Raw genomic sequence first — 63,306 nt, 5'->3', positions numbered from 1 at the left:
ATTTCTTCAAAAAGATTTTAATTTGTGTTCTGAAGATGAACGAAAGTCTTGCGGGTGTGGAACGACATGAGGGCGAGTAATTAATGACAGAATTTTCATTTTGGGGTGAACTAACCCTTTAAGGTTTTGAATACTTGTGCAATGTACTTTTTTCAGTTTTTCATTTTTAATAAATTTGCAAAGTTGTCATAGATCTGTTTTTTGCTTTGTCATTATGGAGTATGGGTGTAGATTGATGTGAAAACAAAGTAATTTAAAGCAGTTTAACATAAGGCAGCAACATAAATTGCAAAAAAATTAAGGGGTTTGAATACTTTCGCAAGGCACTGTATATATATTTAAAAAAAAAAAAAAAACATTATAATTTCAGAACACCACTGCATGCCGCTGCTAGAAAGACACACCCATCCTCTTTTCTTGCATGCCAACCTTCCACATACTGTACGTCTGCTCCATGATAGTGTTGCTATGGAAATAAGGCATCCCTTGCAACATAGAGCCAAGGGCATTCCATGAAAGAATTTAGTTACGCAAAACTAACCATTTTAGACAAGCAATAACATGAGACACTTATTGTAACATAAGATGCAGCCAATATTTGTGTTTCTGATTCTGTAATCTCACAAAATTATTCAGTAGTTCTATTATATTAAGCCTATGCAGTGTTTATGCAGTGCTTATCAAGCTGACTGAATGATGTAGCCTGGGGAAGAGAATATAATTGGAAACTATAACGTCTGATTTTAAGTCAAATAATTTGCACTCACAGAAATTCTATAACAATCTGAACACAGAATGCTTACTTTTCATAATTTCTAAGGAGGTTATTTGAATTTCACAGCAATTGTTTTGTTTTGCTTTTCTCTTCAGTTTATGATATCAATGAGCAAAAATAACCTGGCTGGTAAATCTTGATTACACATAATTACCAACCCTGTATCATTAAATCCTCCTAATTATTTCTTTCTTTTAAAGAGAACGTCCAAGGTATGATTAGAGTTTTGAGAAGGGAGTTAGCCGCCTGTGGCTCTTGGCTCCTTTCCCTCTCTTCAGTATGAGATGAATGATTCTGCTTCAAAGGCAGCAGTGAACCTACTTTAAGTAAGGAGATGATTTCTTTTCAGCATGACCCTCATAATGCCAAACCTACAGCATGATCTTCCATGGCCAACTCATTTTGATTGGCATTCTTGTACTTTTATGCATAGCTCAAAACTAAAGGCTTTCAGTCCATGCATCTATTAATATGAAATGATATCACAAGAATACATTTTTCATTTTGGGAAACGTCCTTTTTACAGTGGTTTGTGGATTTATATTTATTTAAATATAAATCCACATGTGTTACCATGTGTTTATTATAGATATGCCTATTAATTCTAATAGATTTTGTTTGTTGTACCAATAGAAAATATAACAGTTTCCATAAATTGACTCACTATGAGTACATTAACTTTCCAGATTAGTTTACAATTATCATTTAATGAGACTTGATGATGGAAGTTTTATTCTTAATTTGTCATCTTTATAATTCTCTCTAGTCTTCATGACCCCTCATTGGATCAACATTAGTAACCTCATCTGTCACAACTTAATCTAGTCTGGGCAGTTTGTCAAGTATGCACAGCCAAATTAATCTCTGTGAGAGAATAATCTGTCATTTTTATATAGTGCTGGTCAATGTGTGTCTTTGGTCACAGATACTTGCACCCATTAGTTGCTGATAAAACAGCTTTGGATAAATGCAGTAGCACATACCTGTTTGAAATTAACCCTTAAATGCATGGCTGTTTCGCCAATCATTGCTATGGAATATCTAACACGGAAGGATCTCTACCTGTCGTGATAATATAAAACTCCTCAGATATTAGAGTAGCAAATACAGAAGAATAAAATAAATCATATTTTGTTACCTTTTGGAGCTTGAAAGGGTTCAGTTTGAGCAGATGTTTTATGCCATCATCACTGTCCTCGTCAGAGCTCATTTCCCAGTAAATTCAGCAAATAATAGGCTAGTTTTATGTTTGAGGTCGCAAATATGAGCCTATTCGCGATCTCAAACATATTCTCAGAACTATATAATTTTCAACATCTTCACAATCAATATTCTGATCGCTAACAGCTTCACCAGATCCATCCAGTGACAGTTACAGTCATATTTGATTGCGTTTAGTACTTGCTCTGCAGTAAATCACTGAGCCATTCATGTTTTTCTTATTATTTTGTTTTCTGTCTGAACGAGTTGTCACTTCAGCATTGTGTATCAGACACCTTGTGGAATAAATGTGAATTGCACTTATTTCATCATCTGTTGTTGTGCAGAAAAAAATATATGTACACTGATACACTCCTCGGGTCGTTAGCGACCCTATATAATTTTTACAAAAAATGAATTCAAAAATAGGCATTCCTTTATAATTTCATGATTTTTTTCATGTTATATTCTTTATAATGAATCGATTGAGGAATACCAAGAAGGTTGAAGTCTAACTTTAAAAAATGAATGAAGAGGAGGGTAGTGAATGACGTCCCGGGTCACTAAAGACCCGAGGTATGCATTTAAGGGTTAACTGCAGAATTGAGTTACCTACAACTGTAGAAAAATAGTCAGTTACAATGAACAAAACAATTGGCCTAACAGCAGCATGCCATTCAATTATACGATACGAGAAGCTTTTACATAAAAACTGAAGTATACTTTAAGCTTGACGATGGTGAACATTAATACAGTAATATCTGACCACTATATGGAGCAACTGACTGCAGTCAGAATCAAGTATTCCATTACACCATAATGCAGCCAATTCTAAAAATCATTAGGCAATACTTGCAAATATACTATCACATACACTGTAAACCCGAATAAGTTGGTAAAACTCAAAAACATAGAGGCAATCAGTTGCCTCAAAAATTTTAAGTTAAAATTCAAAGTTTAAGTAAGCAGAACTGGCAGATTTTTATTTTGTAACCTCAATGTGAACATTTGTATTAGTGTAAACTTAGCAAGCAATAACAAGCTAATTCAAAATATGAATGAAATGAATGAAAAAATGTGCTAACATGTAAACAATAGCATGGTATAGCACTTGCTGAATGCTGAATGAGTACAGCAGTGGCGAGCGGTGACTTTTTTAACTGGGTATGCTGTGTGGTGCATTTTTTTTTTTTTTTTTTTTACAGTCTATGGGTGCGTCATGTAAATAAATGTGGCCATTAGAGTTACGTTGAATGGGATTATAGCTAATATGCGAGACGCTCACGTTCTCTCTAGACATTGTTAGTTTACTCATTTGCTTGCTCATGACAAATAGAAACACAATGAAAAGTATTTCTAATATGTTGGAACTTTTATTCAGAGTAGCCCATATATACCTGTGGGGACGTGCCTTCACAAGCACCTGTAAGAGCTTTTGTGACGTTTGAGTCGACGGAGGCGCAACATGCGAAAGGTGTGTTTGCAAAATATGCTGTACACAAGTACATTTCAAATTTCAAATTTCAATTTATTAAAAATAAGTAATTATAAATAAAAAAAATGTAATTATAATAAATATAAGTAGACTATAATAAAAAAAAATATCAGTAGGCTTTAAAAAATCAGTTTTTCTATCAGTTCTTTAAAAAAAAAAGTTGAAATTATGCAAACGCAAAAACTATATCGATTAACATCCTTAAACTATTTCTAAGTTTTCATAAAAAAAATCTCTATGGAGAAAATGAAATACTATGAAAATAGTTTTAGTTATGATTTTTTCCCCCCATTTGGCTAAGTCTAGTTAGTTTTGTATCAAATACAATGTGATTTTCGGTGATCGAGATCTGGCAGTAGCTATTTTTTCCTCTTGGGCGAGCGGTCCGCTCATAGCTTATCCTGCCCATGTAATTTGCAATAGACCAGCAAACCAATGAGAATGCGCGACAATGATGACGTTCCATAACAAAAGCGCGAAGGCGCAAAAGCTGCTGCAGATCGTCTATGTGCAGATCAGCTTACCCAGAAGTCTGCGTAACTGGCAGATTTAGGAAAAATTACCGTCGTTTGGCAAATAAATCTCAAACAAACAACCTCAAACAAGGGATTTAATAGTAATTTATAATGTTAATATTAGTTGCTGAGTCCACGAATGGCTTGGGTATGCAGAGCATTCGCAGCTTATATGGACCGCATGCCACTGCATTGTATTAGCATAACAAAACATTAATCACTACTAAATCTCCCACTTAACATTAATCTTGCACAAAAAAAAAAGTATATATATATATATGTTAGCATTTACTCTCCCTTTTGAGTGCCATAGGCAAAGCATGCTGGGTAATAGAAATCTCAGCCCGGTTTCCATTAAACTTAAGTTCATCTAAATTAAAAGAAATAAGTTCACAAAACTCAAAACAATTAAACAGTTCAGTTTACTTAAAATATATCAGTTCTGTGAACTTGAAAGAAAAAGAAAGTGCTAAATACTCATAAAAGTCTTTAAAAAAATTAAGTTTGTCCTTCTTAAACCAACTAATTATTTTGAGTGTTAGGGTTTACAGTATAGTGCAAAATCATCCTGAAGATCAGGTAGAAGCTGTTTTGTCATGTGATATGTAAGTTGATGAATTGGCAGATTGACAAATAGATGCTGCAGTCTTTAAGTTGGCAATTATGGTGCGCATTAAGAAACTCTGGAATGGCAGATGCAGAAGAAGTCAGATGAGGTCTTCTGTCTCAGTTCAAGGTCAGTAATGAAAGCTTCTCTTCCCATTATTTTAGTCTTACAGTATGTCTTGAATGAGTGCCAAATGTCAATGGTAGAGTATAACACATTTTATATTGGTGTGATCCAGGTTTTGACCTCATTTTTATAGTTAGTTCCTCTAAAAGGAACATAGTGATGAGAAAATATGAGATGGAAAGGAAAAGTTTTGTGCCAAGAAACTTCGCATACTCTTGCGGAAGTTTTGCGTTCCCTCAAGAAACGTTATGTACTCTCGCAAAAGTATTGCGTTCCCCCCGAAAACTTTGTGTTTGCTTGCAAAATTATTCCGTTCCCAGAGAACCTTCCTCGTATTATATCCTTTTTGCAGTTTGTAAGCAAACACAAAGTTTCTCAGGGAATTCAAACTGTTTGCGAGTGAACGCAAAAACATTTAAATATAATTTATAGGGGCTCTGTATTCATAAAAGTACTACAGGATTAAAGGGTTAGTTCACCCAAAAATGAAAATTCTGTCATTTATTACGTACCCTCATGCCGGTTCACACCCTTAAGACCTTCGTTCATCTTTGGAACACAAATTAAGATATTTTAGTTGAAATCCGCTGGCACCGTGAGGCCTCCATAGGAAGCAATGTCACTTCCTCTGTCAAGATCCATAAAGGTACTAAAAACATATTTAAATCAGTTCATGTGAGTACAGTGGTTCAATATTAATATTATAAAGCGATGAGAATATTTTTGGAGCACCAAAAATAACAAAATAACGACATATTTAGTGATGGCCGATTTCAAAACAATGCTTCAGGAAGCATCAGAGCACAGTGAAGCAGAAGGCGTTTCTCAATGTCAGTTCCTTAGCAGGACTGGTCCTTCCAAGTCACTTCCTTCAGAGGCGACGCTCCTCTTTAGCATTCGGAGAACACGTAAATGGAACAGACTAGCAAGTGCATGTCATTGTGTCATTACGTTAGTGAAACGGTAAAAGAAATGCCGTGACGGCAACCAAGCTAACAATTGTTAAATGACGGTCCGGTTCAGTTAGCCATCAATAACGTAATTTGTATTTGTATAATTTATTATATCAATACGGTAGTAATTTGTACTGGCATTTAAACGTTAAACTTTATTTAGCTGACATATTTACTACAGTTATAACAAATGTTTGGTAACGTAAATATACTTACATTTGAAAGCATATTGCCTGCTAACGTCCAACATTTATTTATTTATGTTTTTTAACAAGATCGCAAAGCTGCCCGCATAGGATTGTGGGTGATTTTAGAGTGCGAAGAGCGCGAAGGCTACACATATGCATCCTTTCCTGTATATGGGATATTTTTCGAATGAAGGACTGTTTGAAATTCCAAGGATCCTCGACATTGGAACAGATGTCGATGACGTAGCATCCTCGAAATTCTGGCTTCCGAGGATCCTTCCTTGACATTGAGAAATGCCTAGTGTGTTGAATCTGCTGTTCGGAGCGCCAAAGTCACGCGATTTTAGCCGTTGGCAGTTTGAAACGCGATCTGAATCATGATTCGACACACTGATTCACTTGTGCTCCGATGCTTCATGAAGCAGTGTTTTGAAATCGGCCATCACTAAATAAGTCGTTATTTTGTTATTTTTGGCCCTCCAAAAATATTCTCGTCGCTTTATAATATTAATATTGAACCACTGTGCTCACATGAATGGATTTAAATATGTTTTTAGTATCTTTATGGATCTTGAGAGAGGAAGTGACATTGCTTCCTATGAAGGCCTCACTGAGCCATCGGATTTTAACTAAAATATCTTAATTTGTGTTCTGAAGATTAACGAAGGTCTTACGGGTGTGGAACGGCATGAGGGTGAGTAATAAATGACAGAATTTTCATTTTTGGGTGAACTTACCCTTTAAATGAAAAGGTTTCAGTCAGTATTAGAGTAGAATTCCGAAAGCTACAGTGTTGAAAATTTGAAGACCAATGTGATGCTATACTCATAAATGAAAAAAAAAAAAACTGCATGAAAAACACAGTCAGATTAGGAAAAGATAGACTTTGTATAGAAGCACAATGTTATGACCATGTTAGCTGTGATCCTTTCTCCTCTGAAATCCTATTTAAATGCAAGTGCTTCCCTCGTACATTAATCAATCCGTGTTTAGTAACTGGGAAAAGGATTTCAAAATGGATTGAATATTTCTTTTGTTTGCCTATGCCACTTCTGAATGGATTGACACTCCTGTCTATATTCCCCAGCCCAAGAGAGATTGATCGTGCATTCTGGATAATAGAGTTCTAAAATGAAAGGCTTTATTTCACTCTTCCTGCCAAAGGCATTTCTCAGTCTGGCAGGGCATCAGCTGTGCTTTACAGCCACTGGCTATTTCAGTGGCAGTATTGTTACACAACCTTATCCAGAGAAACGCCTGCCCTCTTTATTTCAGGGGATATGGAGCTCAAGTAAGACACCGGGCACAGCACCGTTTCTTTTATCGTATTTGTCAGACTTTGTTGCTCATATCTGCAGTATCCTTCTAAGAATCTCTATGAACATTTTGATCCAGCTACATTTAAAGAGCTGGTCTCTGTGTTAAATTTAGATTCTTTGTTGAGCTGTAAAAGTTTTAATATCAAAGGCACTGAGTATTTTTGGCAATGGATGCAGATGGTTTGCTTTTGGCTGGACCTCAGTAAAGGACAGTTAAGTGCAAAGTTATTTACTAGGCCTCTCGGCACATTGTCAGATCTTACATTAACTCTGTTAAGATACAATCTACTCCTGGCGAGAACATCTTTTGATGAGCTTGAAATGTCTTTACCTATCAGAAAAAGAACATTCAGAAATATTAAGAATGTCTAGTTTTCATAGTTTCCATCCAATATCAATATTCTAATATTCTAGAATATTACACTCAGTTAAAAGAATCAACATATTAACAACTATGTTTTGTACCCTAAACAGTTTATGTACTTTATCTGTTAGTAAGTGGTGAAATCTGTGACAACATCTACATTACCAGAAAGTATAAATTATTTTTCTATTATTCAGATACCTTTTTATTACCACTTTGATTCACATTAAAGTAATGGTACAGCTTTTTGAGTATGCAGTCATACACCCCAATGCATGATGAGTGCATGTATATGATATATCACAGAAATCAGTTTGCAGCCCTGTCTATGGGAGCAATGTGCAACACTTAACAGTGACTGTTGGTAATAGTGGTTATTGGGGGGTAAATGTATTCTCTGTGCAGAGGCATGACAGTGATGAAGTATTCCTCTCCTCCCAGCTGGCTTGCCAGCATTGCTAACACCTGGATGATCAAACTCTTAACTGGGTCATCTCCACGGGGAGCAACACAAGTGGCCACTTACCTCATTAGAGCTCCCTCTCATTTTTAAGCCTTCATGTTCATCTCTCTTTTCTGCTTCCACAACACTCACAAATGAGCGTTATGTTTTGTTATGTAATTTTTGTATTTCCCTGGAGAATAAAGATAAACATGTTTGACAGTCAATAGCAGGTTGTAAAAAAAAGGGGGAAAGGTAGATGATAAGTTGTAAGATTTCTGAAATCAGTCTAATAACAAAATACTCGAATGTTGGGTAGCATTTTTTAATTAAAGGTACACTATGTAACTTGGCCTTCTAGCGGTTAAAAAAAACTGCATGCATTTTCCAGAAGAACATTGTTATGCTTCAGGTCTGCTTAACTGTTCAATAAAAAATATCACTCACCTATTGAGTTATAAAAATGTCATCTCCAAGTCTCTTTTACAACATTTTAAATCCCTCAGTTCTCAGCATCTCCGTAAAGCCAAGCTAATGGTGATTCGCATTTTACAAGCTCTGTCATGTTCTTTTTTTTGCCAGCAGACTCTCTGTTCTCTGTGTTTGCCGCTGCCCTTAATGGAGTGTCTATTTACACTAAGTGCAAATAGCGTCCCTTGTTGGCAAATGCTATTTACACTACCTCCACCCAATAATGTCTGGTTGGGCAAAAGAGACTTTTGAATATAAATGCCTTCAGTGGCACAGCAGTAGCGAGTAAGGCTCACAGACTTGGCTTTGAATGCGAATGCCGAGCTCGCATTTATTTTCAATAAAAAAGAAAATAATGTTCTAAAAGTGGAAATAGTAAACAGCAAATGAGTGTTTAATAATATTAAAAGTATTTATTGGGTAGGGTTAGGGGAAGGTGTAGGGAGGGTTGATAGTCCCATAACATACAAAAATGTACTTTTATATTTCCCGCGAAAACCATCTCGAGAGGTCTAAAATATAAACCGTTGCAATAGGCTTACCATAGTGAATCACATTTTGGAAGAAGGGATGATGATATATTGACTTATTATTTAAATTTTGTTAATTTTTGAACAAATTTTTGTTCATTTTTGCTGCTTTTCCAATGCACTTTTTGTGTTGATGTTATTTGAACCACTGTCCCAGATCTTAAAATATGAAAATCCATCATAAAAATCCATAATAATCCATTGCAATATTTATTTTGTGAAATTTTGTCAATTTTTACACAAATTACCATTTCCACAACAAACAGTTTTGCCACTAATAATGATTATTTTATGTTATTTGTTGTGTGTATGTGTGTGTGTATTGTAGGTTACTTGTTACCATTTATTACAGCTAAAAGATTTAGATGCAATATAAGACATCATATGTGTGAATCAAGGAAAATATCAAAATATCAAATATATGGTCATTTCAAGTCAAGAAAATAATTTAATGATAATTTTGTAAAAAAAAAAAAAAAAAATTTTTTTAACAGACAAATGTAAAAAATAATAATAAAGATTTAAAATGTCATTTCCAGTACCATCATTCCCACAACAGAGCACATCATTCAAGATGTGATGGAAAAGACAATTGTTGGTTCAGAAGAATGACATCTGCCATCGGACATTTAAAAAAAAAAAAAAAAAAAAAAAGTGAGCAATGCAAAGAAAAAATGCTAATATTTGAGGACAGATGCAGGTTGATGCAAAATATATTTGGGTCTGTAATTTTTTTGTTCTGAATCTCAGGAATATCAAAGCCTTTAAATATAAATCAACAATTTTTAAATCTATTTGTGATTATTTTAAATTCAGCTCCAAGACTAAATGTGAGGTTATTCCTGGTGTGATTGTCTGTACATTGTGTTTAATGCAAACTGTGCTGGCGAAAAATATGAAATCTTAATACTAATCTTCGAATACTATTGACCATTTTAAGAAGAATATTAGAAGACCCACTGTACCTCAAACCAGTGTTAGTATGGAACATGCAACCAGAATCCCTTTTAAAACTTGGAGTTTCTGGAGGTGGATCAAAGGCTTGCAGATATGAGGAACGATGTGGAGCTTTTCTTTGTCCTCTCTCTCTCTCTCTCTCTCTCTCTCTCTCTCTCTTTCTGCCTCTCCTTCTCTCAGCCTCTCCTTCTCTCAGGGGCTTTTGACAGTGGATGATAAATAATGGAAGTCATATGTAGCCTAGGGCTACACAGAACACAGCATCTGTGAAATCAAGACTCCCAGATCAAAAGATTAAAATGTGGAAACTAATCATGGAAAACACACCAACATTAATGACTGTGTAAGCATCTGTGTGTGCAGGCTTCTTCTTCACATGCTATTATCACAACCTGTGAACGTTTTGAGTTTTGACTATATTGTTGATTCATTGCCTATCCACTAAGATTGTGAAATGTGATCGGCAATCTTATGCTTCGGCAGACAATTCCATTATCTTTGGATGCCATGGGCTATGTTTAACACCACTTTTAGACATACATTTGCGAACTTCCCTAAGCACTTCCCCTCGGGGGAATCCGTGCTGCCATTTTGAAGTGCGTTCAACTTCGTCAAGTGGGCGAGGGAGGTTTATTTGGACAGACCCTCGACCCATCGATTTTGACCAAGTGAGTGAGTCTACTCAATATGTACACTTCAGACAGTTCCATAGACCACAATGCAATATGATTGTGACATCACAGTGGATCACACATAATTCACCCCCATAATTTCCATGTCAGAACACCAACTCTGTATTGGCCAGTTCCTGTGTGGTGCTCACGTGAACAGCGTCAGCCAGTAAGGAGCTGAGGTTCTGACGTAGAACACGGAAGCTCTGCACTGTGTTCACTGCATCACTTGCATAGGAGACTGACAGGGAAGAGGAAAAATAGTTGAATAAAGTCATTATTTTTGTTTTGGTTTTGCACACAAAAAGTATTCTTGTCGCTTCATAGCTTCGTTGAACCACTGTAGTCACACTTACTATTTTATCGATGTCTTCTCTGGACCTTGAATGTGGTAATTTCGTTGCTTTATATGGGAGATAATAATAATAAAAAACTCAGATTTCTTCAAAAACATCTTAATTTGTGTTCCGAAGATGAATGAAGGTCTTGCAGGATTGGAATCACACTCATGTGATTAATTAATAACAGAAATTTCATTTTTGGGTAAATTAACCCTTTAAGCTCAAGCTGACTGTTATAGTTTATAATAATGCATTTTCTTTTGTGTAATTTTTTTATACTTTCTCCAACAGCCCAAGCATGCACACAGGCTTATAGAATGGTGCATAAAACAACTTTATAAGTGGAAAAAATAAATAATAAATAAATTATTGTAAATAATAAATCAGCTCCATTGTGAATTTTAAGGGCTTAGGGCATTCCATTTAAACACATTTCAAGTGTTCCACCCTAGTGCACTCATGCAACGTAAGCAGTGACGTACATCCAAATTTGACAGAGGGAAATTAACAAGAGAAGGGCGTAAAAAATTGGACTTAAATCCATCTTGGGTATCATCCATCCTTAAATCCATAAAGGTATCATCCATCTTGTTTACTCTTCTCTTCCATTCTCACACATGTAGACTACATCAGTGGTTCCCAACCTTTTTTCCAGGAAATGCAACAACAGCTCAAATATTAAAATAATAGCATTAACAACTAAGACCAGATTTAACTTGCAACATATTGTTATCCTGTATTGTGTTCAAATAAAGTATTGACCAACATTTAAAAAAATGATAAACCTAATATTCCTTTAGACCGTTTTTAAGAAACAGGATGAGTCAAAATTATTATTTAATCAGCTTAATTAACAATTCTAGATACCTCTGAATTAGAATCAGAATTGTTTTAGAATGCACATTAGCTTATTTTCCATTAACTTTACATAACTTCGAAATTTACAACAGAGCATAAACATGTGGTCTGAGTTTCACAAACAAAAACCGCAGACAGGCTGAATGAAAATGTAAATCCATTCTCTGTCAGTAGGTGGTGATTTTGTAACAGCAGAAATAGAGCTGTTTCCCATAAACAAAGCAGAGCTGCGCTTATAAACACTATGCGTAACACAGAGGGATGATGAAAAGAAAATGTCATCAAAACTTTTCTCAATGCAGTCAGTTCCCTTCAAAGATACATTCATAGAATTCATTCATACTTTAATTCAGATAATTTCCCTCAGAACTCTGTTGTAAAACCCCTCACTTCTTTCGCCATTTTTTTCAAATTAAACCTACACTGCTGTATCTGCATGAGTGCTTTATTTGCTTAATACTGGACAGTATTTACAGTGAGTTTTTCAAATCCTGGCAATTATGATTAAAGTAATACTACCATCGGAAATTGCATTGTGGTTTATTGTCAAACTGGTAACTGTTTCCTCACAGTAATCATCCAGCTTACCCTCAGCCCAGAGCGATATGGAAATTGGATGTATGGAGGCTTGTCATCAACGTTATAATAAACGTTCTATATAAGCAATTTTTAGGTTATTGAAAGATGACCACACTGCAATGTTCTGGGAACGTTAATTTTTGGTTGCAAAAAAAAAAAAAAAAAACAGGAACCAAATACTAACACTAGGGGAATGTTCTTTTTTTTGCTGGGGCCCAGCTAACAATTTTTGGTTGCCAGAACATTAGTTTTCTGGTTCCCATAATGTTCTTTTTTACAGTTTGTTTTTGGTTAGCCAGGAAGGTTTTCTAAAATGAAAGAGAACGTTAGGTTTTGGTTTGTAGAACGTTATTTTAACGCGTTCCCCTAACGTTATTTTAACATTCCCCAATGTAATTATAACGTTATTCTAACATTATTCTAACATTATTTTAACATTCCCCTAATATTATTTTAACGTTCCCTTAACATTATTATAGCATTGCCCTAACGTTATTTTAACATTCCCCTAATGTTATTTTAACATTCCCCTAAAGTTATTCTAACATTATTTTAACATTCTATTGCGTTCCCTTAACGTTATTATAACGTTATTCTAACATTCCCCTAAAGTTATTATAACATTCCCGAATGTTATTCTAACGTTCCAATAACGTAATTCTAACGTTATTCTAACATTATTTTAATGTTATTTTAACGTTATTCTAACGTTATTCTAACATTATTCTAACATTGTTTTAACATTCTCCTAATATTATTTTAACGTTCCCTTAACATTATTCTAACGTTCCCCTAAAGTTATTTTAACATTCCCCTGTTATTTTAACATTTCATTAACTTTATTCTAACGTTCCCCTAATGTTATTCTAACATTCCCCTAAAGTTATTCTAACATTATTAGAATGTTATTGTTATTATAACATTATTATAACATTATTATAACGTTCCCCTAACTTTATTTTAACATTCCATTAACATTATTCTAACGTTCCCCTAATGTTATTCTAACATTAAAATAAAACTTTAGCCACCCCTAGTGAGGGTCGCGACCCCCAGGTTGGGAAACACTGTGCTACATCATTACACAACACTTCAAAACAGTACTCACAATATAATTCACTTACAAACACAACATTATCATTGCAATCCATTATGTTATAATTAATGGGAGAGGAGATAATTGGAAAGTGCTGGATTTTATTATTATTATTATTATTATTATTGTTATTATTAGTTTTAAATATGTTATTTTAACGTTATTCTAACATTATTCTAACATTATTCTAACATTATTCTAACATTATTTTAGCATTCCCCTTACGTTATTCTAACGTTCCTGATATATAATTCTAATGTCATTTTAACGTTATTCTAACATTATTTTAACATTATTTTAATGTTCCGTTAACGTTATATAATGTTATTATAAAATTCCCATAACGTTATTTTAACATTCCCCTAATGTTATTTTAATGTTCCCTTAACATTATTATAACGTTCCCCTAACTTTATTTTAACATTCCCCTAATGTTATTCTAACATTATTTTAACATTCCCCTAATGTTATTTTAATGTTCCCTTAACGTTATTCTAACGTTCCCCTAATGTTATTTTAACCTTCCCTTAATGTAATTCTAACATTATTTTAACGTTATTTTAACGTTTCCCTAACATTATTATAACATTATTTTAACATTCCCCTAATGTTATTTTAACGTTATTCTAACATCATTTTAAAGTTCTGTTAATATTATATTATATACTAATATTTATTTTAAGCGTTATTTTAACGTTCCCCTAATGTTATTCTAATGTTATTCGAACGTTCCCCTAACATTATTCTAACATTATTTTAACGTTATTTTAACATTCCCCATATGTTATCTTTACTCCAATATCATTACTCCACTGTACGTCACTAATCATCCAGCACATGCGATCCAGTATATTATAAGAGGTATGGAAAATGGAAGTATGGAGGACTATAATCAGTATTACAAACCATCTTGTTTTTATTTATTGTTTATAACATTTGCCTTAAGTTATTCTAATATTATTTTAATGTTCCTCTAACATTATTCTAATGTTCTCCTAATGTTATTATAACATTATTTTAACGTACCTCTAACGTTATTCCAACATTATTCCAACGTTCCCCTAACGTTAATCTAACATTCATATAACGGTATTCTAATGTTATACTAACATTCCCCTTATGATATTCTAATGTTCCAAGAACTCTCCTGTACGTCCGTAATCATCCAGCACACCTACAGCCCGGTAAAGGCCAGTGGTTCCCAACCTTTTTTCCAGGAGACCCCTATTTAACATTCAAAATCCTTAACGAATACAGCAGAAATAGAGCTGTTTTCCCGGTTACACAGAGGGACGATGAAAAGAAAATACCATCAAAAAGTTTTGTATTAAGGCATTCAGTTCCCTTCAGAGATACATTCATAGAATTCATTCATACTTTAAGTCATATAATTTCCCTCAGAACTCTGTTGTAAAACCCCTCACTTCTTTCCGCCATTTTTTTTTTTTTTTTCAAATTAAACCTACACTGCTGTATCTGCATGAGTGCTTACTTTGCTTAATACTGGACAGTATTTACAGTGATTTTTTCAAATCCTGGCAATCAAATACGTTTTTAATTATGATTAAAGTAATACTAACCATCGGAAATTGCATTGTGGTTTATTGTCAAACTGGTAACTGTTTCCTCACTAAAACTACAGTGAGCTTAGCGACCCCTCGTAAAACTTTAGCCACCAGTGGGGCTCGCGACCCCCAGGTTGGGAAACACTGCGCTACATCATTACACAACACTTCAAAATAGTACTCACAATATAATTCACTTACAAACCCAACATTATTATTGCAAACCATTATGTTATAATTAATGGGAGAGGAGATAATTGGAACGTGCTGGATTTTATTATTATTATTATTATTATTATTATTATTAGTTTTAAATATGAGTTCACCCCACTGATCAGTAGTTCACACTCAAGGGACAATTGCATCTAAATTATAACTGCTTTCTAGAAGAGGAAATCTATTTAAAACTCCCTCTTTTATCCCTAAATCTTATTTGTAGCCGATTTCTATAGGTTGTTTAAGTTTCTAAACTTAAATAGTGTGAGGAAAACCTCACAGCTTTGTTCAAACGTGAGAAAGAAATCCTCAAACAGGTGGTCTAGACCTTAAATGAATGAAAATATTATAACTCTAAGGCACTCAGTGAGACATACTGCCACTTAGAGGACATGGGCGAAACTGTGCTTTATTGTTCATTTATTGATCTCAGGGGCGTTGCTGGAACGTTCACAAGATTCAGTTGAATGGGGTCTTTAGGGTTGTTATTGATCATTGAACACCTCTTATTATCAACATTCTTACGGTAGGCCCTTTGTATGAAACATTGTATGAAAGGTTTCAGAGTGTATTTGTATGTGCGTGTTGTTGATGGGTGAATATGCAGTTAACCTCCATTTTTTAAAACATCATGTTTTCAGCAGTTGTAAGCAGAATATGAATCATATTTTTCCTGAAGTGACTCTGAGTTTTGTGTGTGTAGGTGTGTACTCTGACATTTCAAACAAAACTGAGGTGTGTGTGGTGATGTGGGAGGCTGTGTCACTTTTTTTCTTCACCCACACCATCATCTACACAGTCAAACCATGTCTGGGTAACCATTGTGGAATCCCTGTTGCATAGCAACACATCTCCAACACATTCCAGACAAGTGTTACTTCTGTTTTGCAGCAGCCTATTCAAGTCTCTCCTCGGTCTCACTCGTTCTTTCACTGTAAACATGAAATGCTGAACACTTTAACAAGAAAACATTACAAGACATTGGTTCACCGCAAATTTTATAATGTTAATCATGTATAATGAATGGCATTTAAGGCACACTGATTGCACTTGCAAGTGTGCTAAGTGACCTTGTTGTGAATAACTGTGCTATTTATTTCATTCTTCCTTATACTGACTGAAGTTGATTTATATCAAGATAGGCATGTGTTTTCATAGGGAGAACTGTCAATCAGTTTGAGTGCTCATCAGATATAGTCATGATGAAGAAGAAAGGTGATGAATATGAGTGGTGAAGTGTTTGAAATCATCAGACATGTAGTTCTCACAAATGACCTCTGGAGTTCACATAAAAATTTGTCTGTGCATCTATTTGAGCGTGTGAGAGTCACAGAGAGCACTGAGCAGTTTAGGAATGAACTAAACTTGTGTTATGTAAATGTATCTATTTAAAGGGGTTATATCATACATCATTTTATTATTGTTTTTTTCTCCTATAGTGGTGAGGAGAGGAGTTTGTATGTCACAGTGACTTAACAAGCCAGTTTTCTGATCATCATCATTGACGTACTGTAGGTGGTCATGTTGATGCATTCATCTAACATAAAAAATAAATTGTGGAAGTTCAGATGTTTTTACAAGCTTATTTTCAAAAAAGGTCTTTTTGTACCGGAACAGGGGTGTGAGTGGGTTTTGAAAGTTAAAGTATATCAATCAAATATGATGTTATTTTCATCATTACAAAACATTTTTAGTTCAAATAAATGATTTAAGCATATTAGAATGATTTATGAAGGATCATGTGACACTGCAGACTGCTGAAAAATGTGTTTAAACTATAATTCACAATATATGTTTTTACTGTATTTTGATCAAATAAATACAGCCATCATGAACATAAGAGACTTATTAAACATTAAAAAATCTTACCAACTTCCTCATGATATTCCTCATGAAGTCGAAGGTATGTTCTAATACATTTTTGTTAAGAATTTTAACATAAATCATATACCCACGTAGAAAGCGACGTTCTCAGGACCTTGCGCAACATTCCCTAAAAGTTCCTTAAAGGTGACGAAATTTCAGAACCTTTACAGAACATTCGTTCCTAAAACATCCTCTTTTGGTAATGAAAGTGCTGCAGTTCAAGGTTCCTTATATGACTTTAGGGGGACAATCCATTTTGGTTATTTTAAGGTAAAAAAGAATGTTACAAAGAGGACATTTTGGACATAGAACGTTCCCACATGGTCCTCTGTTGGTCATTTAATAACGTTCCCAATATGAGTTTAGGGTGACGTTCTATTTTGGTTATGTTATGGTCATGCGAGAACGTTACAAAGAGGACATTTGGGAAGTTAGCAAAACATCCTATAGTAATAGTCCCCTAAACATTCCCAGAACGTCCTGAATGTCCACCAAATAACGTCCCCCAACCCTTAAAAGAACTCCACATCGTGACCGTCTCCGAACGTTCTGGGAACGTTACTAGGTGACAGATTACCCCGCTAGAAATGTTACGTTCCCAGAACATTCTCAAAACATCCACTGGTATTAAGAACGTTTTCTAGCAACGTTCCCAGAACATTTAGAGACGGTCACGATGTGGAGTTCTTTTAAGGGTTGGGGGACATTATTTGGTGGACCTTCAGGGAACATTCAGGACGTTCTGGGAATGTTTAGGGGACTATTACTATAGGATGTTCTGCTAACTTCCCAAATGTCCTCTTTGTAACGTTATCGCGCGACCATAAAATAACCAAAATAGAACATCCCCCTAAACTCATATCGGGAACGTTATAAAGGTGCTAAAGAGGATCTTTTCGTCGACTGAGAAACCAAAGACTGTTACTGAGTTTTTGAAATGAGCGCATGCGTAAGAACAACCCCCCTCCTTTCGAGGGAACGCCTCCCAAAACTCGTGCACGAGTATTGGAACACGAGTGTTTACCACCGGCATTCGCTGTGTCGTGTTAGTGGATTCATTATGTCGGACTCACCGCAGGTAACTCATAATCTGCAGTTGCCCTGTCTCCTGACAAAAACATTGCATGCAGCGCCTGTGGAGTGTGGAAAGTTACTGGAGCGCGCAGCCGCGCGTCTCTCACATGGATCGTCATGGCAGTGATTGACAAGCCAGAGGGCCAATCGTTTACGTGATGATCGCATAAACGATTGGCTGATGTTTTTAAGGCCCTACCTCGTGCACAGATGATTTATATTAATATTATTACTTTCAGTGCACCTAATAAATAGTCTTTTATCAGTTAGTAAAGACAGTTTCAAGTAATATTGCAAAAATGTATAAAACAAAACATCCTCTTTAGCACCTTTAAATGACCAACAGAGGACCATGATGGAATGTTCAATTGTGTCCTTTTTGTAACATTCTTATGTGATTCTTTATTCTTAAGTTGCGCAAGGTCACAATAACATCGTCGCCTTCTACGTGTGTGTTTTAAAGAAAATAATAAAGTTTGAAGTCACCGTTATGGAGGTGAGCATTTGCTTTAGATGGGCTCTTGATTCTTGACATTTTAACACTAGATTTTCTCTGGGTGCTTGAACTGTGTTTCTAAAGCATGTTTGTTATAGCAAAGCAAAAAAATTCTGATCAGATGAGTTGGGTTGTTTAGTGCTGATGATTCACTGATCATCACCTGAGTTTAAACTATGCGTATTATATGTCAGTTTTGCGTTTAGTTTTTTTTTTTAAGTTCATTATACAGACAGAGTTTTGAGCGGTGTCTAATAGACTCACACAGACATCATGAATCAGCGTATGTTCCTCGACAATGGTGACAATAAACAAAAATCTTTTTTGTGACTTTAGCAGTTTGTTTTGTAATGCTCAGAGTTGATCTGTTTTATCTGAAAATGTTGTCACCATTGTTGAGGATCATACGCAGAATCTTGATGTTTGTGTGAAGCTACATGTTGTGTGAATAATTTCTACATAATGATAAAAACTTCCAAAATATCAGACATGATTTAATGTATTATAGGTCTATAACAACATAAAATGAATACAGTATCCCGAGATCAGTGAATAAGGCCATGTATGATAAGAACATCAACAATGAGCAACCAAATTAATTTGATCAGACTTTCTTTTTTTTTTTTTTAAATAAATGTGCTTTAGAAACACAGTTACAACAACTGGAGAAAAAGTAAAGTAAAAACATCAAGGGTCGGGAGCCCAACTAAAGCAAGCGCTTACCTCTGTAACAGTGACATTTATAAATATTGATACAACAACACTTCATTAAGAAGATTTGTATGAAAAAAACAAAGTAATAAGTGAAGATGCAGAGATCTAGAGAGATCTGTTAGTGTTTAATGTTCTGTTTCTGTTATCTGAGTTTTGTGAGGTTACCATTGTGCTGAAGAGTAGAGCCTCTGCTTCAGTCAGTGATGATCCATGTTCTGCTGCATGTTACTTTATTTAAAGGCAGTAACAGTTGCTGATGCAGTGATACAGCAGTTACATTAGCTCAGCGCATACTGCAAAAGATTTGCATTTTAATGAAAAAGTTTTGTAACATTAGTTCAGGAATTACCTATGAGCTTTTTTTGTAAGACATTTCATTTTAAATTAAAATTTTTAACAAGGGCAAATTAAGTATGGTTCCCTAAACATTCAGATAACATCCTGAATGTTCTGTGAAGGTCAACCAAATAACGTCCCCCAAACCTTAAAATAACTCCATATTAAGACCGTCGTTGAACATACTGGGAACGTTACTAGGCAACGTTCTTAACACCAGTGGGGACGTTCTGAGAATGTTCTGGGAATGTAAAATTTCTAGCGGGGATATAATAGTGTTCTGTTGCTTTCAATTTTGCCCAAAAGCACATGAAAGTTTTGCATTCAACAATCTTTCCTTTCCTGCACCAACCTTGACATTTTTGTAACTAATGAGTCCATTGATTTTCAGTTTTAGTTCTGTCAATATGAAGCAGTGGAGCAGGTAGCAGACAATGTTTGTGCTTGTGTGAATGAGTAGCCTTCTGGATATGGATACATGTACACACATCACGTCCAGGTTACTGACTTGGAATGCAGGAATGTTTCATTCTATTCTTGTATTTCCACTTGAGGCTCCCATCATTATTGCAATAGTTATCTTATTTTGCTTCAAATGTACAATAGTAAAGTGATTTGTCTTTGGTCCTGTCGGATTGATATTCCTGTTGAATTTATATGGGACAGAGGAATATTCTTTCATTAAGAATCTCTGTTGGAACGTGTAAAGGGAATGCATTTTAATTAAACTTTTTTTTTTTCAAAGGTGGAGGGAAAAACTATTTAAAAGGAGAGTGTAAAGTCATGATTTGCACACCTGCGCATACCCCTCTCTCCAAAAAGGTTTCTAATGGTCTGAAGGAGAATATGGGTCAAGTGCTCAACATTAGTAGCTCTTGCTGAGAGCAAGAATTTGGGTTACAGGAGCATTCTTGTTCAATTGGCAAGAGAGCCATTTATTTTATCTAGGGGCACAGCCTCTTTACAGCATTCTAAAAGTGCAGCACAAACAAATTGGCCAAATTAAAATGGCAAGCCATGCAGAAAATCCCTTAATGTCCAGGGGTGAGCCCACCACTGCCTGAAAATGTAGGAGTGGGCTATCCTGGAGATTGAGAGTGGAAAAAATACTGTTTCAATTGAACAATAAAACATGCTTTAAATGAACTTCACAAACAGGTGTAAGAGTATGTTGATTCACTAATTTATTAATAATCAAAATTAATGGATATAGGAATATTTTATTATTTATTAAATGAGCAGACGTGTACTAAACCTTGGTTTTAAACTTAAATTTCTATGCCAAAGACATGACACATATTTAACATGTATGTTTAACATACGCAAAGCCAACCAGTACTCCAAGACAAGAATACCATGACATTACCATAACACATGACCAAAAAACCATGATAGCATTAGCACGGTAGACGCTTTTGCAGGATGAAGTGTACTAGTGCCATCCCGTGGACAGCATGATAATATCGGAATGTCCTACCATTTTTAATAAATTGTGGTTTAGGACACTAAAGAACGATTCATTATAATACATTAACTTTCCTTCTTATATAAAATAATTAAAAGCAATGTTTTCATCATTATTTTCATTCATTTTAAGGATTTCTAAGCGGAACTCATGTGAAGCCCAAAGTTTTCCCCGGAAACACGGAGCATTTTTCGTGTGACATCAAAATGGCTGCGCACTAGAAAGTGGTCAAATTATTTTAATAAAAAACGAAGGGTCATGCTTCATCCGTTTAAACAGAAACAACTATAGTTTGTCACCAGAATTGAAGGTATTTTTTACAGCTGTCAAATGGCTTTGTTCAGTGATGTCTGCCGTAGTGTTCGCACGCTGTTAGGTCAATGTCAGAGATCTGCGGCTTCAGCTGCGTGGATTCATTGTCGATCATGTAAGTAACTATCTAACGTTGACTAGACACTTCAAAAAGTATTTTACTCTCTGCTGCATGTCTGTGTTAAACTATATTATACAAGCGACAGAATGGCAGTAAATTTGGAGATGCACAATCTGCTCTCAAAAGGGAGTATCTTTTGTTTTTTCTCAGAACACCCCATTTTGGATCAAAAGTTTGACCTTCTGTATCACATATTTGATTGACTTAGAAATAGAAGGGGGTGAAGTAATATCAAATGGCTGGAACTTCTCAAAGGCTTTCTGTAGTTTTATATAAAATTTTTAAAAAAAAGTTAATGGGTCTCTTTCCACCAGCTCGGAAATACAGTCAGGCGGCACCTGAGCCAGAACCAGTGGTTAGTGATAATGAAGCCATCAATAAAACATTTGTCAACCGAAACCCAAGAAACCTGGAACAGATGGCCCTTGCAGTGAAGGATCGAGGCTGGGCTACAGTGTGGCCCTCTAGACAGTATCATCACAGGTTTGTAAGCATTCCAGTTGTTTGAAGTAGTTAAAAGGAATAGAAAAACATTTACAATAAACAGCATCCTAATAACACCTTCCAGAAACATAGTTGTACACTGTACATGTATATTGAACTTGTGCCTTTCCATCCTCAGGCTGGTGTTCAGGCGCACACAGCATCACATCACAGCTGAGGTGTTCTCAAGTGACTCAATAGTTCCTGTGCTGTCTTGCTCCACGAAGGAGTGGGCATTGAAGCGCGAGCTGTGCTCCACGCGGTCTGTAGCGGCTTGCCGGGCCGTAGGTGAGGTGCTTGCTCAGCGGTGTCGTGAAGCAGGCATCACACGGATTGTTTATCGAGAGATACCGTGGAAGTTTCGCTCTGAGGCTGTGAGTCATTGAATGAATTTCAGCTTTTTAGAGTTTTCAATTATTATACATTGATGGCCAGGTATTGATGTAAGTGCGTAGACTAATTCATGCCATTTCTTCCACTGCAGAATCAGATGTTTTGGACGGCCATGAAGGAGGGTGGTGTTGTGCTTAGTGAACCAAGGCGAAAATTCATTTAAATAGCAGGATTTTGTTGTTGTTGTTACTCTCTTGAATAATCTCTTTGTAAATATAAATATTCTCATCTTTCAAACTGTGTGTTCACTGAGTCGATCACAGAAAGGTGCTCAAATCAAAAGATACTATTGGGATATGAATCAATTAATTGGTTTTCAGTTTGATTTAAAAGTGAAATTAATTATTCAGTTGCATTTTAAAAACCTTATAAATATATTTTAAGTTTTCAAATGCATTTTAGGCAAGAAAAAGAATGAAAAACTGTTTGGTAGTGTCATTTGTGTACACTACCGAGCAAAAATTTGGGGTCAGTAAGTTTTTTTTTTTATAAGGAATATTTTTTTTTTTCTAGTCAGCAAGAATGCATTAAATTGACCTAAATTGAAGCCACTTATAATGGGACAAAAATGCATCACTTTTTTTATTCATCATAAAAACACTATTTCCACAAAATTAAGCAGCATAACTGTTTTCAACATTGATAAGAAATGTTTCTTGAGCAGCAAATCAGCATAGAATGATTTCTGAAGGATCATGTGACACTGAAGATAGGAGTAATGCTGAAAATTCAGCTTTGCCATCATAGGAATGTTACATTTTTAAATACATTAAAATAGAAAATGGTTATTTTAAATTGCGGCCTTAGTGAGCATAAAATATACAATATTTTAAAGTAATGTGTCACTATAAATCTGCAATACATTTGACCAACGCAAACAGTTATTTGTTATATTTCAAGATTGATGCAGCTGTACTAGCTAGAGTCTTGTAATGTACGTCCTGTTCATCAGGCCAAATAAAAAAATATTGGTGTTTACAGCTTAGTTTTATAGTTTCAATAATTTCTAATAATAAAGCAGTAGTTTATACTTTTACAGTAGCAATATGAAGAATAGAAATATCTTACAATTTGAAACACTCAAAGTGATGCAAAAACAATGAGATTGTCCATTAGATGTTTCTTAAGCTCCCATTATAAATTCATTTTAATTTTTAAAGCACAGACAACCTTGTATTTCAAATTAAAAAGATACATGTTTAAGTCATAAATAGGAAAAAAAAAAAAAAGCAACAGCAACTTTGACATTTAACGCCATCTGATACCACCAATAGAACTTGAGTTACATTAGAATAAAATATATCACCATTTTTGAAGTTGATAAGGCATGGCACATTGTACATTAGGTGAGGAAAATCAGCACTTTGAAGGCTGTGAACAATCTATAACGAATACATAATTTAAGAAAATAACTGCAAAACCAGTGATGTCTGGATACGAAGAACATTCCACAACAACTTTGGTTTCACAACATTGGCACTTTGTGCGATGACTGTATACACATTGGAACAATTGTTTTACAGCAGATTGTATATATACTTTATACATACAGGACTCATGCTTCACAAAGACAGGCTTACATACAGTACAAACAACATGCATACAGTTATGAGACATCATGCAAAGACACAAATCAACCACCCTTATAGCTAAAGACACGTGTATTATGTAGGAGTTAGTTGTGTTAGTTTTAACTGCATGAATATTAAAACCAACAAACAGTTATTTTGGTCCACCTCTATAACTAAAGGCATCATGCAAAATGACTGAAACGGGTTAAATAAGTGTGGCACATAAATTTCTTTTTTTGTTGTTTTTTTGTTTTTTAGGAAAATATTCAGGTTTCTTCTCAGGTTGTTTCCCGCATACACAGGTTAAAAACAATTATTAGACAGCATCTGTTTATTGAAAAAGACGTGGAAAATAGCTCCAAGTTTTAAAAACAAACCTGCCTGACACTTTTATGATTATAGCATGAATAGCAACACCTGTCTAGTAAGTACACTACGGTTCGAAAGCTTGGGGTCAGTAAGATTTTTATAATGTTTCTGGATGAAGTCTCTCACCAAGCCTGCAGTTATTTGATCAAAAATACAATAAAAACAGTAATATTGAGTAATAACATTAAGAGCTATAGTAATGTTAAAAACAAAATTATGTTTTAAAAGTTCAATCATTACTCCAGACGTCAGTGTCACATGATCCTTCAGAAATCATTCTATATGCTGATTGGATGCTCAAGTTAAAATTTATTATTATTATCAATGTTGAAAACAAGTTGTGCTGCTTAATATTATTATGGAAACCTTGGAAAACATTTTTATAGAGTTTAAAAAAAAAAATGGTAACATTATGTGTTCAGTGTCACTTTCAAGCAATTTAATGCATCCTTGCTGAATAAAAAGTACTAATTTCTTAAAATAAAAAAAATAATAATAATCTTACTGACCCAAACATTTGAACGGTAGTGTACATGGGAATACTAAAACATTCAATCCTTGATTGCTTTCAACACTTTTTCACCTACTGATCTTATATACTGTAAAAATTTTCACATTCAATGAGAGGAAACAGCTATAAAGTTGATTATTGCATAGGACTAAAATGAGTGAGCTCACACTCTTATTTATTAATAAAAACAACATGAAACAATGCTATAATAGAGGATTGTTTCTGTATAAGAATAACAGCCAAAAGAAAAAAGAAAAAAAATCTCCACTCAGTCTATAATACCATATTAAAATCAGTGAAGTAAACTGAATTGTATGGCTCAGTATGAAGGTGCAAAGGATACAGAGATATCAAAAGGCACAGTTCCTTTATCAATACTCACTTGATAAAGCATGGCTGACAGAAACCAACCATTGTAAATATTTTTCAACAATCCAACTGAAACTGACTAGTTTTGAAATTTTGCGCTAGATGGACAGGTGAGGGAAAATTAGTAAGATAACCATTCATCTGTAATCATGTGCTTTTGTGTATGTTTGTCTTCAAATGAAATGACCTAAAAATACAGCAACTATATGAACAGATTCGTTCTCAGAGTCCTCAAAGAACTTGGAATGATACAATCAGAAGGATAAGACTTGTGTGCAAGAGCTTCCTTTATATTAGCATCACTATTTGTATTCTTTTCCTCACCTTTTTGCTTTTTTTAATTCCTGCCTCTCCATATTTCGTAAAACGACCCCTTTTTAAGCACTTCAGAGACCGGCTTCATCCTGGTGTGCGTTCTGTGACTGCCTGCTGCTTGGTTCAGGGGAAACATCAACATGTGTTCTCTGATAAGTCAAGCCCCTTCTTCCATGACTCCTCCTCCGTTGCGCAGGAGAAAGTCTCTGACAAACAGGAATTCTTCAGTTAATGATTGCTTGCATGTGATTTGACTTGATTTTTATCACACATATTTATCAATAAATCTTGCATTCCAATCCAGACCTTTTCCTCTTACCTCTTTATCGATCCTGTCTCTGTCTTCATCGTCAAGCTGAATAGACTGCATAAGAGAAAACAAATCCATCCTGCCACTTCTGCTGGGGCTGGATGACACCTGGGAAATAAAAGTGTTGCAGACATTTATAAAAAAATTTAAAAAAAGTGCTTCCTAAAACACAAACCATTATTTGTAATGGTAAAGAAAACCACATAGACATTTAATAGCCTTTTAAAGGGTTAGTTCACTCAAATGTAAATTCTGTCATTTATTACTCACCCTTATGTTGTTCCAAACCCGTATGACCTTTAGTTTATCTTCGGAACACAAATTAAGATATTTTTGATGAATTCCAAGAGTTCTCCGACTCATCCATAGACAGTAATATAACCACCATTTTCAAGGTCCAGAAAGGTACTGAAGACCCCGTTAAGTGTTTCAACCTTAATTTTATAAAGTGACAACAATACTTTTTGTGTGCAAAAATAAAACAAAAATATTGACTTTATTCAACATCTTTTCTTCTGTGTCATTGTCATACACGTTTACGTTCAGTGCTTCCAGGTTCTACATCAGAACACCGGCTCAGTATTGGCAGACGCCGTTCACGTGAGCAGCACGACACGTGCGTGTGATGCTGACACAGGAGCCGGCTGACGTAGATCCTGGAAGAGCTGAACATAAACAGCATGAGAATGACACAGAAGAGAAGATACTGTTTGTTTTTTTTGCACACAAAAAATATTTTTGTCAATTCAAAACATTAAGGTTGAACTGCTGTAGTCACGCCGACTGTTTTAACGGGGTCTTTTCTGGACCTTGAAAGTTGAAAGATGGACATGTCATATACCTCTGGGATTTCATCAAAAAATATCATAATTTGTGTTCCGAAGATAAAATAAAGGTCATACGGGTTTGGAACAACATGAGGGTGAGTAGTTAACGACATAATTTTCATTTTTGGGTGAACTAACCCTTTAAAATGTAAAAAATCAAGTGTAATAAATTTACTTGTCGGCCTCTGTCTGGTCTAACCTTATCACTTTCTTGTACAGTAATAAGTGGGTTGGATGTGGCTGTCTCTGCCTCATGCGTATCAGGAACACTCTCATCCAACTGCTCAAAGACCTAAGAATGCCACAAGCATAGAAATAAACATACTTCTGGTTAAACCGATTTGGAAACTAAAGAGATACTGAAAAGCATCAAAGTGAGTGTTATATGACATATCCCCTTACATCTGTTCCCTCATCATCACTGCTTTCCTCTTCTTCTGGGCTCTCTGAATCTTCCTCTTCTCCCTCTTTCTTTTCATGTTCACTCCCTGTGGCTGGATCATTGTGGACAGACGGCTGACGGACCTCTGGCTTGGATTTCCGCCTCCAGAGGGCACTGTGGCGCTGTTTACTGTGAGGGACATTGAAATGTTTGGAATTATTATAATAATAATAATAATAATAATAATAACAACAACAACAACAACAACAACACAGGAACGCATTAAATGATCAAAAGTGACAGTAAAGGCATTTACAATATTATCATGTGACACTGAAGACTACAGTAATGGATGCTGAAAATTCAGATTTTGCAATTACAGGAATAAATAACATTATAAATTTGTTAAACTTATAACATTTCACAATATTACAGTATTTTTGATCAAATAAATGCAGCCTTGGTGAGCATGAGAGACTTCTTTTAAGTCCTCAAACTTACATAGCGATTACTGTTTGAGATGAGTGTGAGTGTGTGTTATCTGCATTATTCAGTTCCCTCATGTACACATGGTTGAATGACAAACCAGACTTGACTTGACTTGACTTGACTTGTCTGTACCTGAACATCCATAGAGATACTACACAAGTGGAAAGTGTCTGTATTTCTATGAATGCTGGTTTGTATGAATGCAGTACAGCACCATTATGAGAGCATAAGTCACCTGGCATTGAGGATGCCACTATACGTATGCAGCTGTTTGACGAAACCTTCGTTGGGCTGCACTATAGGCCGTCTTTCTCTCACGTGGTTGAGGGCTTCATCGAATGTCCAGCCCTGCTGCTTCATCAGGAAAGCGATTACTGTGGAGGCAGAGCGAGAGACGCCCATCTTACAATGCACCAGTACGGCCTGTCCACTCTTCCTGTATCATCATCAGTATGAAACAATGACATATATATTAGCATGAGAGAGATGAGTGCACAAAGACAAACTGTGTGTTTAAATATAAACTAATGTATTTTAAGAGATTGATCAGGGTAGGAGGTCTAAACATAGAAAAAACAAAATGCATGACAACCATAAACCAAAATAAAGAAAAAGAGAGTGTGTGATAGTGTGTGTGTGTGTGCGCGTGTGTGTGCGTGTGTGTGTGTTGAGCACCTTGCTTCATTGATGAACATGTATGTGTTGTTCCAGTGTGAGAGTAGGTCGGTCGCCTCCACATCGTAAACTCTAATATTCATATAGGTGAAGCATTCTGGGAAAAAGTTGTCAATCTCCATGGTAACATTCAGGATGTAGCCCACACTACCAAAAACCAAAAAGGTATTTTATTCATCTGCTGTAGAAAAATCTTAATTTAATAGAATAACTAAAATAAAAATATAATAATTCAATCAGTATTTAATGAAAATATTCATATATAAATTATCTTGAAGTATTTTAATCATGATTAAATTTAATCTGTATACTTGTTCTTGTGTAATTCTTCAAAGTTGGCAGCATTCCATTCTGAACCCTTTTGGGGGGGAAAAAGTACAAATAAATAACAGTATATTTTTCAGCAATATAGTGGATTTGACAGAAAACAAATGTTATAACTAACCAAGTAAAGGTAGTCCAAGATTCTGGAAGGTTTGTCCATCTGTGCCATCGTGACCATCATCTCGTTGTCAATATACTCCTTGTAGTCCTTCATGTCTATGCCTATTCTGGACTCCAAGGCTGTTCGCACCTACAAAACACAGAAAAAGTGCTTGTAGCTCATCTGCTAGTGTTGGGTGCTAGCAACACCAAGATCATGGGTTTGAGTTATAAATGACATTAAAAAGCCAAGTCACATGATATACAATGCTTTCAAACATCAAATCAAGCTAAATGCCTGAATGTTACATGTTCATACCACAAAGATTCTCTGGGTGAGACAACAAGCCCAGGCACATTAACCTTAAATAAGAGAGTCTTTAAAAAGGTATGTCTTCAGACTTACACTAGTTCAAATGTTTGGTGTTGGTAAGATTGCTTTTGTCTGTTTGAAAGAAATTAATACTTTTATTCAGCACCCATTAAAATTTATTCAATGAATCCTGAAAAAAAATTTATCAGTTTGCACACAAACATTAAGCAGCATAACTGTTTTCAGCATTGATAATTAGAAATGTTCCTTTAGCAAAGAAAAAAAGGGGGAAAAAAAGAAAAGAATGATTTCTGAAGGATCATGGGACACTGAATACTGGAGTAATGGAAGCTGAAAATTCAGCTTTTGCCATCACAGGAATAAATTACATTAAAAAAAATATATTATCTTAAATTGTAATAATATTTCACAATATTATTGTTTTAACTATACTTATGGTCAAATAATGCAGTCTTGGTAAGCATGAGAGACTTAAGAAAATAGAAAAGTTTTGAACAGTAGTGTACTTTGAACAACCTTAAAGAGGCCACTCAGTCCACTTTATGAAAATAAGCTACAAAAAAACCCTGTTTTGTTTGTAATGTAGTATTTTAGTAGTAGTAGTATTTTACCCCCGTCTCTGATCATTTCAGTACAGGCAAAGACTATAGATATTGAAAGCAGTTCACTCCTATTAATAATGGATGTGAGAAACTACAACAGGCAGTATGGCAGAATATGTGCCGCCTTCTAAGTAAAAGAGCCAATTGCTGATTGATAAAGTCATTGCATCACTGTAGCTGCCGTTAGAAGCTCCGATTCCCATAGAAATCTGAGACTCGCGCTTAGGTCGCACATGCACATTGGCTTGTCTAGCCTGAAAATAAGATTTTTTAAAAAGGTGCTAAATAGGATGTTTTGTTTTATACATTTTTGCAATATTACTTGAAACTGATAAAAGACTATTTATTAGGTGCACTGAAAGTAATAATATTAATATACATCATCTGTGCACGAGGTAGGGCCTTAAAAACATCAGCCAATCGTTTACGCAATCATCACGTAAACGATTGGCCCTCTGGCTTGTCAATCACTGCCATGAGGTTCCTTGTGAGAGACGAGCGCGGCTGCGCGCTCCAGTAACTTTCCACACTCCACAGACGCTGCATGCAGTGTTTTTGTCAGGAGACAGGAGTAACAACTGCAGATTATGAGTTGAGTCCGACATAATGAATCCACTAACACGACACAGCGAATGCCGGTGGTAAACACTCGTGTTCCAATACTCGTGCACGAGTTTTGGGAGGCGTTCCCTCGAAATGCGTTCCCCCATTCAAATAGATGGAACTTGGTCTTGGATGCCTGAAATAGCTGCCCGGAAGTGTTGCCAAGTGAACAGACTTTCCTTGAAAGGGACTTTGGTACAGGCCTTACTTACTATGTTGCATATTTCAATGTGATTTGGTTTACAGCCTGTTACAATGCAATACTGGACCATAAACTGATGACCGTTAAGTAAATATTGTTGCATTAATATACAAAGAGTTTAACCTATAGGTTAACCAATGTCATTTACATACACAATATCATTTACATACACATACACAAATTTGTTTGCAACCTATTTGACTTCTGTTATATGACATTTACAAGTGAAATATAGGGTGGAAGTTGATTTTATCCATCAGGAACTGATTGGATCATAAAAAGTGGTCTATAGGTGACTGGAGGGGAGAGCGCGGTGACATTGTGGGACACTATTTCAAAGGCAGAGAAAAGACACTCATTTTACCTGCTTTGAGGTAATGTTTTCCAAGTCCTCAGTTCTCATGATATCTCGTAACTGGGTTTTTATCTCCCTCTCAACTGACTCCCGGTTGGATGATGATCTTCCTACAGTGGCCTTCCTGACTGACTCCAGGCCAGTCATAGCCCCCCATTCATTAAGGCAGTGCTGGTCAGATTCCACATTTTTTCTGTAATGTTGTGCCCACTCCAGCCCACAGCCAGGTATGACAGCTCCACGCACGGCCCGTTCACAGCAGCCATGAAGCGCCTGCAACACTGACCTAGTGTAAATTGACAGTGATACAGGGCAGAGAGTTGTGAACAAGCAATTGGCAAACCACAAACACATTTAAAACGGTCACAGAGGAGGCTTCAGGCACATGTTTAGCATGGTGGTAGGGTGTTGACTGACTAATAACCAAAAGAAAACCAGTTAAAGCAATTGAACAAAAATTGAAAAAATAAAAATAAAAATAGCATTATAATCGAAAACAAAGTTAAGTGTGTGTAAGCTGCAAGACCAAGGTTACATTGCATATCTTTGTTAGTTGAGGAAACTGGTTGTTTCCTCAGCATTTCCTGCTTTAAAAAACTTACCACATCGTCTGAATGGACACAGGCTTAAAGATTCGTGTCACTTCTGCAGATGTCACACTGAAACCTCTGTAAGAGAACGAGTGAAACAAACTGTCAAAAAAGCAGAACTCTGAGGCTGAGGCGTTAACAGTGTATAAAGTTCTGCAGAACAGTGTAGATAAAATATGACGTGGATTTTCTTTTCAGTCAAACTGAAGATACTTCCATTTGATTTAAAATGTTATTTACATTTTATATAGTTTACATTTCTAATAATATGTCTGAGATGTTGCCTGTTTCCTAATTTTCTAAAGAAACAAAGTCTTTGTCCTTGATCTCCTTTCACTTTACAAACCACATGAAAAGTGAAAGTTGACTTTAATGATGAGATAATGATTTCAAGAATACTCTTTCATAGTTCTATAATCAAACTTTTAAGATCCCTTACAGTAAATGTCATGTTATGATTTTATTATCATATGTTTGGGTTAGGATTAGGATTAATGATTCAGTCTTATGGTCTTACCCATCTCCATCTAGGTAAACCTGTGTGTCACTCCATATTGGCAAGACAAGGCCAATAGTGCACTCATCACTAAGGAAGAGTTAAAAAAAACCATGAGTGAGAGACATGTCTTGACAAGCTTGCTGAAATATAGTACAATCTGCTAAACATCTGCTAAAACAGTTTATATTTAACGGGATCATTCACCCAAAATGAAAACTGTCATTATTTACTCATTCTGATGTTAATGCAAAACTATGACTATCTTCTGTGAAACATAAAAGATGATATTTTGAGAAATGTCTTACTGGTTTTGTCCATACGGGTTTGGAATGTCATGAGGGCGAGTATATGATGACAATTTTCATTTTAGTGTTAACTAACCCTTTAAAACAGCAACTAAACATCTGTAGAAATATCTGCACATTACCATTCCAAAAAAGCAGAACAGCCTACGTGAGTCATTTGTGTTTGTGAACTGAGGTTATCAAAAACACAGCAGTATTTAGGCTGTAAATCTGAGATATACAAATATTTAACATGTCACACATACAACTGAATATTTATGGATTTACCTCTAATGAAATAAAAGCTACTTATAATAACTTAATAAATATGGTTTATAAAGAGGTTTATAAACCTACCTGTTTGGGCCTGGAAAGTCCATGCCAAGTAGCAGACTCTCCTGTTTTTTGTCAAGTGTGCCAACTATAAGCAAATATCGCAATCTGATTGGGCTCAGTGACTCCAAACGCACAGCCTGAGGCAAGGAAAAAAAGAAATTCAGGGTTAATGTATTTAAATGAGACATAGACGTCTGAGCTGGATTCATATGAATAATTTAAAATTACACAATTAAAATTAGATTTTTTTCCCCATCATTACAATTCAAGCACAGCACCTATGCATGGCAATTTAAAAAAAAAATCAACAGATTTACTTAATAAACTGTATTGTGTTTAACTGTGAAAGTCAAAGCAAAGTGGTTTGTCATTTCTGCACAGCAGAAGATGAAAAACAGAAATGTCTCCAGAAACCACATTGCAGAACGTGTGACATTACATATGCTAAAAACAAAGTGCCTAAAAGATACAGACAGTAAGCATAACCACTTCCATAAATTTAGTCAGACAATAAAGTGTAAATGCATAAGGTAGCATTATTTCTACATCCTTTGATAAACAAATTTCCATTTTTTCCAGTCTTCTGTGATTATAAAAATCATTTTATAGAGACTGTGCTTACAAAGAGCAATATTGGTTTGATGATATAAAGAAATACATATCGTTAGCCTCATAGCATAATTGCCCAGATCATATTTCAAAGGCAGAGAACACAATTTGGCCAAAAAAATGACTTAGGCAATTATGCTATGAGGCTAATGATATATGGATGTTTTATTAAATACTTTCTTTCCCTATTAAGAGACGGCGCCAACTCCTGCGAGGACTTCAGAAGACGCAATCATCTGGATCAACATGCACATTCCCAAATTTCTATATATCCTAATTACTGTTAATACGCAATTCATTTTTCCAGGAGCTCATTGCTTCTACCTTTAGTTAAACTGCTAACAGTGATTGTAAACTAACTGCATAAATTATTACATTATTTGCGAACTGCCTTGAAACGATATGCATCGTGAAATGCGCTATACAAATAAATGTGAATTGAATTGAATATTAATTCCCATCACTTTTATAGGCCTCAAAATTACAATTTTGAAAACCTCTGATATTTCAAGGTATTCCATGTCCATGGAGACCCTGAACATAGAAAAGCAGTGCAGTAAAACAAGTGTGGTTTGGGGGATCCTAACCAGTTTGACTGTATCCTCTGGCCGTAGTAATGAAATCATTGCATGCAAATGTCTGCGCTGAGTGTCAGAGGCTTGGCCTCCTTGCCTAGGACCAAGTAGAGGGGGTATGGTTTCTTCCTGTAATCCCTCCCTCTCTCCCTCTTCCACCAGGAGCACTGCCCCCTTAACCAGGGCGAAACTTTCTCTGGTGTGCGGAAATGAAAAATTAATTAGTTGCGCGTTTCTAGAGGAAATACAATATAATGCACATGCATGATTAAAGCTGTGTCAGGAACATTCACCTTTTCTGAAGTCGTCCTTGTCTTGGGATAGCCTCATCCTTGAAAATAAAATTAAGTGGATTACCACTGATTAAACTTGAAGTTAAGGAACATCATATATCTAAGATTTACCCAGAGAACAGTGATGTTAAAAATGGGTAGTGGGTGAATTGATTATGTAATGCACTTAATTGCAAACAGACACTAGTAGATTCTGTTTGACTCCGTTGGATCATCTGACTCAGTGAGTGCCATTTCCCCAAATAGCTAAATAAAAACTTGCACTTGGTTAGGGCTTTTAAACCTTTTTTCTCACCCATAACTCATTCTGAGATGAGTGACTGGGGAAAAATAGAAAAAAGGATACCCGGAAACACAATGACAAGGCGTTTTGACAAAAGAATTGTCAAATGTAATGCAGTGAGAGTATGATAAGGTACTGAGGAAACCCATACTAAAGACGATTAAGGGAGAAACAGATAGAGTGCGAGAAGACAGAGAGATGGACACCAAAGAGGCTGTTATCAGTGCTTCTATGGAATGAAAGAGGAGACAGTAACATTACCTGTTATGTGACTGACGTGTCCAGACAGAGACAAGTAGAAAAAGAAGAGAGGGGGTGGAGAGGAGGAGCAATGAGGTTGTTGATTAAAGCTCCGGTGAGACTTTACTCAAAATACTCTCAACATAGCGTATTATTGAAGATACATAGTATGCACGGGTTATGGGTGAAAAAGGAATCTTGTGTTATATAATAAATACAAAGAAAGCCTAGCACACAACCAACAGAGACACAGAATGATTCATGGACATTGTCCAATACCTCTCAAGAATAGCCATAAAAGTTATCAGGCATTTTAGCTCTTTAGCAGAATCCTCATAATTCTGGGGCTTTTTTTAGAACAGCGTGAAATGGATTTTTATATTCAGATTCACAGAAAGTCTGGGAAGCATTTGGAATGCTACCAAGAAGACATTCCTCCTTATTACAAAAACTTGTGTACAGAAAAAGGTGTAGAGTAACTGGACACACATGGAGAGAGGGGGAGTAGGGTGAAAGAACATGTAGAGAACTGACACACACACAAAAAAAACCACATATTTTCTTCTGTACCATTTAATAAATGCACAGTTTATTAGACACAATAAAACTTACCGGTGTCGTGCAAATAGATGGTGTTCTGTGCAAGGTCAGCAAAGCCATTCCACAGCCAGGTATCCTGCTTTAACACCGTCAGATGAATCTAAGTAGAAATGAATAAATAAATAAAATGACACATTCAAGCATGGTACCAAGTGAGAAGACCAAATCAAGACTGTTTATAGTGCAACTAGACTGAATTACTATACAGCAGACTGCCTCAGAATCATATAATAATAACATTCACATGTGGGTTTCGGCATCTTATATGCAGTGATTTTTAATTCAAGTCTCAGGAGATTCTTAACCTTCAACCCAAGGAAATTTTATTCGAGCGGTTTTATTTTCCATTCACTTCATATGGGGTTTGCCATTTTTGCAGTTATGTAACATGGCTACAAATGTATATGTCAATTCAGGTGTCACTCAGAAGGGCTAGATAATGAAATAAATCTTATTTTATTTTTATTATTATTATTATTAGTCGAATGAAAATTTTGAAACAAATTGTGGGACACAGCTAGATAAGTTCACTACTTTTTTAAATTATGTTTTTAAAGGGTAAGTTCACCCAAAAATGAAAATTCTGTCACTTATTACTCACCCTCATGTCGTTTCACACCCTTAAGACCTTTGTTAATCTTCGGAATACAAATTAAGATATTTTAGTTGAAATCCAATGGCTCCGTGAGGCCTCCATAGGGAGCAATGTCACTCCCTCTGTCAAGAACCATAAAGGTACTAAAAACATATTTAAATCAGTTCATGTGAGTACAGTGGCTCAATATTAATATTATAAAGCAACGAGAATACTTTTGGTGCGACAAAAAAACAAAATAATGACTTATTTAGTGATGGCCGATTTCAAAACACTGCTTCAGGAAGCATCGGAGCACAGATGAATCAGTGTGTCGAATCTGCAGTTCGGAGCGCCAAAGTCACGTGATTTCAGCAGTTTGGCGGTTTGACCCGCGATCCGATTCATGATTCGATACACTGATTCACAATGCTCCGATGCTTCCTGAAGCATTGTTTTGAAATCGGTCATCACTAAATACGTTTTTTTTGCCGCACCAAAAGTATTCTCGTCGCTTTATAATATTAATATTGAGCCACTGTACTCACATGAACTGATTTAAATATGTTTTAGTACCTTTATGGATCTTGACAGAGGAAGTGACATTGCTCCCTATGGAGGCCTCACAGAGCCATCAGATTTCAACTAAAATATCTTAATTTGTGTTCCAAAGACTAACAAAGGTCTTACGGGTGTGAAACGACATGAGGGTAAGTAATAAATGACAGAATTTTCATTTTTGGGTGAACTAACCCTTTAAAGTTTTTACTAACAACATTAATTCAATGTCATGACATGTCAAAATCATGATATTGTAGTAAATGTTAGATTGTTAGTCAGAAGGTCAAGACCTCTGAAGTGGGACAGGTAAAAAAAAATCTATTTTAAAAGGAGAATAGAATTTGAAATATTTATTTACATTTTTAACAGTCTATCAAATTTCGAGTAGGTATCAAAAAACAGAAGAAGAAATAACTGGCACTTGTGCCTCGGATGTTTGTCGAAGTCGAGTGACTCCCAAGTGTACCGTATTCGAGGAATGTGCCATATTCGCAACACACGTAAATAAATCATATACATAACAGATAACCGAAATTAAAATGACAAATGGTTCTGCGGTCTAAAATGGAGACATGCCGTGAATATTTTCGCCATGTCAATAACACATCACGAAAAAACACTCATGTAAACCCACACCCGAGACATTAAAATACCTGCTCGAAGTGTTGAATGTGTATGAAGCTGTAATTATCGCGTAGAGTGCGCGTCATATTGATACAGCCGCAATACCTCAGCTCCAGCATTTGCTGTTTTACGAGACAAACTTGTAACCTATGCATGTTAGATTCTTAATTTTCATCGTTGCCTTGAAAATGAGTCGATACCACATACCTAATACACTGCTATGTCTGTAGGCTGATGCTTTACGCGTATTTAGCTCGAACACAGCTGTTTTTCACCCAACAAGACGCGAGGCTTGTCATTGCCAGTTCCTTAAGAAAAGAAAAGGAGGGCGGATTAACATGGAGAGTTCGCTTACCTGATGCGTTGAAACGCTTCGGAATTATAAGGATTCCCTCCTAAATGAATCTTCCACAATAAACCGTGTTAGTTATTTTAATCCATGACCACAACTTTTATATTGGTCCAAAATACAATTTAAAGGGGAAGGCAGACTACTCTTTCATGAAACCAGGAAGACTTATTCTCGGCCGAGAAAAGTAAATGTGCCCTTAAATGGAAGAGGCGGATCGGGAGTAATGCGTCTATTAAAGAGACAGAGACATATTTAGTTAATTCCTTATAAAAAAAAACTTAATTTAGACGGCAAATTAAAGATAAAAATGTATATTCAAGTCATGTTTTGGTTACATTAGAAGGGGGTTTGCAGCAGTACAATATATGCATATTAAACAAAACATATAAAATGTTATTAACCAAAGATTAGGTTAAGAAATTACATTTCAGCTAATTATTCTCACATTAAAATGTATAAATCCTACCCAGCCTAACATTTTTTAACATTTTAACATTTTTAACATTCGTCACATTGAACAGCAGTTACATAAATGCAACAAAAAATGCAACGTTGTGAAATGTAATTGCTGGGAGGAACACCAACAAGAAGTGTTTACATAATATCACTGCATAATGTTCACACAACAACTAGCCCTCCTCATATTGCAATCGCGTCCTTTTTCAGTCAAACTTTCGTGTGTAATTATCATCACGTGATTTTCTATTGCACAGCAGGGTCTATTATACTTTATACAAGTTATTTCCAGACATTTACTGGAAGAGAATGTCAGCCTGTGTGGATTAGTGGTGGGGAGACAGTTTACACCACTGGTTACGCCAGTAGGTGGTGACCATAGACTAAAGTGACTGTATCTGAAGTGTGTTGTGCCAAATCGAACGAAGTTATTTATTATTTATTTATATCGAAATTAACAGTTCTAGAATTCTACTTCAAAGGCAGATATGACATCAGCCTTTACAGAATTGTGACACATTCCACACAACTAATGACTCAAATTTCACATTATTTATACTACAGAAAATATAAGTATGCAGGACACGAGTCATTTAATTTTTCATTAATTCGATTATTCTAAATACAGAATTCGTTCACTTATTCAACCGATTCAGGTGTGCAGATGAGATTACTGCCTGATTAGTATGTATGAGACTGCATGTTGAGTAATGAAGATGTTTGAAAAGTATCTACTTCGTGAAATTAGTAAATAATAACTCCATGAATTATAATAATTATTAAATTTGATCATAAAAACACCAGACACAACATGCCACTGTCTCAGTTCAAGGGTCTCGTTTTATTTGTTTATTCACAATAAAAACGATATATTTTACCCTATAAACTTGAATTGCTTTATTTTACCATCCCTGATGTATGTTTGTTTGTTTGTTTGTTTGTTTTTTTCTGTCATTTCTATAACTAGCGTGGAGAAAACACATTTTTAAATTATGAAATGACCAAACATATAGCCAATCTAATTTGTCTGGTAATGTTTTCAACCTCAAGAAACAAGATTATTGAACAGCAGCGCCATCATCCGTCCAAATGCTTAACACACACACAGAAGAGTTGCAAGTCCGACTAGTGGAAGAAATTTGTGCTGATACAGTAGATACGACGGTCTCTTGAAGGCTGATTGGGATTCACTGCTCGAGACTAAACTCTGTCAAGAGTTAGTTATCCGAACCATTACTTTGGAAATAGCAGAATATTTCTCAAGTAAAGATCTGCTTTAACATTTATATTCATATTTCCATCTGACATCCAATGCAATGATCAAATATATTACTCTTTTTGTTGAATTGTGCATCATTTATCAGATTCTGGGTGATACCACTGAAGGTAAGAGATCATTATTTTCTCTTTCTTTACGAAACAATAATCGAATAACTGGATTTATCAATGTAGAGTTATTTTTGTACATAACTTAGGCTTTCTCAACATGTATTTTGTTAAGCAGCAATAGAAGAACAACTGTGATTTTGTTTTCTTTTGCATTGACGTTACGGACTAGGTCTTATAGTGGGGAAATTGAGGTTTTATTTTAGCTTTTAGGAACGAATTGAATAGTAGTATGCAAGCTTAATTGTCAAACTAAATAACTTTTAAAAGTTGTCTGTTTATTTATGTGTTTTAGCCGTGCTTGTTTTCCCTCAGGCTATTGATTAGCAAAGCTCCATTGTCATTCAGTTGCGCACTAGTTTTCTTGGATGATTCAGAATGATTCAGACTCCAGAGGAGTGGAAGAAATGTTGACGTGCTTGGTCAAATGACCAGTTTTAACAAAACATAGACATAAACATGCTTTGTTTCATCCATTAAGCGTTTAATGAAGCCAGAAACATATGCTTAACATGTTCACTATTTGATGTATGATGTCCATATACTGTCTAAGCAGTTGTAATTATAACCCAGTGACCCAGTAAATGACTGAGTGTGAGCTCACCATCTGTGACAGGGCCCTAATTTGACCTGAACTTTAACTGTCACCTATGGGTTAATTGTCCCACTTTGGGGACAAAACAATAAATACAAAAAAAAAAAAAAAAAAAAAAAAAAACATTCTTGCCATGTATTTGCAATGCAAGTGAACTGATTTACCAAAACAAATGGCCTGCTCATTAATATGTATTGTCAGAGTTAGCATATTTACGTATTTTATGTGATTAAAAGAGTAAAGTGGTTTGGCTTTCTGCACAGTTCCAAATAGTTTGCGAAAATGAGAACAACATTTTCCTCACACAATTTGGAAACTTTCCCTTGAGGACCGCTACATAATGTTTTCCAGGTAGTGTAAAGCAGTCATTTATTGACAAATGTTGAGTCACAGTCTTGGTATGGTACAACTTTTTAGACTGTAGACAGCTGCAGCTTTAAAATCTGGCCATCTGTCCAGGGTATTTCCTCTATAGCCAAGTCTCTGGGATAAGCTTCAGCATCCTGGCGACCCAACATGGGACAAGCAGTTTAGAAATTGGATGGATAGATATTTTAAATGATATCCCTCGAGGCCTGGCAACATCTTTGCATACTGTTATCCACTTTCCATATACAAAACTGGGTTAGATTCAGTTTTTCTTTTGCTTAGACATGTCTCATGTGGTTTTTACCACGTAGAAGAAAATGGTGATTTATAGGGATCAGAGAGAGTACATTGAACTACTTATTGAGTTCTTATTGGTTGCAAGAATAGTAATTATCCATCTATTTTCTATACCTGCTTGTCCTATGTACTGGAGTCTATCCCTGCATGTCTCAAAGGCAGGGAAGGCAGGGAAACACCCTAGACACGTGGAAAGCTTAATATTTTAATATGCTTAAAAGGTAATTACTACCTTCTTGCAGGGTTCTCACAGTCATGGATAACCTGGAAATATGTGGGAATTTTAAAACTCTTTTATGCATGGCAGGGCACAACATTAAGTCTGTACATCAGTCATTCATTTGTCTCAATAAAAAAAGTTACTTGTCCGTAATTTTTTTGCGCTTTGTGTGTGTGTGTAAATGTAAATTATTCTGGAGCAAAATTCTTATCAGTGTTCTATCAGCTCTTACTTACTTAAATCAGTATATTTTTTTGGTCACCTTTCATTTTAAATTCTTAGATTTTATCAATAAATTCAACTAATAAAATCAAATTGAATCACTATCAAGAAAATCCATCTTTCCCCTGCAGAGGAAACACAGAAGCTGGGTAGAAGCAGAAGCAAATTACTGCAGTATATTTTAAGCTTCTGTGAGTTTCTTTGCGTGTGCATGCATTCATTTGTTTTGATTTCTCCATGAGACTCTCACACAGATACAGGCTGCGCAAGCCTCAACTGGTGTGACCTTGTTATAAATACATTATCCATTACCAATTGCCGTTTACACTGAATAGAATAAAATCAGAATCATTCTCTCGAAAATTTTTAGTGCCGTTAATAAATTATATAGTACATTAAGAAGTACAAACCGATTCCAAAAAAAGTTGAGACACTGTACAAATTGTGAATAAAAAAGGAATGCAATAATTTACAAATCTCATAAACTTATATTTTATTCACAATAGAATATAGATAACATATCAAATGTTGAAAGTGAGACATTTTGAAATGTCATGCCAAATATTGGCTCATTTTGGATTTCATGAGAGCTACACATTCCAAAAAAGTTGGGACAGGTAGCAATAAGAGGCTGGAAAAGTTAAATGTACATATAAGGAACAGCTGGAGGACCAATTTGCAACTTATTAGGTCAATTGGCAACATGAATTAGTATAAAAAGATCCTCTCAAATGGGCAGTCACCAATTCCCCCAATGCTGCAGCGAAAAATAGTGGAGCAACATCAGAAAGGAGTTTCTCAGAGAAAAATTGCAAAGAGTTTGAAGTTATCATCTACAGTGCATAATATCATCCAAAGATTCAGAGAATCTGGAACAATCTCTGTGCGTAAGGGTCAAGGCCAGAAAATTTTAAGTTCTTTTTGGAAAACTGGTACGCCATGTCATCCGGACTAAAGAGGACAAGGACAACCCAAGTTGTTATCAGCGCTCAGTTCAGAAGCCTGCGTCTCTGATGGTATGGGGTTGCATAAGTGCATGTGGCATGGGCAGCTTACACATCTGGAAAGGCACCATCAATGCTGAAAGGTATATCCAAGTTCTAGAACAACATATGCTCCATCCAGACGTCGTCTCTTTCAGGGAAGACCTTGCATTTTCCAACATGACAATGCCAGACCACATACTGCATCAATTACAACATCATGGCTGCGTAGAAGAAGGATCCGGGTACTGAAATGGCCAGCCTGCAGTCCAGATTTTTCACCCATAGAAAACATTTGCCGCATCATAAAGAGGAAGATGCCACAAAGAAGACCTAAGACAGTTGAGCAACTAGGAGCCTGTATTAGACAAGAATGGGACAACATTCCTATTCCTAAACTTGAGCAACTTGTCTCCTCAGTCCCCAGACGTTTGCAGACTGTTATAAAAATAAGAGGGGATGCCACACAGTGGTACACATGGCCTTGTCCCAACTTTTTTGAGATGTGTTGATGCCATAAAATTTAAAACCAACATATTTTTAAAATGATACATTTTCTTAGTTTAAACATTTGATATGTCATCCATGTTGTATTCTGAATAAAATATAGAAATTTGAAACTTCCACATCATTGCATTTGTTTTTATTCACAATTTGTACAGTGTCCCAACTTTTTTGGAATCGGGTTTGTAGTATTATACTATATAAATACTAAAGTACTAAAATTACACTGAGCCCTTGTCATAGAAACTTCCCAGTGAAACTATCTCTATTAAATGATTTTCAAAGGTCCTAATTCAGTAAACACAGACTTGGAAACCCTGAAAAAAACCCTTCAGTTTTCTGTGTGCAGAGAGCAGCACCTTTTGGCAGACACGTTTTTGGCATTGCTTGGAACAGTTCTGTCCTAGATTTCATGTGATGTTGATACATACTGTATAGTATTGAAGATTGGTTGCTTTTTTATATTCCATTTAACAGTATTATTTTAGCTTTTCCCTTTAAAAAATAAGCTTTATTTTTAGGGAACACTCATAGTTATAGACAAAAAAGTTCTCCCTAAGAGTTTATGTATGTGAAACTGGAAAAATATTGTGTGTGAAAGGAAAGAATGATGATGGTGGTTGTAATGCATGGAAACAAAAACAGCGGTGGTGGGGGATCTTTTTCTCTAGCGCTGGGACCACAGGATACTAATGATGCAGCTGATTTGCTGCTGTGATGTTCTGGCCAATGTTTTGACTCAGTCTTTTGGAAGGTGACTATTTGAAAAGTCCAAAATCCAGTTTTACTTCAGATTTTATTTTATGTTTGCTCTCAGGCTCAGCGTCTTACCATGACACCAATGAAGTCGTGCATGAGGATGAGACATACTACACCCCTCAGTTGGACTACAAACGTAAGTACACTTACAAATTAAACATTATGACTAATGCGAAATGCTATTTACTTTAAAACCTTTTTTTTCTCCTATGTCATCAGATCCGCAGTGGTGCCATACACTTAAGCTATCCCACGGGGAAGTGTCCTGTTCTTCCCCTCAAGGCGGAAGCTACCAAAGCACACTTGGAACTCGCTGTTTGCTCTCCTGTGATCGAGGATATAAACGGCTGGGGCGATCATCTGTGCAGTGCATGCCCAATCGCCGCTGGTCTGGAACCGCTGTCTGTCGAAGCAAGTATACTTAAAAGATGTCATAATAATTGTGCCACAGAAACTAACCCTTTGATTCAGAAAAAAACATGTATTAAGCAGCTGCTGCAGAGTACTTAACAAAATCTTTTCTTACTTGAACTGTGTGTTTATATTATGTCTGAATTTCTCAGAGGTGCGTTGTCATGTTCTGCCTCTGATTGACCACGGTATGTACAGTTGCTCCCGTGGTTTTGTGGTAGACTCCAGGTGTGACTATACCTGCTATGAAGGCTACCAGATTGAGGGAGATCGCTACCGTATGTGCCAAGAAGAGGGAAAATGGAGCGGTGCGGATCCGACGTGTGCAGGTACAGTAAAGTCATGGATTTGGAAATCTAGTCTAATGAATTCAGTTGTCAGATGCCTTTATGTCATTATCTAGGCCAATTTCATCAGTTCTCCCAAATTAGAGAGAAGACATTGTAATATTTAATAAAAATTGCATTGTTTCAGATCATGACCCTCCCAAACTGAAATGTCCTTTGTCCAGAGTGAAGGTAGCAGAACCAGGAAAACTAACTGCCATGGTTTCTTGGGAACGTCCTGTGGCTAAGGATACTGCTGACAGAGCACTACAGTATGTGTATTACAAATTATGAAAGCCATCCAACTTCCTCTACTGTAAAAAGGCTACTTATAAATGACCTTCATGTCAAACCTCATCAGGGTCTTGCGAAATGGACTGCAGTCTGGATCCGACTTTCCAGAAGGAATACATGTAATTCGATATAAAACCTATGACCAGGCTGGTAACACAGCGACTTGCAAGTTTACTGTGCATGTTGAAGGTAAAGCCAGCACAGAACTTTGATTTGCTTGTTTCATTGTGTTAAAGGGACGGTTCACTCAAAAATAAAAATTTTATCATCATTTAATCACCCTCATGTTGTTTCAAACTTTTATGACTTTCTTATTTCTGTGGAACAAAAATAATGACTTTCATTACATGGGCAAAAAGTACTGAGATATTTTTCTAAATTGTGTGTGCCACAGAGGAACAATTCATGAGAAATTATGACAGAATTTTCATTTTTGTGTGAACTATCCCTTTAACTATAATCAGTATTATTAAAATATGACTAAAAAAAGTTTTAATGTCCTTTGATCCAGTGAGGTACAATTTCTTTGTACTATACAGTGGTTTATTCCCTAAACTGAAATTTTATTTCCCTCAGTCAGAAGGTGTCCAAAGCTAAAGCCACCTATGCATGGCTACCTGACATGCTCATCTGATGGCAATAATTATGGGGCTATATGTGAATACCATTGTGATCCTGGCTTTGAAAGGACAGGTTTTCTGACACGTGTCTGTCAGCTCAACCGCATCTGGTCTGATGAAGCTGCTAAGTGTGTATGTGAGTATGTGGTTTATCTTGTGTGTTTCTTATTGAAATACATAAATAAATTCAAATATTAAAATAGTACATGCATACATATATTTTTTTAAAACATCTTACCGACCCCAAACATTTGAACAGTAGTGTAAAAATAATTTATAAATATTTATATAAAAAAAAAAAAAATAATAATAATAATAAAAAAAAAATATATATATATATATATATATATATATATATATATATATATATATATATATATATATATATATATATATATATATATAATTTATTATTATTATTATTTTATTTATTTATTTCATCATTTTTAATAGCATTTTTCTCTAATTGTTATGTGAAATGTCTGCTTGTTTCTTGTAGTAATGGACATAAAAACAGACGTCAGGTCTGCCGGTGCTCTGCTTGACCAGTTTTATGAAAAGAGAAGGCTTCTTGTTGTATCTACCCCAGATAATGCTAACCAGAACTACAGGCTTCAGAACATGATGCTGCAGGTAAAATGGATACTTCCTTTGCTATAACAAACATTATACACAGGAAATAAGAGTTCACAGCTATATGATTGTGGAAATGTTCTGAAACAGAAGGCTGAGTGTGGTCTGGATCTGCGACATGTGACAGTGATTGAGCTGTTGGGAACTTTACCTCGTGCAGTGGGGCGCATCAAAGAACGACGTCTAGAGCCTGAGGTCATAGAGGGTCTTAGGTAACTCACTATGTATCTACAATAGTTACATGTTAAATACCATTATATTTAACTATTAACTAACTTATAAAACACAAAGTTAGCAAATTAATTTGTCGTTTATTTATTTAGCCCAAACTGTCTTTATACAAAAAAAAATCTCTGTAGCCATTTGAAATTAGAGGCAACCACTGCATTTTATTCACAATCTAAACAAAGATGCTACACACATGTAACATGAGCAGTTGTTTTTTATTTAAATTTGATTATATCATTTAATTTATAATTTCAGATTTGTGAAAATGCAACATAAAACACCTGCACAAAGCAAAAACAGCAGACGGACTGAATGAAAATGCAAATTCACTCTCTGTCAGTAGGTGGCGCTTATGTAACAGCAGCGATATAGTGTTTCCTTGGTTAGCGATACATTGCTGCGCTTGTAAACACTACTTAGATTAATAGGCATTATACAGAGGTAGAGGAAAAGAAAAAACCATCAAAACTTTTCTGAAGACAGTCAGTTCCCTTCAGAGATACATTCATACACACCCCCACCCCCAGTTTAGTATTTATATTTTTCTTCCAATATTTTGAGCATCGCAATCAGTGAACTTGCTGTGCCTGGAACAGTATTTTCTGTGCCCTCCTCTCTTTGAGTCCATCTTCAGCATGTCCCATCTCTGTATACTGGGGACTCAGGGGGGTAATAATCCGGCGGGGGGGCAGAATTTACTTTTTTAAATGTACATGATAATTCCTCATGTAATGCCAAATTTTCACTATCCCAGTTCATACAATCAAGACTCCATTATATGTTTTGTCATTGTACATCCTGTTTCAAGTAAAATGGGGTGCAAACTGGATTTCACGCTGACTTTATATTGCAGCAGAGACATATTGGGCAGTCTAATTTCTATTCAAAACCTGGTTTTATTTTTATAAAGCCACATGACTGTCTTCGACAAAACACTTTCACATGGTTTCGCATCAACAGTGACTCTATACTGAAGGAATTCTTTTTGCTGATGCACTGTACTATGAATGTATGTTTCCAATCTAGAAGTGGGAAATAAATGTTTGCATGTGTTTTTTGTCTGCAGACAGGCACTGCATATCTCTACAGCATATTTCACCATGGTGCTGCTGGATGAATATGGTGTGGATCGGGAGCGCTTTGTTAACCCCACCACCTCTGATGAGCTCTACTCATATGTAGAGGAGTACCTCCTCACTGAGGAGGAGCGAGAGAGACTGGAGCTGAACAAGGACTTCTGTGACTGATCTCTGTCTGATCAACTCCAGATCTACGTGGGGCATGGTGATGTTGTGGGTGGGAGTTTTCCTTATAGTGGTAGGTCATCAGGATGCATGCACCCCCAGGGCCTGTTTCCTAGACAAACAATCATTTGAAACTACATATTGTAGGCGTTATTAATGGAGAATCACAGCTTGAAATGTGATTTTGTACAGAACCGGTTTTAATCTTCAAGTGGGAAAACTGCCAAGTGGGGTTCCAAAAGATACCCATATTCTGAGGAAAAATAACTTTAACCATCTATAATTGAGTGCACAGCACACAATGTAGATTCTTATGAATATTTAATATTTATTAAATGCTAGTACTTTTATGTAGCTCCTAGAAAGAAGGTGCTCACGATGGAGTAAATCAGCATTATGTCATTAAAATTTATTGTGTTTAAGTATGTGAATCATTTTAGACCATACATCAAGTGCACATTTAAAACCAAAGTGCTATTCAAACTAAAATATTTACTGTGTCCAAAGGTTCATGTATTCATGTAAGAACAGCATTCAAATGATGCTGAATATGACAATACATTCAGCTGCAACATTTATAGGAAATAAATATAATTAACATATCTACACTGCATATTTCCACATCATTATTTTTGAACTGCCTTAAAAGTTTAAAATATAAAAGATTCATTACCCTAAAAAGTCTTTAAAATATTACTGGGATGCACAGCTGCAACAGAAACACACAAGCGTTGTGGAATGTGTAAACTTCTGTCCTGATAATGGGGGTGTGTTGCTCCATGTCCTTACTTGGCCTTTCCCATGGATGAGCGCAGTAGAAGAGTGCCCTCTGCCCAAGAGTCGGGGAACTGCATCATCTTTTTCCACAGCAAGATCTCCTCCCCTGTGGAGTTTGCCACCCACTCTTCCTTTCCCTCCTTTATTGTCACTGTGCAAAAATCAGTTTCAGATGTAAAATATATTTATAACAGAAAGTTTTTACTGTACTGTATCAAACAAATGCAGCCTTAGTGAGCATAAGAGCCTTCTTTCAAAAAACAAACTTTTTATGGCAGTGTATATGTTATCAAATGTTTTATTAATATCAATAAAACTATTTAAAAAAAAAAAAATCAACAAAACACCTGGATCATCTTACAGTGACACTTCTTAATTTTGTACCCACAGTTGGTGAATCCAAAAATGTAATCAATGCTAAAGGCTGATTTATACTTGTGTAGGCTGTTTCTACCACGCATAGCCTACGACGTAGCCTGACATGCACCTCTTAAAAAATGTAACAACGCGTCAATTCTATGCAGACCACAAGCACTGTGATTGGTCTGCTATAACCCCTCCCACAGGTCAAAAAACTGGCGCTGTGAAATAGGAGAAGAGGGAGCGCTTTCAACTTCCATAGGAATGAAAAACGCACTGTTTCAGGAGACACAATGTCAATCTGCAAAAAAAGTCGTTACCTATTTGCCGCTTCTCTGCCGTTTCTATTTGTAAGCTTCTCTGACAACGTACATGACAAGCTGCTTCTTCGACTTTTGCCTTGATACTCAACATGACCGCATACATTGCCTACTAGTGGTCTGCATGCACGTCAACGCGGAAAACGGCGCAGAAATATAAATGAAAACAGACGCATAGCCTACCGCGAAGAGGCTCCGGCGTAGGTCCAATGCAAGTATAAATCAGCCTTAAGGGGTTAGCTCGTTCACCCAAAAATAATATATCTCATTAATTACTCACCCTTATGTCGTTCCAAACCCATAAGACCTTCGTTCATCTTCGGAACACAAATTAAGATATTTTTGATGAAATCCGAGAGTTCTCTAACTCCTCCATAGACAGCAATTTAATTACCACTGTCAGGGCCCAGAAAGGTACTAAAGACATCGTTAAAAGAGATAACATGTCTACAGTCGTTCAACCTTAATTGTATGAAGTGACGAGAATACTTTTTGTCCGTGAAAACAAAAACAAAAAAAACTTTATTCAACAATCTCTTCCTTGTCAGTCTTCTACACTGTTGACTCAGTAAGCACAGTGCAGCGTTTCTGTGTTTACATACAAATACCGGCTCAGTGTTGGCCGACACTGTACACATGAGCAGCGCGACGTGTGCGTGTGATGTTGACACAGGAGCCGGCCAATAACGAGTCGGCGTTGTGACATAGAACACGGAAGCGCTGCGCTGTGTTCACTACGTCAGCTGTGTAGGAGAATGACAGGAGAGAGAAGAGATTGTTGAATAAAGTCATTGTGTTTTTGTGCACAAAAAGTATTCTCATCGCTTCATTTAATTAAGGTTGAACTACTGTAGTCACGTGGACTATCTTAACGATGTCTTTAGTACCTTTCTGGTCCTTGATTGTGGCAATTAAATTGCTCAGAGAGCTCTTAGATTTCATCAAAAATATCTTAATTTGTGTTCTGAAGATGAACAAAGGTCTTGTGGGTTTGGATCGACATGAGGGTAATTAATGACAGAATTTTCATTTTTGGGTGAACCAACCTTTTAAAGGCTTCTGAATTTATTTCTACTCAAAGGAATATGAATATTCTCCTACCTGCTCCCAAGCTGAGACGAACTCCTCCCAGGAAGTCATTGCTGGACAGTGTCTCTCTGTCCCAGACAGTGAGCTCCAGACACATGTCTTTCAGCTGCTCCAGACTCATATTGTTGTACACAAATGTGTGGTTGTAGTTTGGGTTTTTTGTCTTCTTCACTACCGGAGTCTTCTTCTTTGAGGAAGACTTGCTCTTTGATGGCAGCAGATACCTAAGGGGCAAAATTATTAGCAAAAATAAACAAACAAGGCCCTTTTAAATCATGGGTAGAGGTAATGAAACAGATGTTTGCAAACCCTTTCACAAAGGAATCACATGTGCCTCCAGCTTTCATTGCTGTCAGATTTTTGGCCTCTTTGATCAACACATGCAGCTCAGCACCATCTGCGGGTTTGGCCTTTTTCCCTTTATTGGAGAAGAGAGGCATAATTTACTATGTAACACTAGCTAAAGATTTTTAATAGAGATGTTAACTGTGTTTGCCCTCACCTTTTCCATTAGAGTCATCAGTCTTGTTTGCTGTGACATACTTAAGTGAAATCACCAGCTCTCCTTTGTATTGATCGAATGGAGATGATGCTAAATGGGCAGTTGCCTATGAAGACACGCAGGAAAAAATGTAAAGGTAATACTAAACAAAACAGCTTGAGTACAGTGACATTTCTGTGGCGTCAAAACAACCCATAAAAGTGTATTACCTTTCCTGTAAGAGCCATACACTCTTTAAGTGCAGAGTCAATGTCATGGCTATCCAGTGGTATCTCCACCTCACCCAGAAAGGCATTGCGGCCAAAACGGTCATAGTGCCAAACTGAGAGTTGTAGTGTGCGAGTCATCAGCTGGGTGCGGTTGATGGAATACTAACACAAACAAGCGCAAGACAGCTTGTCAAGATGAAATGTTTTTTAAAAGTAAGAGGTTGTCATGTAGGAGCTTTAACCAGTTTGTTTAATCTGTTTGTGTGAACTGCACATGTTGTTTACTCTAGATTAAAATGGGGCAAGCGTAAAAACTTGTCTCACAGTGACTCCCTGATAAGTGTACTTATCTTCTGTGTCAATATCAAGCCCATTCGAAACTAGATGTTAATGTGCAGTGTTGTAATTACCTGCCATTAAAGCACAGCATATAGACTTAAGTGTTACTCAGTGTTATCAGTTTCTGATAGTATTTCTTGTTCCAAGCCATAAAAAAATAGTTATTTTTAAGGAGTTTAGTGGAACTGGGAAATAAATGTATTTAAAATGATACTTTTTTAAATACTATCTCACAGAAACTGAAACAATACCTTCAGTGTTTCATTAAAACTGGGGTTGATGTTGTTATTTTTAATAGAGGTTTTCTTCTTGCTCTTGTCTGGGAGGAGGTAAGCCTTGACGTACCTGTGGAAAGGGGGAGTTTAGACTTCAGAACTGAATGATTTTCCCTCTGTAATGGGGAAACCCAATGGAATGACTCATGCATGGAAAATTATTATTCTGGGAAGGCAGTAAAAAACTGAGACCCTCTTAGGAAATCACTTCATAGGCTGTGTGGAGGAGGCCCACTTACGGGTTGCACTTCTTTTTTGCTGCATCAACATAAGCCAGTCCTTTACATTCATGGATCACAATAGACAGGCTCTGGCTGGGCTCATCATAGCTGAGAGAGAAGACAATATCTCCAGTCACTTCCACACGGTCATAGTCTCCTGCTTCACTGTACACACTCATCATACTGCCAAGAGTGGTCTGTGGAATATAAAAAAAAAAATAGCTGCACAGCATATTCAAGTGTCTAATTTAATTGTATGTAGTTTGTACATAAAATAAATTTAAATTAAAAATAAATGAATAAATAAACTGCATTTTATCTGGATTAATGCATTTTAATTATTAAAAATAATTAATTAATTTAATAATATTAATAATTAAAATAATATTTAAATTAAGGTGGATTACCCTTGAGCTTCCAAGACTTCCCAAGCTATCGCCAAATTTCTGCCTGTGTATATTCACCAAGTTATCAATATCTTCATCCTCCTCCTCATCCTCCTGATAAAACAATTCAGGAATTCCAATCAGGTCACTATAGACGGCAGGTGTGAAAAATACAGTGCAAAAATTTTAAATGGTTTGAACTTAATTAACTCACAGCATTAAGGCCAGGAACTGACTTGCTTCTGTCTCCCATAGACGGTGCAGCGCTTTCTGTTCCATCTTCACGCAAATCAAGTGTAGAGGCTGGCTTAACATCTATGAGAAAACAGTGTTTGCACATTTAAAACCCAGAGTGAGGAAAGAGATGTATGTACACTACCATTCAAAAGTTTGGGGTCAGTAAGATTTTGTAATGTTTTTAAAAGAAGTCTCTTATGCTCACCAAGGCTGCATTTATTTGATCAAAAATACCACAAAAACTAATAATGTGAAATATTATCATTTAAAATAACCATAATGTAATTTATTCCTGTGATGGCAAAGCATTACTCCAATCTTCAGTGTCACATGATCTATCAGAAATCATATACTGATTTGCTTTAAAATTATCAACATGTTCACAACTGAAAACAGGTATGCTGCTTTATTTATTTTTTATGGAAAACATGATATATTTTTTAAGGTTTGATTTATAGAAAGTTCAAAACAACAGTTTTTACTGTCAGAATTTAATAAAAATATTTAATTCTTAAAAAAACAGACCCCAGACACTGGACGTGTAGTAGTGTATACTCAAACCATAACTTTACCTGACAGTTTGTGCACTCTTCTGACACTTTTCTTGAAAAGCCCATCCACGTCACGCAAGGAGTCAGAGCAGGCATTCATCTGATAAATTAATGAGGCCTTTTTTTTGATGAGATGATGGTGGAAAATGCAAGGGAAATGGTGACACATGAGCAGAATTAGGACAGAGAAAATACATGGCTAAACAGGGTAAAACCCCAACCCTATGAATAAACACTTACTGTCTCAGTGGTAGAGGTGTTTCCACTGTTAGTGGGGGCTGTCAGAATGGACAGAACAGAGCCTGTGGGACTAGTCTTGGCTGTCACTTCCTCTTTTCTAGAAGCAAATCAGAGACTTGCATCACACTACTCATGAATCAATTCAAGTCATGAATCTCTGTACTTCTGACTAAAGGTGATGATGCATGGGGCAACTTTTTCAGCAATGTTGACAGGCAATGTCGCCGAGCAATGATGCGTGGACACTTTCCTATTGAGAATGGGAAACAAACTTCGATCTAAAGTATCTAGATGGAAATTTGTTGCCCATTCTCAATAGGAAAATGCCCAAGCATCATCGCTCGGTGACATTGCCCGGCAACATCGCTCAAAAAGTGTATCATCACCTTAAATCTTACCTCTGCATTAGGGGGCTACTGTGGGAAGAATCAGTCTCACTGTGAATATTGCCCAGACTGGCTTTTTCTAATGATTCTGTGTCGTTACATTGCTGCTCTTGCATATCAAATCCCTCACAAGCCTCAAGAGGTGAGCTGAGAGAAAGAAACAGGGTCAAGTACAGATGTTTTTCATAGCTGGCATCCTAATAAATCACATTCAAACACTTCAACCACTGTGATACTGGCATCAAAAGGCTGGAGGAAAAAGTACACTTGCAAATAAAAATTTACTTTTTAATTACGCATTCTAACATCATTACAAACTGATATGCTTTTATTTTTCCAGTGGAACACAAAAAGGATTTCTTCCTTTCTGTGGTCATGGTAACTGTCAAGCTCCAAAAAGGACGCTAAAAGCACCATAAAATGATCCATATGACTCATGCAATATATTAACTGATAAGTTCTCAAATCAGACAGGTTGGATGTTAATATTATGACATGCATTTGCTTTTGTGTGTCTCGTAACCAAATACCATTAAGTCAAAACTGCACCTATTGGAGCTTGACTCTCTGTGATGCATCTCTAAAATATATTGTTATTTGGGGTTCATGTAGGGAACATTATAGAGACAAAATGTCCTCACAATATCTGAAATCCTTGTGGAGACTTTTTTTGGTGCCCCTGAGGAAAACATCTTATAAATCAAACTAAGTGATTTTTGAAAATGTAAAAATGCAGAGTTTTTATGTGAGGGTTGTGTTTAGGGGTAGAGTTAGAGTTAGGGGAAAGAATATACAGACTGTACAGTATAAAAATCATTATGTCTATGGAACATGAAAACCCAATGTGTGTGTGACTGTTGGAGAAAACAATAACAGCATACAGGTTTGTAATGATACAAGGATGAATAATTAACACTCAAATAGTCTGTGTGACCTTTAATAGACCAAAGTAATATAACAGAATTGCTTAAGAGTTCATTGGAAATCAGTAAATACTGTATTTTTTTATGAAATAGTAAATATTTAAATGAATAACATTACACTGTTTGATCAGCAGAAACATGAGAATACATAAACAGTGCTGATGAGGACACACCTCTTATTTGCTAGTGCGACGTCCTTTAGTCTTGGTTTGGGCACAGGTACAGTTTGGCTGGAATTCAAGTCAGGTCTGTTTAACAGTTTTTCCCCAGCTGTCTCATGCTTTTTAACTAGAACAGACAGATGTACATTTCAAAATGAGGAAGTAAGTGGTGTATAATGATTAATCTAAAAACACTGCCAGCCATTATACTCTAAAGTAAACCAAATAATTATTCCTCTCTCCTTTCCTCTTTGTGAATACAGACAAAGACATTCTACTTTCCACCCTTTATAAAAACAGAAAGAGTAGGTTCACATTGCTCTATCAGACGGTCAGGCATCTGCTTCCTGTACTCACTCAGAGGCCTCTTCCTGAGGGAAACTCGGACTAAGTCATGTCCTGGAGCTGCAGAGAAGCGGTTAACCCTCTCATCATAGAACCAGTCTCCGGTGCTCATCTTCAGATCTCTGAGAGAAAAGGAAAAAAACCTGAAGTTGAGTTTCTGTTAAACATTAACCTTTTCCATTAAGCAAGGACCTCATTTTCCAGTCTAATGTGCCTCTTAATGATAGGGTTTCTGGGAGGCATGGGGTACACACTCACATCTCTTTGGCACACACTGTGCACACCAAAGATCCGTTGGGTCGAACTGACAGACATTTTCTGCAAACCTGATGTTTGCATACTCTGCACTGGCTACCGCTGCGGGTCAGAAGGCCCATGGGCTCTTGGCAGCGGCCACAGCTGCGTTCACTGTATTTCCCACTGCCACGTTTCGCACCCTTTCTTCTGATTTCAAGCAACTCAGCTTTCAGCTTCCTAAGAGTACAAAAATAAACATTTATTTATTCCCCAGAATTATTTGCTTGACCATAATCCTTTCCATGAATAGGGCACAAAATAGGGTCCAATTTAAGATTTGTGTGATTTTATTTTCAAGCAGTACACATTGAATAAAAATAAAAATTAAGCTGTATTAAGATATAAATATTTGTTGTAACAATGTTACTGTCGCTTTTGATCAATTGAATGTGTCCTTGCTGAATTAAAGTATTCATTTATTTTAAAAAATCCTACTAACCCAAACTTTTGAATGGTTGAAAAAAAGAAAAAAAAAAACACTATAGCAGAACAGGTAACAGAGCTGCAAATGTAGCATAATTAATTAATTAAGTAGTCAGTCAGTCAATAGAGTTCAACAGTCAGGTTCTGGAAGTAAAAACTCCATTCATTTTCTCCATAGGGAAATTGATTTTTTGATGATAACTTAGAAACCATTTTAGTCAGCCCTACTGTGATCTACGAGGTTAGTATTTGCTTCTGTTAAAGCCATCAGCCCGTATTATTTCAACTCATTTTTTACATGATTGTGTTTAACAGTAGAATTTGTGGTGAAAAACTACATTACCCATAATGCTGTAGAAATTTCCACCAGTCAGAGAGCAAAAACAAGCAAACTGCTCCAAAAGAGCTTCATCTACTCCCATGAAGTAATGGAGTTGATCTCCCTACGCTCTCAAAATATTTAAGTATGTATATGTATATTTTGCAATCAGCTTAAAGGGTTAGTTCACCCAAAAATGAAAATTATGTCATTTATTACTCACCCTCATGTCGTTCCACGCCCGTAAGACCTTTGTTAATCTTCGGAACACAAATTAAGATATTTTTAATAAAATCCGATGGCTCTGTGAGGCCTGCATCTCCAGTAAGACAATTAACACTTTCAATGCCCAGAAAGCTGATAAAGACATATTTAAAACAGTTCATGTGACTATGGTGGTTCAACCTTAATATTATAAAGTGACGAAAATACTTTTTGTGTGCCAAAAAACTAAATAACGACTTTATTCAACAATATCTAGTGATGGGTGATCTCATGAAGCTTTGAATCTGCTGGAGATGCAGGTCTCACTGAGCCATCAGATTTTATAAAAAATATCTTCATTTGTGTTCTGAAAATGAACGAAGGTCTTATGGGTGTGGAACGACATAAGGGTGAGTAATAAATGACATCATTTTCATTTTTGGGTGAACTAACCCTTTAAAATACACTGTTTCTATAGAGATAATCATAATTTTTAAATGAGTAGTTTTATATTTCTACATCGTTTTTAATTTGATTATGTTGTTCACAATGCTTCATGGGATTGTAGTTCTTCCTCTTTTTTGCTTTAAATCAAAGTTTGTAATGTTATGTTTCACCTCCTAGCTGGTTGGCCTGGTTCATAGCTTATAAACGCTTTTTTTTTTTGTTTGTTTGTTTGTTTTTAAATCCCAATGTGAGAAATGAATGAAAGAAATACTTCTGGAACCAACATAGCTAAAAAAGTGGCTGGGCACTTTTGCACTTTATATAGGATATTATGAAACCCTGAAAATGATTTATTGCTAAAAAAAAAAAAAAAAAAAAAAGAATTTATTTTAAAGAAATAAATTGTTTTATTTTAGTCTGCATTTCTAGAACAGGGCTGATTCTCAATGAGGCAACAGTGACACTCACTTCACACGGAGCTCCTCCAAGCGCCTGAGCTCCTCATCCCGCCGAAGGACTTCTAGTATGAATTCTTGCTCTGAGTCGGTCAGGAAGGACACATTGATCTCCATGTTCTGCACCATCCTCAAGAGTCAAGCCCTGCTTCTAAGGAATAAAAAACAAACAAATGACTCTGGATGCTTTAAGTCAACAAAATACATGTCGACACAAATGCAAATTACAGAAACTCGTAAAACCACATACAACCGTTTACTGAGTAACATACCAGTGTTGCACACAAGCTCACTCAACCAAGAATAGCTCATTTGCTTCTCAGAGATTATATATATATATATATATATATATATATATATATATATATATATATATATATATATATATATATATAAAATGAGAGTGTTACACAAATAAAGGAAGCCCTGCTGTTTGTAAAAAGGGTAGAGACCTGGACACAGGGCAGAACTGACAAATAAAGACAGTGACCTTTCTCAGTGCCTTCATGCAGTGTCTGTCAGTGTCAGTATGTCAGATGCTCTTCAGCACCTCCCTGCAGGAGATGAGTAATTAAACAAGCACAAGGATACACTGTGACATGCAGCTCAACATTCAAATTAGTTGGTTACCAATGGCTGGCAATGCCAATATCACAACAGGGAAGCAGATATATTCCTATCCCTGCATCTACCACATAAATCAAGCATAGGCATATAAACATTAATAAATCATTTTAAAGCCAAGCAAATGTATTTATCTTGGAAAAAATAGGTAGGAAGACATGGCCAAAGAGCATGAGAACCTTGTTTTGATTTGTCACTGGTAACATTATGGACAGCAGCAAATCAATAAATTTTATGTTGTTTGAGATTAAATAACTAAAGGCCAACCAGCCCTGGGAAAAGGGACAGAGCACTGGAATGTCATCAGGAAAAGAGGAAAACAACATGCAGTCAGCTTATCACAAGTGTTACCACCCTTAAAGGACACACAACCACGGGTGGAGATCTTTAGCAAGCCTTTTTTTTTAAACAAGGTACTTATTATGATTATTACATGATAGCACCCAAGAGCCTTGTAGATGCCCTTTTAGCTCAACTGGTGGAAAAATTGTGAGAAAGGAAAAAACAAATATTCAATAACCTTCAATTAACCAGGGTTGGTCTGTATCCAAAACAAATGACCCTCTGAGGGAAACTTTTTCCTCATTCTTTAAAAGTTTGAGAAAAATAGAGAGGATTAAAGTGAGAACCACAATGAATGGAAACTTTCTCCAGCTATGCTGATAAACTTCTGAAGGATTTGTGCTGCTCTAACACATGGACCACAAACAATAACATTAAATTCACTTAACTAAATAATCCAACATTACAAATAAAAAGAGCCCAATATTAAACAGTAATTTGTTATGACTAACGAATAGGAAAATAAAATGCAAATGTTAAGAGTAAATAAAGCACATTGTTGTACAGGGAAGAGTAGAATAAACAAACAGTGTAGTACATATAAAACATAAATATAAAATAGACCCATAACATCTCTAACAAAATCTTTTCAAATGTGCTTTCAAATTTCCACTTACCAATACGCAGGATTTCCCCACACTCTTTCTCTCGTTTCCTTCTCCGTGCGAGCTCACCAACTTCCAGCTTTGCCAAACAAACGTCGTCCCGGAACAAAAGTTTTCAGGCACTGCACTGCTGCTCTGCGCGTCAGAGAAACTGACCATGCAACAGGTGCGCGTCCACGATGCGCGCAGACGTCAGCGTTTGCTTCGGAGAGTCAATGCAAAAAAAAAAAAAAAATCACATATTCCTGTGAACGAGGTTTGTGCTCTTCAGTGTTTTAAGATTTTAACACCTGCACCCAGACCAGTGCGGTAAAGTTGGTTTTATGTTGGACATTCGTTAGACATTCGATCTTTTCTTCAGATTTAATTGATATATAATTGCATATAAAGAGGTGAAAGTGCTGTATCTCGTTCAGATCAAATTATAAATCCTAGTATCAAAAGTTAATTATAATATTAATAGGTGACGTTATTGTTTTAAGAATCAGAAGTGAAGTCCTCACAATGATCCCCACTTGGGCGCTTCAAGTTAGGGAGTGTCTCAAAAGTGCAAAATGCACAACAAAGTTGGTAAAATATGTGCATTATTCCATTAAACATTAAAACACGATCCTGTTTCATGAGTAGTTGATGTAAGTAAATAGATTAAGTATAGATTAACACAATTTTTAACTTTTATATTATTTATATATCTGTTATAAATATGTAAGTAAAGTGAATGTCATAATGAAATAAAATAACCACAGAGGTAAATATATTTATCTAAAGAGCTGAAATCGCATACAATGTATTTATAAATACATGAAGCATATGATAAACAACTTAGATATGAAAAAAAAAATGTTTGTACATTTGTTGTACAATTATTGTGACATTCTATATAACTTCCTGGTCATGTGACCCGATGATGTCACACCAGTTGCGATATCTTCACACACGCCTGTCGCACATCATACACGCGTTGGATTTTGGAAATGTCAATTTGTCATTTTTTATGAATTTTTGAAACACACAAATCTATATAACTTCCTGGTCATGTGATCTGAAAATTTGTCAAAACCACCCTAATATAGCCACACACATTTCTCACCAAATGTACATGCTCTTTTATTATTATTTTTACATTTGCATTTGTTAGTTTCACAGAAACATTTTAATTATTATTATCTGTATTAGGAATAATATGTGGCTAATATTAGATATAAATTACATTACCCTGTTTGAATATCGTTTACTGATTTTTAAAAGGCATTCAATACAACTGAAGGTGACTACATTTAAGAAACTTAATTTTGTTTACATTTGATGACTATTATCAAATGTACTGACAACTTTATATAATAGCATCAACAGTTAGCTCATGACATCCCTTTATTTAAGATAACATACAGAAGTTAAACAATCAACAGTTTGAATTCTTTTTCATCTGTTTCTGGTCATTATTTAAATATTAACAAATGTGAACTAATGGTGTTGGGATCTTGTAATGTCACCATTATGTAGTATTACAGTGAAATAAGTACTTACATATCTATACCAAATGTTATATTTCAAAAAGGCATCAGAGTTTTTACTAAAATGCAGTTTTGATGTTAATAACATTCCAATTACACTTGTAAACTTACATAAATAGGTTTTATTGTCATGTACAATAATAATTCCTTTGAATGGAAATGCACATTAATGCACAGTTTGGAATAATAAATAAATAAATCAATGTTAGAATAAAAAAAAAAACGATTTTAATGACAATTGGTTTGGGAATTTTGGTTGAGGAATTGATTAAAGATGATAGTATCTTTAGTTTTATAGAATTTAACAATATTTAGACAAGATTTAATTGTATGCAATTCCTGGGGATCTTTTGAGGGTTATTGGATTACAGACATTTTATGTGCTACTTTATTTCAGGCTGAATAGGTTATAGATCTAATAATTGCTTATGCTCCATTGTCCAAACAAACTATATTATTGCTGTTAATACATTGAACTTTCTGTTCAAGAAAACAGTTAGATTGGAGTACATTATAGATGACAAATAAATATTCTATTACAAACAAAGTAGAGGAGTTTTCAAATAAGATAATTAACATTGAGTATATAGATAAGTGTCTATTTATATGTTATTTAATAATTATTATGGCTTTTTTACTCTAAGCCTATAACCAAACTCAAGTGGATCGAACAATAACTATTTTTAAACAATTTAAAATTGACATTAACATATATTTGGAAACAATTTCTAAAAGTAAAACTTTAAAATCAATGTAAACCATGCAACTGATTAGGATAAACTTTTCTTTTAATGTTCAGTATGTTTTGGGGGGGGAAAATCCATTGCCACTATTGTTTTGATGTTTTCTAACAAAGAGACAACTAAACATACATCAACCACGACAGCATCAAATCACTTGCAAATGTGAATGACTATTAATTCAAAGTCTTTTTGACGTAAAAATACCATATCTCAGCAAAAACATACATTTTATGGTAAAATATGCCAAACTGTAAACTGTACAAATTAATGCAAGATATATTTTCCAATTTAAACAAAGAGAAATATTTGCAATTGTGAATTTGGAAAAGCATTTCCATAAAAGTGAAATGTAATTGCAGAACCAAAATTTGCAACAAGCAGTGCTGAAAGAATAAGGACTTGTTGTTATTACAAAATATATCTTGTTAATATAAATACAATCTTTAGAAGCAGAGAAGTTGCTTATAGATTGTTTAAAAATGTATTTGCAAAGCAAAAGAAAACTGGTGAAAACAGATGAAATTGGGAATTCCTGTGTGATAGCACTTTAGAAATCACATTTAGGGAACATACCGTGTAATCTCAGTGAGCTTTTACTGTTTGCATAAAGTGTCTTAATGATATTAGAAAATAAATTAACAAAGAAGACAGTGAAACCTCAAGCTACGTTCCACTGTATCAAATGCCTTGTCAAAGCCTAAAAAGAAAATGAAAGTCATTGGTGAGAAATATGCATAAATACAGTAGTCAACATTTGAAGTGGATAAAAAAAAGTTAGGACAACTTTGATGAAATGTTTTGATTCACTTCAAATGTTGACTACTGTATATTACAGGGGTTGTAACACCATCAAGTCACATAACAGAAATTGAAATAATGTTGAATATATGGAAAATAAATAAATACAGTCATACATTGTATAAGCAAGCAAACTGTGTAAGCTAAGTGTGTGTAGTAAAAAAAGTGTGAACAAAGCCTATTTAAAGTTTTGTGAAGTCATTGGGTCAGGAATGTAGATATATAGTACCGTAATATGTGTAATATATGTATACTGTATATACACTACAACTTTATATATACAGTACAGACCAAAAGTTTGGAACCACTAAGATTTTTAATGTTTTTAAAAGAAGTTTCGTCTGCTCACCAAGGCTACATTTATTTAATTAAAAATACAGTAAAAACAGTAATATTGTGAAATATTATTACAATTTAAAATAACTGTGTACTATTTAAATATATTTGACAAAGTAATTTATTCCTGTGATCAATGCTGAATTTACAGCATCGTTACTCCAGTCTTCAGTGTCACATGATCCTTCAGAAATCATTCTGATATGCTGATTTGCTGCTCAAGAAACATTTATGATTATTTTCAATGTTGAAAACAGTTGTGTACTTTTTTTTCAGGATTCCTTGATGAATAGAAAGTTCAAAAGAACAGCATTTATCTGAAATACAAAGCTTCTGTAGCATTATACACTACCGTTCAAAAGTTTGGGGTCAGTAAGAATTTTTATTTTTATTTTTTTGAAAAGAAATTAAAGAAATGAATACTTTTATTCAGCAAGGATGCATTAAATCAATCAAAAGTGGCAGTAAAGACATTTATAATGTTACAAAAGATTAGATTTCAGATAAACACTGTTCTTTTGAACTTTCTATTCATCAAATAATCCTGAAAAAAAATATTGTACACAAATATTTTGTACAATTTTACACATTAAATGTTTCTTGAGCAGCAAATCAGCATATTAGAATGATTTCTGAAGGATCATGTGACACTGAAGATTGGAGTAATGATGCTGAAAATTCAGCTTTGCATCACAGGAATAAATTAATTTGTGAAATTCAAATAGAAAACAGTTATTTGAAATTGTAATAATATTTCACAATATTACTGTTTTTACTGTATTTTTTATTAAATAAATGTAGCCTTGGTGAGCAGACGAAACTTCTTTTAAAAACATTAAAAAATAAATATATATATATTGTTGTTGCCATATTAGTAAATATATAACAGGTGGTGTGACATCATCAGGTCACATGACCAGGAAGTTATATAGATTTGTGTATTTCAAAAATTCATAAAAAAATGACATTTCCAAAATCCAAGTCGTGTATGATGTGTTGCAATTGTTAGTGAATATATTACACCTGCCTTGACAACACCTGTTTCTATCAGGTAAAATAAAATGGTGGAGTACAATGTAATAACAATGTACCAGTTCATAGCAAATAACCCATTCACAGCTTAAAATGATGTGTTCCACTAAAATAAGGTTTCCCACTTAATTCCGTTCTTTACATTTTATTAATATGTTTTACATCAGTGGTTCCCAACCACATTCCTGGAGTACCCCCAACACTGCACATTTTCCATGTCTCCTTTGTCTGACACACCCATTTCTGGTCTTGGAGTCTGTGCTAATGAATTGATGACTTGATTCAGGTGTGCTTGATCAAGGAGACATGCAAAATGTGCAGTGTTGGGGGTACTCCAGGAATGTGGTTGGGAACCACTGCTTTACATGGTGTCGCATCTTGGAATGTGTGTATGTACTTTTGAGACAGTCCCTTAATTTGCTTGGCGAATGTCTAACAAACGTCCAACATAAAACCAACTTTACCGCATCCTTCAGACCTGCTTTTTTCCACTGAGCAAATCTATTTTTATCCACTTGTTATTTCCTCTTCTTCAATGTACAAATGGGTCTAAAAAAAAAAAAAAAGTTTTTGCACAGTTCTTTAGTAGATTTTTTTTTATATCCACTACAATAGACACCAGGACTGAAGCAACTTAAAATTCATCATATTTTAACCATATTTATGAATTAGAGTTTAAAAATATATAGTATGTTAATTAGTATTGAAGATTTTGAAAAGAACAATGCAACAAGAATATTTTTGATGAAATCCGATGGTTTCTGAACCACACATAGGCAGCAACGTGCACCTTTTGAGGTCCAGAAAGGCATCAAAGACATCGTTAAAATAGTCACTACGGCAACTAATTAGGAGAATGACAGGGAAGAGAAGAAATTATTGAGTCTTTTTTTGTGTTTTGTTTTTGCACACAAAATGTATTCTCGTAACTTCATAAAAACATTAAGGTTGAACCACTGTAGTCACGTTGACTATTTTAACCATCCCTGCGTCCCAATGTCCGTACTATCCATT

The 63,306-nt window shown here is 35.5% G+C and overlaps 4 protein-coding genes across 8 annotated transcripts; 2 read left to right on the top strand and 2 right to left on the bottom strand.

Annotated features, from left to right (window-relative positions):
- The first annotated feature begins 21,399 nt into the window (after positions 1–21,399).
- On the top strand, positions 21,400–22,861 carry mrpl18 (mitochondrial ribosomal protein L18). Its single transcript, XM_067387850.1, has 4 exons — positions 21,400–21,646; positions 21,967–22,135; positions 22,275–22,509; positions 22,620–22,861. Exons 1-4 carry the CDS (start codon positions 21,550–21,552, stop codon positions 22,689–22,691), a joined length of 573 nt encoding a protein of 190 aa, XP_067243951.1. The 5' UTR covers positions 21,400–21,549; the 3' UTR covers positions 22,692–22,861.
- An 882-nt stretch (positions 22,862–23,743) lies between these two features.
- si:ch211-203d1.3 (protein phosphatase Slingshot homolog 3) lies at positions 23,744–37,479 on the bottom strand. 3 transcript variants are annotated; one of them, XM_067387819.1, is made up of 16 exons: positions 37,289–37,479; positions 35,187–35,274; positions 34,052–34,089; positions 33,771–33,954; positions 32,596–32,711; positions 31,973–32,041; positions 31,468–31,533; positions 30,875–31,151; positions 28,792–28,920; positions 28,658–28,704; positions 28,347–28,493; positions 27,907–28,107; positions 27,203–27,371; positions 26,976–27,092; positions 25,983–26,081; positions 23,744–25,869 (listed from the first exon to the last, which is right to left on the bottom strand). In XM_067387819.1, exons 2-16 carry the CDS (start codon positions 35,232–35,234, stop codon positions 25,735–25,737), a joined length of 1,842 nt encoding a protein of 613 aa, XP_067243920.1. In that variant the 5' UTR covers positions 35,235–35,274; positions 37,289–37,479; the 3' UTR covers positions 23,744–25,734. The 3 variants fall into 3 exon arrangements, with proteins under 3 accessions (XP_067243920.1, XP_067243935.1, XP_067243928.1); XM_067387834.1 differs by having other exon boundaries at positions 27,000–27,092; positions 37,289–37,477; XM_067387827.1 differs by lacking the exon at positions 37,289–37,479 and adding an exon at positions 37,141–37,257.
- Positions 37,480–38,499: 1,020 nt separating this feature from the next.
- srpx2 (sushi-repeat containing protein X-linked 2) lies at positions 38,500–46,835 on the top strand. 3 transcript variants are annotated; one of them, XM_067387799.1, is made up of 11 exons: positions 38,500–39,127; positions 43,135–43,212; positions 43,296–43,487; positions 43,640–43,816; positions 43,962–44,085; positions 44,175–44,296; positions 44,684–44,863; positions 45,227–45,360; positions 45,451–45,572; positions 45,844–45,927; positions 46,655–46,767. In XM_067387799.1, the coding sequence occupies exons 1-10, from the start codon at positions 39,058–39,060 to the stop codon at positions 45,902–45,904; spliced, it is 1,260 nt and encodes a 419-aa protein (XP_067243900.1). In that variant the 5' UTR covers positions 38,500–39,057; the 3' UTR covers positions 45,905–45,927; positions 46,655–46,767. The 3 variants fall into 3 exon arrangements, with proteins under 3 accessions (XP_067243900.1, XP_067243909.1, XP_067243891.1); XM_067387808.1 differs by having other exon boundaries at positions 45,844–45,923; positions 46,655–46,747; XM_067387790.1 differs by lacking the exon at positions 45,844–45,927 and having other exon boundaries at positions 46,655–46,835.
- Positions 46,836–46,868: 33 nt separating this feature from the next.
- On the bottom strand, positions 46,869–58,013 carry sytl4 (synaptotagmin-like 4). Its single transcript, XM_067387777.1, has 17 exons — positions 57,882–58,013; positions 56,312–56,449; positions 54,412–54,627; positions 54,166–54,275; positions 53,821–53,935; positions 52,737–52,871; positions 52,339–52,435; positions 52,120–52,216; positions 51,525–51,625; positions 51,332–51,424; positions 50,943–51,121; positions 50,680–50,773; positions 50,090–50,251; positions 49,881–49,986; positions 49,688–49,796; positions 49,391–49,602; positions 46,869–47,760 (listed from the first exon to the last, which is right to left on the bottom strand). Exons 2-17 carry the CDS (start codon positions 56,425–56,427, stop codon positions 47,618–47,620), a joined length of 2,085 nt encoding a protein of 694 aa, XP_067243878.1. The 5' UTR covers positions 56,428–56,449; positions 57,882–58,013; the 3' UTR covers positions 46,869–47,617.
- Between the last annotated feature and the right edge of the window lie 5,293 nt (positions 58,014–63,306).

The sequence above is a fragment of the Chanodichthys erythropterus genome, chromosome 1 (genome assembly GCF_024489055.1).
Source record: "Chanodichthys erythropterus isolate Z2021 chromosome 1, ASM2448905v1, whole genome shotgun sequence".
In the NCBI taxonomy this organism is placed as follows: domain Eukaryota; kingdom Metazoa; phylum Chordata; class Actinopteri; order Cypriniformes; family Xenocyprididae; genus Chanodichthys; species Chanodichthys erythropterus.
This window is presented reverse-complemented; position numbering and strand designations above follow the sequence as displayed.

Coding starts and splice junctions, on each gene's coding strand:
- mrpl18 (XM_067387850.1), top strand. CDS start 21,550: ATGGCTTTGTTCAGTGATGTCTGCCGTAGTGTTCGCACGCTGTTAGGT. Junction 21,647..21,966: donor GTGGATTCATTGTCGATCAT/GTAAGTAACTAT, acceptor TCTTTCCACCAG/CTCGGAAATACAGTCAGGCG. Junction 22,510..22,619: donor GGAAGTTTCGCTCTGAGGCT/GTGAGTCATTGA, acceptor CTTCCACTGCAG/AATCAGATGTTTTGGACGGC.
- si:ch211-203d1.3 (XM_067387819.1), bottom strand. CDS start 35,234: ATGGCTTTGCTGACCTTGCACAGAACACCATCTATTTGCACGACACCG. Junction 34,090..35,186: donor CATCTATTTGCACGACACCG/GTAAGTTTTATT, acceptor TTTATTTTCAAG/GATGAGGCTATCCCAAGACA. Junction 33,955..34,051: donor CAAGGACGACTTCAGAAAAG/GTGAATGTTCCT, acceptor TCCGCACACCAG/AGAAAGTTTCGCCCTGGTTA.
- srpx2 (XM_067387790.1), top strand. CDS start 39,058: ATGATCAAATATATTACTCTTTTTGTTGAATTGTGCATCATTTATCAG. Junction 39,128..43,134: donor TCTGGGTGATACCACTGAAG/GTAAGAGATCAT, acceptor GTTTGCTCTCAG/GCTCAGCGTCTTACCATGAC. Junction 43,488..43,639: donor TGGAACCGCTGTCTGTCGAA/GCAAGTATACTT, acceptor TGAATTTCTCAG/AGGTGCGTTGTCATGTTCTG.
- sytl4 (XM_067387777.1), bottom strand. CDS start 56,427: ATGGTGCAGAACATGGAGATCAATGTGTCCTTCCTGACCGACTCAGAG. Junction 54,628..56,311: donor TTGGAGGAGCTCCGTGTGAA/GTGAGTGTCACT, acceptor TTGTACTCTTAG/GAAGCTGAAAGCTGAGTTGC. Junction 53,936..54,165: donor CCTCAGGAAGAGGCCTCTGA/GTGAGTACAGGA, acceptor TGTCTGTTCTAG/TTAAAAAGCATGAGACAGCT.